This window comes from Panthera tigris, chromosome C2, assembly GCF_018350195.1.
Source record: "Panthera tigris isolate Pti1 chromosome C2, P.tigris_Pti1_mat1.1, whole genome shotgun sequence".
NCBI lineage: Eukaryota > Metazoa > Chordata > Mammalia > Carnivora > Felidae > Panthera > Panthera tigris.
In genome coordinates this window covers 3,634,097-3,699,002 of record NC_056668.1, presented here as the reverse complement: position 1 = coordinate 3,699,002, position 64,906 = coordinate 3,634,097, and the positions used below count along the sequence as shown (strand labels likewise).

General features: G+C 55.3%; 3 protein-coding genes across 3 annotated transcripts; all 3 read right to left on the bottom strand.

Moving 5' to 3' along the window:
- Window positions 1-4,461: 4,461 nt before the first annotated feature.
- On the bottom strand, window positions 4,462-7,497 carry TFF2 (trefoil factor 2). Its single transcript, XM_007089699.3, has 4 exons — window positions 7,382-7,497; window positions 6,553-6,702; window positions 5,507-5,653; window positions 4,462-4,643 (listed from the first exon to the last, which is right to left on the bottom strand). Exons 1-4 carry the CDS (start codon window positions 7,464-7,466, stop codon window positions 4,630-4,632), a joined length of 396 nt encoding a protein of 131 aa, XP_007089761.2. The 5' UTR covers window positions 7,467-7,497; the 3' UTR covers window positions 4,462-4,629.
- A 12,051-nt stretch (window positions 7,498-19,548) lies between these two features.
- TFF1 (trefoil factor 1) lies at window positions 19,549-21,778 on the bottom strand. The gene is made up of 3 exons (XM_007089700.3): window positions 21,627-21,778; window positions 20,032-20,184; window positions 19,549-19,625 (listed from the first exon to the last, which is right to left on the bottom strand). Exons 1-3 carry the CDS (start codon window positions 21,700-21,702, stop codon window positions 19,609-19,611), a joined length of 246 nt encoding a protein of 81 aa, XP_007089762.1. The 5' UTR covers window positions 21,703-21,778; the 3' UTR covers window positions 19,549-19,608.
- Window positions 21,779-38,672: 16,894 nt separating this feature from the next.
- TMPRSS3 (transmembrane serine protease 3) lies at window positions 38,673-59,880 on the bottom strand. The gene is made up of 12 exons (XM_042956338.1): window positions 59,772-59,880; window positions 55,625-55,735; window positions 54,674-54,790; window positions 54,179-54,302; window positions 51,025-51,150; window positions 49,806-49,849; window positions 48,958-49,123; window positions 48,046-48,215; window positions 46,116-46,211; window positions 43,370-43,512; window positions 42,609-42,761; window positions 38,673-39,343 (listed from the first exon to the last, which is right to left on the bottom strand). Exons 1-12 carry the CDS (start codon window positions 59,863-59,865, stop codon window positions 39,326-39,328), a joined length of 1,362 nt encoding a protein of 453 aa, XP_042812272.1. The 5' UTR covers window positions 59,866-59,880; the 3' UTR covers window positions 38,673-39,325.
- Between the last annotated feature and the right edge of the window lie 5,026 nt (window positions 59,881-64,906).

Below are 64,906 nucleotides of genomic sequence, written 5' to 3'. Positions count from 1 at the left end.
GCAACTTACACTTGTTACTGAGATCGCTCTCTTGACATTGGGAGGCTGTGTGGTCAGACACCAAATCTTGGCAACCGCCTGGGGAAACCCACAGGTGCCCGACGGGTGAATGCTGGGGACGTCCGCTCCCAGGGTGGTCAGCAGAGGGCACCAGAGGACTGGCGTGGGAGCTGCATGAGCGTCCTTGGCCGGAAGGTCCTTCTAGTCACTAGCCCTGTGTCCCAAGTGGGACAAACAGAACAGAGCGGTCCTCCTTTCCCCCAAGCCACGTTTCTGCCTGTGCCGGATGAAGGTTGAGCACCTATGAAGTTCTGTGCTCTCTTTGGGCTACAGGGAATCATGGAGTCGGCCAGCCATGGGACCTTGTAGAAACCTGGTCATCCAGCCATGGTATCAGCACGTCCCTGTCTGAGCTGCCAGGGGAGCCCGGCTGGGCTGGAGCAGGGGTCAGACTCTTCCGGGTGCTGTGGACAGAGGCTACCCCTCTGTTCCCAACCCATCTGGGCCGTGGGGAAAGGCAGCAAACTCCCAGGAATGTCCTGGAAACCTCCCACAGATGTTCACTTAGAGGCAGACAAGCCTTGGGCAGGGGACAGAGGCTGTGAGAAGCTGGTGATGGGACCGAAAAAGCCCTCTTCCCCGGAACACCTCTGGCCAGTGCCTGGGACAGGGACCACTGCCCCCAGGACCACAGCACAGCCAGGGCCACAGGAGAAGCCCTGGGGAGGGGACTTGGAGGGACTGGCCTCCTGCATCAGCAGGCAGGATCGTGGAGGGTCTGAGAGCTGTGTCCTGAGGCAGTGGGGACACATTTGTCTCCTGGTGGGGCCTGGACTGCTGGGCTGTGGCTTCAACAATGACTGTAACTGGCATTACGTTCTCACTGAGCCCTTCCTATGTGCCTGACACTGCGGTCGGCATGTTGCACGAATTGGCTCATTGACTCCTCACGACAAGATGCTATTGGGGGCACCTGGGGGGCTCAGTCCATTGAGATTTCAGCCCAGGTCATGATCCCAGGGTGAGCCCCACATGGGACTCTGGGCTGGGCTTGGAGTCTGCTTACGATATTCTCTCTCTCTCCTTCAAATAAAATTTAGAAAAGATGCTGTCAATACCCCCACTTTGCACACGAGTAAAATTAGGCACAGAACATCTACGTAACTTGCTCAAGGTCACACAGCTGCGAACTGAGCTTGAAGCAGAAATCATATAGAACATAAGTGCAGCATATGTATTTTGGAGATCTGATACTTATGCTCTCACTGCCACAGCCCGATTCCAGGGCTCCCCACGGAGGCTCAGATTGTGCTGTGGTCTTTCCTTCTCTTTCTTTAAGCAAAAGGGGCGGGGGGGGGGGGCCCGGGGCCCCTGGACCTCAAGGCAACAGCGAGGGGTATTTGTCTGTATAAACCACACCTCCAACATCCGCGTATTGAGCATGCAATACCTATGATAAATATATAACCGATCCTCATAATTCAGATCCCCTATGTGCAAATTCACCTGCTGGCTAATGTTTATTTGTGACACGAACACTGCCAGCCGAGGTCCGGCAAGGTGACACTGTGCCTTCTCATTACAGCTCTCAGACTGTAGACAGGAGACCTTTCATGGCCGATTTAGTACTGCATTTTTCGCATCTTTGTGCTTTTCGTTGATTTCGCTGTTTAAACGGTTCCCGTGCACAGTGGGGAAGTGCGACCTGTGGGCGAGAAGGTCGTGTCGTGCCGTGCAGAGAAAGCAGGTGTGCATGTGAGGTACGTCCGGGCATGAGTTATAGTGCTGTTGGCTGTGGGTTCAATGCTAATGAGTCAATAATACATTTGAAATAAATTGTCTTTAAGCAGACACACACATCAAGCACCGTCACATTGGTCATTGATGAAATTGGTTAGGAGGCCCTCGGGAACCTCGAACAGAGAATCGGCCGCACATATATATTCAGGACATGGTGACGGTGTCGTGAATACGAGGAGTAGATACGTATTCGTCAGGCTCCCTCCACATTCTGGACACAGCCATGCTGCTGTGCGTGGGGACGGGCTTTCCTACATGACCCCACTTGGTGTCAGGATGAGAGCAGACGGTCACCTCTGCCCAGACTCTCCCGAAAGAGCCCACAGCGTACCCGGCACCAGGCAGTTCACAAAGATCGGTTTTAATTCCCACCACAACACGGCTAGGAATCTAACTCCTACCTATGTTTTACAAACAGAAAAGCGGAAGATCTTGAGAGATAAGAGAACCCCCCCCCAAGGTCACACACATGGGATATCAACCCATTTGTGCCCTGTGGCTCGTTCTGCTGTTCCCGCTGCCAAAAGGCTGGCCGGTCCCCTCTTCTGTGAGCACCTGTCACGGCACCTGTTACCTGAACCAGCCAGGAAGAAGCCTGCAGGACACTGAGAAGCCAGAGACCAGGACGGTGGGATCGAGGGCCGGAGATGGCCTTCCCCTTCCTCTGCTCGGGCTCTGGGGGCAACCGCTGGACCCTCTGCACCCCTGCCCGGCCAGCGGGGTCCCACGGGAGGGAGGCGGAAGGAGGGAAAGAGAAGCAGACACGGCAAAGGGGTGAAGGAACGACCTCATCGGAGGAGGAGAAAGGAAGGTTGGTTTTTCTCATGGGGTGGGTTTGAATGTCACCAGCTGTTGCTCCTGGGACAACGAGGACCCTCCCGTGGCCCATCTGGAGGGGGAGGAGGGAGCACAGCCCCAGCCACCACGGTGGGGTGCCCCGCCGTGGCCTGCAATCTGCAGGGGTGGAGCAGGATGCAGGGTATCTGACACGGGGTAAGTCGGCCAAGCCCCTGAGCCCAGGGCGAAGGCCATGGCCGCTGTTCAAGAATCCACCCTTGGTCATCAGACGGGCGGTGTAGGCTCCGCTCCTCCAGGTAAGGCGTGCTGCACCAGGAGACCCTCCGGGAGGAAGCGAGGCTGGGGGGGGCGGGGCACGAGAAAGCTCCGAGAAGGATGCCACGTTCCCGCGCCCGCCGAGGGGTGCAGAGGGCCCGAGGACAGGAGCGGCGGGCCAGGAAAGGCCCACGGAGGGCATGAGACCTGGAGCTTCCCGAGCCCTGCAGGCAAGGCGGCCCTGTGCCAGTTCCGGGAGCAGAACCCCAAACTCTCGGTTCCAGTCCAGGGGCAAGACCCTTTCCGAAGGTCGGGGCCTGACGCGGCTGTGCCTCCGGCGTGAAGTACACGGTGAGGGACACGGTGCTCTGTGGTGAGTGACGTCACAGGCGCCAGGGTCCGTCTCCGCAGCCCATCTGTCCTGTGTCAGAGACCCCGGTCCCACGGGAGCCCTTGTCTCCTTGAGCTCACGGGCGTGTTGTAAGCCAGACCAAGATATGACGCTGACTCGGCTTGACTCAAAATAGGCGTCCCGAGAGGTGATGTGGGCCGAGGTCCTTCCTTGAAGAGGCGTTTCTGAGCATTCCTACCTTTGAATGCAGAGTGGGCACCCTGGGCAACCCCCAGCCCTGGAAGGAGAGGCCTTGGATTTCCACGGTGGCAGGCGGGCCAGTGGGTGACACCCTGGCTAAGCCGGTGGGCTCAAGCTGGAGGCGGCATCGGGGAGGAGGGAGAGGCCACAGAAAGACTGGCCTGTGTCATCGCCCGCACTCCCGCCCGACTGAAGAATGCCGGGACCCTTTCGTGGAGACCCGTAGAACGAGGTTTTGCGCCCAAACCTTCCTCCGGGCTGGCTTGATACGATGGAAGCTGTCAGCCTCCTCTCCGGACGGCTTCAGACCTCGGCACTTAGAGGGGGAGGCCGGGAAACATGGAAGCCCATTTTGGGAAAGTGTCGCTGGGTGGCGGGGGGGGGGGGGCGCTGAGCCGGCCCACCCCGCCCCACACGCGGGATGAACAGGTGGCTCCCACCCTCCGTGCAGAAGCCACGGTCCGGGACGCGTTTGATACAAGCGAAGCAATTTTGTAACTATGATCGGAAATTATGTGTTACTCCAAGACTTTTTTAAAATTTTATTTATTTTTTTTTAAATTTTAAGTTTTTAAAAAATATTTACTTATTTTTGAGACGGGGCAGGGGGCTGAGGGAGACACAGAATCCGAAGCAGGCTCCAGGCTCTGAGCTGTCAGCACGGAGCCCGACGCGGGGCTCGAACCCACGAATTGCGAGATCGTGACCCGAGCCAAAGTTTCAGTTGGCTTAACCGACTGAGCCACCGAGGCGCTCCCCCCCCACCAAGAGGTTTTCAGGGCTAAAGGCACTTGAGTTTTTATACAAGTGATCGGGAACAGGAGTGGTTGTGGTTTCTGAAATTCCCGTGCACACAATCCTTGATTGCGGCTGGCGCAGCCTGCGTGTGCCGGGTGGACCCTTGTTCCAGCAGCAAATGAGAGAATCAGAGCCGTGCGCCCTCTCACCTGCACACACACACACTCCCTCTCCCCCTCTCTCCGCTTTTGCCTCAATGAAGCCAAGAGGAAATTTAGCAGATTTTAAGGATTTTCTTTATTTGAAGGAGTTGTATGTGGAACCAGTGGAAAGGACAGAAGGCCGATTCAGGAAAGCCAGGAAGTCAGGAAACCTGAGATGTGGTGGTGAGTATTCCTCATTTCCAGACATCCAGGGAGCTGCTGGGTCCTCGGAAGGGACTCCTCTTAGTAATGACAGTCTGGAAATTGGAAATGGCGGAGGTTTGAAATGGGCAGCGTTAGGGGGGCCGGGGGAGCCCGGGGGCTCCTGTCAATAGACTTCCTGCTGAAGGACCCCTGTTCTGGGGGGTGAAGGGGGACACTTCTAGGGGGGGTCCATTCTCCCCCCCACCCCCACCCCAGGAATGGCAGTTGTCCAGAATGACCCTTAGCGAAGGCATCGCTCGGACGAGTCTGAGAGAAGGCTGCACTCTCCAGAGGACCCTGAGGTTCCAAAACGGGGAAAGACCATCCAGCACGGTCAAGGCCACGGTGCCCATTTTGGGAAAGTGTCTGAGCTTTCCTTGGTGTGGCCAAACGCAGTGTCAGGACACACGCTGCAGCTAATGGGGAGGGGGCAGCCAGACCCTCCTGGGGTAGCGCTGGGCAGGCAGCCGTGGGCAGAACGTGTCCCTGCGGCCCCCACGTGAAGGGAGCAGTAAGGCCCCGGGGGTTGGGGGAGGCCCACGTCCCCCCACGCGGCCCCCAGCACCGCACACCACCCTTAGTAAGTAGCACCGCAAACCGGTGGCCTGAGGACAGTGAGTTGGGCGGTGCCACCAGCCGCACCGGGACCCGGGGGCGTGACTGAAGTGACCTGCTCCCTGCGGCCGTCACGCGAGCCACAGTGGGAGCCTGGGGGCTTTCGGCTTCTGGAAAAGCGGCCGTCAGCGTGGACAGCATTCCGGACTCGCCCTCAGAGCCGTTTCGTGCTGACCTGGCCCCCACGGGGCCCAGGGGCCTGGTGTCGATGGCGGGGGGGGGGGGGGGGCCAGAGTCGGCTCGGGGCCCGGCAGCCCCCCGCCACGGCCCCGGCTCCCGCCCCGACCTGCACGGACATTACCGTCCACGGGCATCGGGAAGAAGCACCAGGGCACTTCGAAGATGTTGTCGGAAAAGCAGCACTTGCGGGAGGCGCACTCCTTGGGGCTGATGCCCGGGTACCCGCAGTTCCTACGGGCCGAGACTTCCATGACGCACTCCTCCGACGCTGGTCACGCGGCCCCCGGAACCGGGAAAGGAGCGACACGGAGACCCGGTTAGGGCAGCTAGCTAACGGCAACTTCTCTTCCCGTCCTCCCCGGGGGATGCGCTGGACCTCAGCCTCGGCGTGCGCGGGGGCCGCCGGACTACAACCCCCAGGCCGGCCGCCTTCGATCCGCACAGAGGCCGCACGTCAGAGGTTCTGGGGCCCGGGGTTAACCATTTCGCCTCTCTGGACCCGATATTCCCATCTGTAAGACGGGCCGACCCACCGTACCGTGAACTTGAGCATGTGGAGCATCTGGCCGAGGTGCTGAAAGCCAGCCCCGCTTCCGCCAGCGGGAGGGCCCCGGCGAACAACCACCCGTCTGTCTTGTCCCCTTCAACGCCCAGGGAGCCCGTCACCCACAGCTGCTGGCGGTGTGGATGGGCGGCCGCGGGCACGAGTTCCACCCACACGGAGTGCTATGCACACGCGACTTTCTCTTGTGCACACCTTGGAATGAAAGACCTGGTATCTTGCTGAGGTGCACTGACGTCAGACTCCTTCTCAAAGGAAAATCCTGGCAGTTTTAACTGAGCCTCTTACCATTTAAGGTCTATGAGCGGTCATGTGGATACCGTCCTATGAAATGCCTTCATTGCCCTTAGAAGCTCCTTCTGAAGTCGTACTTGCACAGCTAGGAGGGCCCTGAGAGCTGTTTTTCCTTCTAATACAGTAAAACTGACAGGTTCTCACAAAAGTCTGCAGAAGGGCAAGTGGCTGACCCTGGGGGCTCCGGGTGTGGACAGCGGGCCAGGGCCCCCTTTCTCCTCCCTCCTGGCTGGCCCAGGCGGGGGTCCACACATACACACTGGGAAGCCGGTCAGGGCGCCGGAAGAGGGCCAGCTCCCCCTGGGGGTTACCTTGCTTCGGGAGGGGGTGGAAACACCAGGGGACCCCCACGACGCTGGAGTCGAAGCAGCAGCCAGAGGAGAAGCACTGGTCGCTGGTGATGCCCGGGAATCCACAGTTCTCCCTCTTGTGGGGGGCTATCCGTGAGCACCGGCAGGGGGCTGTGGAGAGAGCCTCGGTCAGCCTGAACCACACGTGCTCCCCGCCTGCCACGTGGGTCCTGCGGCCGCGCAGGGAAACAGGAAAGTCCCATCCTGCCTGTATTTGAACCACGTGATGCCCTTCTGAGAAAGGGCATCTGCAGAAATTATTTTATTAGTTAAAAAAAAAAAGGAGAAACCTTCTGGAAACAGGGCCGACAGAGGACCTAGGAAAAGTCAGAGTAAAAGGTGACCAACGTGGGCTCCAGACACCCTGGGGGCCCCTTCCCAGCCCTTCTCCGTAGCTGGCCCCCCGGCTCCTGTGCTCACCCTGACCTTGTCCGCGAAGGATGGCTTTCCTGGAGGTGCCACACAGCCCCCCGTCATCAGGGTGTCCTTCCTGATGGCGGGAAGGGTGCACGAATCGCATAGCCCACATCACGAATCTCGGGGTGCCTTTTTAGCTACTTCTGCGCTCAAGTGAGCCCATCACACCCCACCCCGGCGCTTTGAGGGCAACAACCAAGAGCACAGAGACCCAGCGAGGCCAAGGGAGGCACCGCAGAAAGCACGCAGTCTGCACACCTCCGTTGCATTTTGGGGGTGCGCGAGAAGGTTCTCGGGGCTCGCTGGCCCCAGTGCTCCGTCGCCCGGTCAAGGACACCGAGAGACACAGGACAACCTACAGCCGTTCACTTACAAGGTTTGTGGGCCCCTGCCGGGGCCCACAGCCCCAGGACCAGGAGAACCGCCAGGAGCCGGACGCCTCGAGGTCCCATGTCCATGTTGCGCCCCAGGGCAGAATGCACAGCGCCCGCTGCCACGGGCCGTTTTATATTCTGCTCTCTGTTTGCTCACCAAGTGCAGATAACCTTCCTGTGTCCCCTGGGGCACCAGCCCTGTGGCTCCTTTGTTAGGAAAAGGGGCTGAGGTAACCCGCTGCTCCAGAGACAATACGAGGTTTCCGCCAGGGGCTGCGGGCACACTGGCCAGGCCTCCCCCTGCCCTGGGCCGGGAGCCAGGTCATACCAGGATGCCGACGTGGAAAACTGGCCACGTGCACATCTGGCACTGGGCGCTCACGGGATCACACCCAGGAAGGGATAAGCCATGTATGTCTCCTGATAAAGGAGGCGGTTACAGGATTTTTTTTTTTCTTTTTAACTATTAGGCCCAAGGTTACTGGGGAAAATGACCAAGCCAGCAGGAGACATGGAGAAGACCCCACCTCCAAGGCAGCGGGGACGCCTCTGCCAGCCCCAGCCCCTTGTCTCCTGTGTCTCCTCGTGTCCGTCCCGGGGAGGGGCCGCTCCCCCTGGACACGGGGCTGGTGAGTAAAATAACAGGTTCATTTCAGCAACCCCCGAAACGCCTCGGTTTCTCTTCCATGGGAGCGCTTTGTCTCCTCAAGACAGAAGTCTGCCCACGCGCAGAGGTGAAACGCTCCGGGGAAGAGAGTCCGTGCCTGGGACGGAGGGAGAGGGGAGGGGAGGGAGGGGGAAACACCCCAAGGGACAAAGAGGGGAGATGGAGGGCAGAGAGGAGGTCGTGACCCCCTCCCCACTCCCGCCTGAGGTCCTGTAGGGGGTCACCCATCTGCGAGTCGCAGGTCCAGCCGCCCGGGACCCAGAGAGGCACAGAATCCCAAACCCGGCGTCCTCTGTGCTCCAGGCCTCCTGCCCCACCCAGTCCGGCCCCAGGATGTGCACACTCAGCATCCACACAGTCCTGGGGGCCGCGTGCCCGTCACCTGAGCTCGTGGGGGCCGGGGGGGCTGGGTGCTGGCCGTGTGCCCAGATGTCTCCACGTGCGTGGGAAAAGCATGCTCCTTGGGGAAGCAGGCTGTGACCTGCACCACTTCCGATGCCCCTGCCCTACGTCATCTGCCGACCTTCAGCCGGTCACTTCTGTCCAGGATTTCAGCACCGAGTTCACTGTGTTCCTTTCACGCCAAGACTTAGCAACATCCCTGCTGGCTTCCGCGTCCCACGTCCCCGTGGGCAGCTCATCCAAACTCATAGTCGCTTGTGGTTTCATCTCTAGGAACACCCCTCCCTACTCCGTGTCTGCTACGGGTCTCCCACGAGCACACCGGGGATCCACACTCCACTCGGAAAGAAGACACGTCAATGTCCTTTCCGTTCAGGGGTCCTAAGCTTCTAACGTTTTCTCTGTTCTCCAAATCCCCAGGGACCCCTCGGTCCCTCTCGTTCCCTCTGTGAGCCATCGTGCCCGGCCCTTCCTCCGCCCCTCCTTCCCAGCCTGCTCCCCACGGTCCCCACTGCAGCCGCTCTGTCGCCCTGGTGCCCGGCGGTGCGCCCATCCGCGAACTGTCTCCAGGCCCACTGCACCCGCTGAACCCACCGGACGTCCGCCTCCGACTGCGGCCACGGTCGGTGCGGGATCTGCACGGATCCCGGCCCTCACCGGTACGGACCCTTGCCTTTGAAGTTATTCTTCTCCACCCCCGTCACTTCCGTCCCACAAACTGCAGCGGTGATATCGTCTTTCAGTTCGCACAGAAAACAGGTACCAACAGACGGGAACCTCCACAGACGTCCCTCGTGGGGATCGCTGCCTCCGACTCTCGCGGAGAAACTGGTCCCAGACCATCCCTCCCGGCACAGGTAACTCGAAACGTAGGAAATAGCGGGCACGGGTGCTGAGCATGTACAGAGCAGTGGCAGGTCGAGGGAAGGAAGCGGTGCGGGCGTCCCTCCATCACCCTCGTTCTCTGCCTGCAGGTGCCGGCTGGACCATAGGCAGCAGGCAGACTCGCCGGGCTGCGGGGACAGAGGCTGAATTAGAAGCCTCGGGGGGAGTGGATTTCAGGGGAGGGGTCCCAGAGAGGAGGGCGCTCCGGAAATAGGAGTGGGGGGGAGTCTCCCTGGGGTTTTACTGAAAGAACCAAGCTGCCCACGCGGACACAGGGCAGGTGGGAGCAGCTGCTGGGGAAAGAACGAGCCCCGAGGAGGGCGAGCGGGGTGGCCACAGGGCGGGAATCATCCGAGCTCTGACAGTGGGAGAAAGCCCATTGGTCGTGTTGGGCACTCAGCAGGGACACAGAAGGCCGGCTCTTAGCCGGCTCAGGTGACCACGTCAAAACGCCACAGACGGGGTGCCTTGAACAGCAGACCTTTATTTCCCACAGCTCTGGAGGCTGGATGTCCAAGATCAGGCTCCCTGCATGAGGGGGGTGTGGTTCTGGGGAGGGGTCTCCTCCTGGTCCGCAGATGCCACCTTCTCGCTGTGTCCTTGCCTGAGAGAGAGAGAGAGAGAGAGAGAGAGAGAGGGAGCTCTGGTGTCAGACCATGAGGACATCATCCTCATGACCTCAGCTGGCCCTAATTACCTCCCAAAGGCCCCACCTCCAAACAACGATCGTATCGGGGGTTAGGACCTTAATCTTATGGGGACACAAACATTCAGGCCACATTATGCCATAAGAGCAGGGTTGATCCAGTTCTAGAGCAAAGGCGCTCCATGCCCGTCCTCGCGGAACTTTAAAACAAGTCCTAAAAGCAAGTAATTTTACTAAGGGAGACAGCAAAACCCAGACACGTGACATTACATCCACGATGTTTAGCACAAAACCAGACATGTGAAGGAGCTGGAAAACAGGACCCATGGTCATTGGAAAACACAGGGAATAAAAATAGACCCAGGGGTGCCTGGGGGGCTCAGTCGGTTGAGCGTCCGACTTCGGCTCGGGTGATGATCTCGTGGTCCATGGGTTCGAGCCCTGAGTCGGGCTCTGTGCTGACAGCTCAGAGCCTGGAGCCTGCGTTGGATTCTGTGTCTCCCTCCCTCTCTCTGCCTGTCCCCTACTCACACTCTGTGCCTTTCCGTCTCTCTCAAAAATAAGTAAACATTAAAAAAATTTTAAAAAAGAAAAGAAAAGAAATGGCCGTTTATCTGAAGCCAGCGCAGTGTAAAATTTTCAGACTCTTGCAGAGAGAGAAAGGGGGCTGAGAACAGTGAATAGAACCTCAGTGACCCCAGAGGCATTTTCAAGGGTTCTAACAGTCATGTAATCGGGGTGCAAGAGAGGAGAGAAACAGTATTTGAAGAAATAATGGGCAAGCAGTTTAGGGGGGACACCTGTTGAAAACTCTAAACCCACGTATCTTAGAAGCTCAACAAACTCCAAGCAAGAGAAGTACGAAGAGAAGCACATCCAGGCAAAGCTCGGATTGTTGAAAATGAGTGTTTAATATAATCCTTGCGGCCGCTGGAGTTCTCCACATACAGGACAAGTCAGGTGACTTCTCGCTGGGCCAGTGCAAACCAGAAGGAACCGAGTGACAATTTTTAAGCACTGAAAGATTTGTAAAGACAGAATTCTATACTCAGTAAGAATACCCCTCAAAGAGAAAGGCAGAAATACGCTTTAAAAAAATGGATTTTGGGGTGCCTGGGTGGCTCAGTCGGTTGAGCGTCCGACTTCAGCTCAAGTCATGATCTCACGGTGCGTGGGTTCGAGCCCCGCGTCGGGCTCTGTGCTGACAGCTCGGAGCCTGGAGCTGCTTGGGATTCTGTGTCTCTCTCGCTCTCTGCCCTTCCCCCACTCGTGCTCTGTCTCAGAAATAAATAAATACACCAAAAAAATTAAAAATGGCTTTTATTTTTAGAACCATTCTGGGTTCACAGCAAAATTGAGCAGAAGAAGGCACAGAGATTTCAGACCATTTGTTTTGGGTTTTTTTAGGCATGTAACAAAAGCCAAGAGAATCGGCCACCTGCAAACCTGTTGTCCGGGGCTTTTCAAGGTCGTGTTTCTGGCTGAGGTTGCGGTGACCTCTAACGCAGGGTGTGAGTGCCCCCTTCTCAGCTGGCAGGATCCACTCAGCGTGGCACCTGCTTGGCACCTGTGTGTCATTAAAAACTTTTTTTAATGTTTTATTTATTTTTGAGACAGAGAGAGACAGAGAGTGAGCAGGTGTCCCAAGGAGAGGTAAGAGGAGAGATGGAATGAAGAAGTTTAAATGCTTTTCAAAGTGTCACAAGCCCCCTAAAACCTGAGTAAGATAAAATCTCACATTTTTAAGTTTACTTATTTATTTTGAGAGAGAGAGAGAGAGTGAGCGAGGGAGAGAGAGACAGAATCCCAAGCGGGCTCCGCGCTGTCAGCACAGAGCCCGACGCGGGGCTTGAACCCACGAATCGTGAGATCATGACCGGAGCCGAGATCAAGAGTGGGACGCTTAACTCACTGAGCCACCCAGGCACCCCAATAATATGTCATTTTTACACTATCATCAGGGGAAAATGTACTTTTACTTCCAGCATTTACAGACCCAATCTCCTCAAATCCAGAAGAGCAGGGATCCTCCAGCCCCCTCCTCAGCATGCAGGCGTCGGCAGTTTGGTTGTGCTGGTCAATAAATCGGCTGAAAAAGGGCGCCTGGGGGGGCTCAGCTGGTTAAGTGTCTGATCTTGGGGTCTGTGGGTTCAAGCCCCGCGTCGGGCTCTGTGCTGACGGCTCAGAGCCTGGAACCTGCTTCGGATTCTATGTCTCCCTCTCTCTGCCTCTCCTCTGTTGTCCTCTCTCTCTCTCTCTCTCAAAAATAAATAAAATATTTTAAAACTTGCTAAATAATAGAATCTTTAAAGCCCCAAACTAAAATCATCCATATAATAAAAAACGTGGCTAAAACTGGGAGAAGAAATAAGCAAATGAACCAATGCTGATAGGAATTCTGATAGAGTCTGGGAGGGAATGACATTGGAGATTCTTGATAACTTATATTTGAGAGATATAATTAGACAGACATGAATTTTAGCACCGTTTTCAATGTGCTGTGTGATAAAATTCCTCCTTGAATTTCTTTGAAAGACTCCCGTTAAGATTGAAATTTCTTGAAGGGGCACTTGGGTGGCTCAGTCAGTTAACAGTCCGACTCTTGATCTCAGCTCGGGTCATGGTCTCACAGTTCGTGGGTTCGAGCCCAGACTAGGGTTCGGCACAGACAGCGTGGAGTCTGCTTGGGATTTTCTCTCTCTCTCCCTCTCTCTCTGCCCCTCCCCTCCTCTCTCTCTCTCAAAATAAATACATAGACTTATCAAAAAAAAAAAAAAAAAGATTTAGGGGCTCCTGGGTGGCTCAGTCAGTTAAGCATCTGACTCTTGGTTTTGGCTCAGGTCATGATCTCACAGTTTGTGGGTTGGAGCCCTGCATCAGGCTCTGTGCTGGCAGTGTGGGGCCTGCTTGGGATTCTCTCCCTGCCCCTCCCCGACTCCCCCTGACTCTGTCTCTCTCAAAATAAATAAATAAATTTGTTTAGAAAATTTTTAAAAATGATTTAAATTACTTGAAGACGTCTCTGTGGTATCTGAGTGGGTTCTTTGTTTTGTTTTACCCGGCACCACGCTGAGACAAGCCATGATCTGGCCAATCTTAAAACTTAAAAATATTTGAACCATACAGGTCACTACATATCAAGGAAGAATAATACACTGTCATAGAAGTTGGCAAACTATGGCCCGTGGGCTCATTGTCTGTTTTTTAAATAAAACTTTATGAGAAGCCAGCATGCCCATTTCAACCCCGTTTATGACTGCTTTCACGTCGTAGTGGAAGACCTTATGAGTTGTGATGGAGACTGTAAACCCCACAAGACCTGAACTATTTACTATCTGGCCCTTTATGAAAGAAAAATCTCCATACCCCGTATTCTAGTCTTAAAACTCTCTAACAGTGAACTTTCAAAATAAAGATGGAGGGAAATATTTGTATTTTATTTCATTTGGAAAGAAGATGTTGCGGGAACACGCCTCGATGTTTGTTCTCCTTCTTCTGTAATCTGCTCTTGAAAAACGCCTCCACGTTTGTTTTGTTTTTTGCTTTTTCTCTCCTTCCGTAATCTGGTCTCGAAAACGATACATTGGGTACACATTGTTGGGAGACAGTTCTCCACGAGTGTCTCATTTCTGTGCATGTGAACGAGGCATTAACGATCCATACGGTATGGGACCTACAATCAAGGTTTAGGGGTACACGCTGCCTTGGCATCTGGTGGAACTGGAGGGCTTCGAGTGGCAAAGCTCAAGTTCCCCTCCCTGCTCTGCTCCCACAGATATGGCCCCCTGGCCAAACAACCCTCCTTATCAAGGGGCCAGGCACGGTTTCTGCTCACCCCTGAGCGGTGGGTCTCCCTCCCAGGCCAGCCGCAGAATTACTCAAACAAGCCAGCCACCCTCTCCTGTGGGAACCTCCTGAAGGCACTCCACCCTCTCTCGTTCCTCCAGAGAGCCTCCTGCCACAGCCCTCGGGGCTCTTTCTGTTCCCGGGGTTGCAACCCATGTGGCCCTGTGCGGCGTGACGTCCTCCCCCCCTGGGGTGAGTGTATGTGACTCATAAACTGCTCTTGATCTCAGCTGTCCAATGTTTGTGCAGCAAACAACCACGGAAGGTAGATACGATGCCTCCCTCCAGGACAAAGGCAGGCAAGCTTCCTGCCCCTGAAAAGACTGGAGTCCCTGAAGTGGTCAGAGCTCCCCGCCTCTACTGCAACCCACTGTGTGAGCCCGCATCCGTCCGGGCCCGTCCATGCCACCCCAGGAGGACTTGGGGGCAAAGGGAGGCAGCACAAAGATGCTGAGGCCCACGCTGTGGGCTCTGCCATGAGTAACAAAGCCCTTTGCCTCTGAACCAGGAATCTCGTATCCTCTGCCAGCACCTGGCAGTCTGTCGGCTTGCAAGGAAGGTAAACTCAGCCCTTCCAAGTCCTCTGCACTGACTGAAAGTCCTTTCAACGTTTGCCTTTAGAGTACACGTCCCCAACTTTCAGGTCACTCAGTCGTGTCGCACCACATACGTATGTAGCTGTGTGTGGTTTTCCCCGATTCAATCTGCTACCCCCCAAACGGCCAGCTCAGAGCAATGTTACGAGCTGAGAACAATTAAGAAATCCCCTTAATAACAATGCCAATGCTTCCTGTTGCCAACTGTAACTTTCCATCTGCTCGGACCCTACACGAGTGACTGTTCCCTAGGAGCCCTTGACACCTTCCGGTAAGTTCCGGTGCTGGGCTTGCCATGTGTGTGTCTCTCTTTGAGCTGATGTTTCCTATCAGGCTCGCAGGCACTGAACCTTTCCACCAACCGCCTTTCCCCGAACTCACAGAGAAAGGTGAAGGAGTTTTCTTAAGCTAACAATATCCTTGTCAGTGACCCTACAAACATGATCTGAAACCACAACTTGGCTTCAAGAACTGGTTCCTGGTCTGGCGCTTAGTTCAACATCTTTCTGAACAGAACCCTGTTCCTGTGTGGGAAATCATCCGGAAGAAAGGGTCGCCAACAGGTACACAGAACAGGAAGGCTCGTGGAGCAAAGCCACAGAGCGTGGTAATCCATCTGTAACGCGTGTGAAAATCGAGAGGCAGGTTAACATTTCGCCTGAGGTGCAGGTGGGTTTAGAAGGACCACACACCTGATCCTGGGTCAGGAAATACTCACAGGTCCTGTCCTGTTCTCGGACTTTCCACCAACGCATGGTAACCGGGACCAGAATCGGCGTTTGAGCAAGGGGCCGGGACATGGATGGCACCAGGGGCCACCACCAGCTCAGGCTTCGTTGGAGAGACCCGGGGTGAACGCTTCCCGCCCAGCCATAGCCCACGGTGACCCGCAGAACAGCCGTGACATTAGTCTGTGTTTCTGGGGTTGACACATGGACCCCCATTTGGGCCCTGACGGGAGTCACGATGGGTACCTGACCGAGGGGTGTCAGAAAGCCGTCAGCCCAGACACGCACAGTCTGCTTCTGGTGGCCTGGCCTCTCCAGCCCTGCCTGTTTTTGGCAACATTTCTGTTGTTTGTTCCCTTTCATCATGTCACATGTCCCACAGGTTACCGTCTACCTTTTTTTTAAAGTTTATTTTATTTATTTACTTTGAGAGAAAGAAAGAGAGCACACGAGCTGGGAAGGGGCACAAAGAGGGGGAGAGAGAGGATCCCCAGCACGTTCTGTGCTGTCCCTCAGTGTGCGGTCCTTCACCGAGGTGGCCTGAGCTAACACACCGACTCCAGCTGGAGGAGAAAGCGGGGAGAGGGTTATCTGGCTTCAGGGTGTCACTGGAACCTCGGGGCCGCAGCCCCGTCAGCCTCAGGGTCAGGACGTGCCCCCGCCCTGGCCTGGCCCCTCTCCATCGTCCTCCCCGCTCCTCTCCTGGGAGCTCCTCCGTCGTGCATTCCGAGATTCTGGGTCCGTTCCAGGGCTGACGGAGACCAGCTCTCTCCCACGCCAGCTGTCTACCTACGAGATCCCCCAACTCCGCCTGAAACGTGAATCACTTGCCACGGGAGACTTCCTGAAGTCCTTCAAGGACGTGGAAAGTTCTGGAAGGTCCCCTGAGATGCTGGCTTCCAGGCTGGTGGGAAAAGGGCAGCAAGCGGGATGGGAAGGACAGCTTTGCCAGGGTTTAAAAGGATCAAGCTGGCATTTTAGCTTCGTGTCTAGTAAAACCAAGATCACTGTAAGCAGACACATCACTCCATTGCCTGTTCCTGAAAACGACATAGAAAATATACAAATCTTTCCACTGCCAAGCGATGTGTTCAAACAGAGCAGTTATCAGGTGGCCTCCTCTCCTCCGACGGAAATCCAGCGGTGTAAGGTACGGAAGGTTGCCCCAAATGGCCCCCTTCGCTGGGTTCCCCGGGGCCCTTTAAGAGCCGAGTGTGCGTGCTTGTGTGTGCACGCGTGTGACAGACACGTCCTTCCTGGCGCCTTAGCAGCACAACGGTTCCCACGAAGGTGCTTTGTTGCCACAGCTGCCTGCTTCCCACCCCCTTTGGCACTTCAAGGACTCAAGGGGCCCCAGGCTGCCACAGCCAGGCCACCCCGGGTTCCTATTGCTGGGAGGCAGGGGAGGGCTGGGGGTGGCCCCGGGGCCTGGAGAGGGGGCTGGAGGGAACTGGAGGGGCCTGGAGGGGGCCTGGAGGGATCTGGAGGGGACGAAGAGGGGACCAGAGGGGCCAGGAGGGGGCTAGGAGGGGTCTGGAGGGGGCTGGAGGGGGTCAGGAAGGGGCTGGAGGGGGCCTGGAGGGTGGCTGGGAGGGGGCCGGGAGGAGTCCAGTAGGGGGCTGGAGTGGGCCCGGGAGGGTGGTCAGGAGGGGGCTGGGAGGGGTCTGGAGGGGGCTGGAGGGGGTCAGGAAGGGGCTGGAGGGGGCCTGGAGGGTGGCTGGGAGGGTGGCCAAGAGGGGGCTGGGAGGGGTCTGGAGGGGGCTGGAGGGGGTCAGGAAGGGGCTGGAGGGGGCCTAGAGGGTGGCTGGGAGGGTGGCCAGGAGGGGGCTGGGAGGGGTCTGGAGGGGGCTGGAGGGGGTCAGGAAGGGGCTGGAGGGGGCCTAGAGGGTGGCTGGGAGGGTGGCCAGGAGGGGGCTGGGAGGGGTCTGGAGGGGGCTGGAGGGGGTCAGGAAGGGGCTGGAGGGGGCCTAGAGGGTGGCTGGGAGGGTGGCCAGGAGGGGGCTGGGAGGGGGCTGGAGGGGGCTGGAGGGGGTCAGGAAGGGGCTGGAGGGGGCCTAGAGGGTGGCTGGGAGGGGGCCGGGAGGAGTCCAGTGAGGAGCTGGAGTGGGCCCGGGAGGGTGGTCAGGAGGGGGCTGGGAGGGGGCCGGGAGGGGGCCATAGGTCCACCCATGAAGCAGTGACTCCTTTGTGTTCCCAGCGCTGAGGACACAGCCCCTGTCACCACCGCAGAGCCTCTCTGTTCTGCCAGGCACCCTCCCTCCTTGGGCCCGAGGAGAAAGCCGCACGCCCCCAGTGCCCCTGACCCCAGCTCCAGCCTCTGCGCCCACGTTACCCCTCGGGCTCCCCAGCCCCCGCAGCAAAGCTTCAGGGAGCTGCGGGCCACCAAGGGACGGAGGGACCAAGAGACACAGAGCAGCTTACACTGAGTGTCGCCAAGGCAGTTCGAGTCCTAGAGCCTTCGGGGCGCCCCACCCCTCTGATATGTCAGGACCCCCGCTGCCGCCTGAGTGTTCTCTCGCCCTCCCCTCGTCTGTAGTCTGCTGGCGGGATTCTTGGACAGGGTGCGATTTTCCACAAGGACAGAGTAGCAGAGACCAAACTGAACCTCCCTTGTGCCCCACCTCCCAGGCAGGGACAGAAGGCCGCGTGTCCCCTCTGGAGGCAGGGCCATCCCTGCAGAGTCCCCAGGCTCTCTCTAGTCTGCAGTCCAGATGGTGGGGCCAAGATCACACAGCCACGCATCCTGGATGGTCCCCAGCCGATGCCGGACCCGGATTTCTCCCCGTGTCACATGATGGGAGGGGGAGCTGGAGACACTACCAGCCTTCAGCCCCTCCCCCCACCCCGCCCTCACCGGGCAGAAATCCAGGGAAATGCAAGGAAGGTGGGGACACAGCTAGTCACCCGGTCCGGGGCCCCTCCTGGTGCATGGGCCAGGAGGAAGGCCCGTCCCTGCTGGACACTCCCAGCCACGGGAGCACTGCGATCAAGGAGCCCCCGGTCAGCGGGTCACGGAAAGTGCCGCTTGAGCCACACAGCCCTCTGGGGGAGTCGGAGGGGGGGAGCATCTCATAATCACATGCCCTGCTTGTTGGCTCCCGCAGAGAAGTCGTCTATTGTCCAGCACGCTAGGTCCCGTGTGACACGGGAAGGAGCGAAGGCGTCCTCCACCCCCTCCTTTCTCTCAGCTGCATCCTTGAAATTATCACAGACCCGGATTCTGGAGAGCCCGTGATCCAGGAGGGTGGCTGGGCTGGTCGGGCTGTGTGCCTGCTCACGCGGGAGACTGGCAAACGTTCTCCCGCCCATCCTCGTCAGTTGGGAAGATAAGGACGAGATATCATTTGTAAGGGAGTTGGTTTCGAAAACAGAAAGATACGCCTTTTAACTGTCCCCGCAACACCTGCCGTTCACTCCTGACACGGACCCCGAGCTTCCGCTGAGAGCCTGCGTCACACCAAGGGCTTAGGGAGTAGCCGGGGGGGAGTGCTGGGTGTGAAGGAGGAAACCGATAGATTGCCTGCTCCTTTAACAGCTCAAGGGAGGACTCTGCCGAAGGACTTTCACGTTGGGTGAGAGTTCGCTGCACCCCTCTCCCCCCACGGTGGCTGGGCCTTGGTTATGTGTGGTCGAGGAACAGAAGACCAAACGAGCAGTCGTTTAACCCGTCGGGACATTTGGGTTTACTCAACATGAAGTCTCAAGGTGGGTGAGTCAAATCAGGAGCCCAGGGGTGTCAAACCTCTAGTTCTATGCCTTTTCCTCATTAGCACAGAACGGCTGCTTGGAGCAGCACATCACACCCTCAGAGCACACAGCGTCCGAAGGCAAGGCTGCAGAGCCTGGCCAGGACCGCCAGAGGGAGCTCTTCTCCCAAGGAGGAAAAGTCGCTCCCCAGAGCCTCGGAATAGACTCCCTTGTGCCTCAAGAGTCAGAAGGAAGCCACGCAGCCTCCTGCAGCTGCGAGAGGCTGGGAGAGTGAGTGCTCGCCTCCGCTTTATGTAGAGTGGGAGTCAGGTAAGAAGGAAGGTGGGGAGTGGGCGGCAGGTCCCCGGGGAAAGGCCTGGGGCTCCATGTCACGGGGGTGAGCCCACCCCTCTGGTGCCGGGGACCAGACCAACCGCCCTCCCCAGGACGCGAGCTTTGCCCGAGACCATCTAGCAGGCTTATGGGTTGACGCCCACCGCTGACACACGCCTAGGAGGCCTTGGTGGCACGGTGAGCGCGTCATTCCCTCCTCGGGCCCTCGCAAAGTCCAATCATGTGCAGTTTTTCACAAGAACTGAAAACGCGAGTAACACCCATGTCTTTTAATCTTTAAGCCAATTTCGAGCAGGGGAGTGTGTGAGTCCGTCCACGCCGTGAGCGCTGGTGCAGGTGCGGAGGCCCCGAGGGCTGGGCTCCCGGCCACCGGGGAGGCCATGGCCGCTCCTGGCGAGGCTGGGCCGAAGCGCGTCTAGAAGGAGCACTCCTCTGTAGGGTGAGGCGGGGGGAGAAGGCGCGAGGCAGTGAGAGGTAAAGAACCACAGAAATTGGACTCGGCAGCCCAAGGGGGACATTTCCTTGGAAAACTCGCTCCAGCCTCATATCGTGGTTGGCGTTTGCTCCACTGCAGCCAAGCGGCAGGTAAGGAGCAACCAGGATTCGTCAGAGGCTTCCGGTTAGCCACGCGAAGAAAAGCCACGAACAGACAGAACTCCTCGCCGGGCGACGTTTCAGCCCGGTCTTTGTGTCCCCAGCCCGACGTCGGCCCGACGCCACCCCCCAAGGCCACCCCGCGGCCCCCGTTGGGCGTGCAGACACGGCCGGCAGTGCGGACCAGGGCCGTCCCGTCACTCATCCTACACCTTCAGACCCCCCAGAGCCGCCCCGGCCCTACCTTCGGGCGGGTTGTCCACGGCCACGGGGAAGAAGCACCACGGGACTCCACGCACAGTGTCGTCGAAGCAGCAGCCCTTATCTTTGCACTGGGAGGGCGTGATTCCCGGGGAGCCACAGTTCGTCCTCTTGTGAGGATCCACGACGCACGTCTCTGAACGTATAGGGGACAAGAGGCCAAGTCAGGTCTCGGGCTGTCGTCCGCCTTCCTTCTCCAGTTGAATCGGCAGCCAGCTGGCGCCGCTGATGGGGACTCGGGGCTCAGGGGACAAGAGGGACACCCTGTCCCTCGTCTCCAGATGCAAAGGCACAGAAGCTCAGGGCCATCGCAAGGTGCCCGGGATTTGTAAACGTCACGCCCACCGACAGAACTTACGGATACGTTCATTCATTCCAGCCAACAATAACTCCGCTTAGCACCTATGGAGCATCGTTTGTGCGTGCTAGAAACAGAAATTAGCACAGCAAAACCTGACGGTGAAGGTCAAGCTCATGCGGGGCCCTGTGCCGGGAGCTGGGGACCCAGAAACTAAAAATAGGACAGTCGTTGTTAAGAAGCTAGCAGCCTAAGGGAGGAGAAAGCCAAGTAAATGCCCCGAACGGCACAGTGTGTCCGTCCCAGGGTGCTGAGGGCAAGCACGGGACGGACAGGGACCAGACTGAACGAAGCAAGGAGGGCTTCTAGGTGGGGACGAGGCCGTGGGGGTATCCTGCAGGGGGAGCGGGGTGCTCAAAGGCAGTCAAGAGAGAGGGGGAGCAAGGTGCGTTTCCGGAGGCATCGCCCCGTTTGCAAGAAAGACGCAGGGGCTGGGGTGGGTGGGCGCCAGCTTTAACCCGGAGTGGGGGCTGGTGATGGAAGCCAGATCACGTGGCCAGACCGCGCAGGGGACGCGGGGCTCCCGTGTGGCCTACACACGAGAACTGAAGGGGCCGAACCCACGTCTGTTCCTCTGTTAGACCCGGCAAAGCACATGAAGGGGAGGATCGCCTCAAGCTTTCTCTGAAGAAAGGGTTCCGTGGCTTCGCGGGAAAGTTCTGGACCATCTCCCGCCGGCTGGGCGGCCCCTGCAGGATGGCAGGCTCCCCGGGTCTGGCTCTGCACCCGGGAGGGGAGGTGGCATGGCCCCCCCCCCACACACACACAGGGAGGCTGTGAAGTCAGGAGGACACATGCGCGTGCACGTTCAGACGCAGCTCTGCGTCCCTCCCCCTGCCCGAGGGCGAAGTGGCAGCTGGGGGTGGGGGCGGGGGGCTCGCTGGGCGATGCGGCCCCTCCCGGCCGGCACTGCTCGACCGGAAGTCAAGGTTTCCAAGCTGCTGTCCATTCAATGGACCGTCGCTGTCGCATGACAGAACTACGAGAAAGCGATTTCCACTGGGGCGTCCACCCGCGTCCTCCCAGCAGCGCTCGGAGCTTCTGTGGCCTCTGCTCTTTCGCTGCTTTCCACCTGCCTTCACCCTCCAAAATCCTCCCAGGGCCCAGAACAGTGCTCGGCTCAAACGCATGGACTGTGACGCACGGTGTCTGCCCCCCACCCCCGCCAGGGGCTGACCCAGGTCTGGTGCCCACCGTGAAGCGGGGAGAAGGCTGCTTACCCAGCTGGCCCTGGGCCAAGGAACTGAGGGCCAGTGTGGACACCAACAGCAGGACGCAGAGAACCCTGGGCTCCATGGCGGCCGTGACCTTCCTCTCTGCTCTACCGGAGACCACGAGTCAGGGATGAGAACCCGTCCAGGCTCTGGATTTTATGCAGGCTCTGTTTGCCCAATGAGTGTTAGGTAACATTTGCCTAAGGAGGGTCCTGCAACTCTCCGCTCCGCATAATCTCCTCTGATCAACACAGTGTGCTGATACAAGCAAGTGCCGAATTGTCATCTAGCCGAGGGACCTCAGAAGGTCCCTCCTGTGCCGTGGGAGTCTCCTGGGCCACGACCCCATCCAGCTCCTAACCGCAGTGGAGGCCCTCCTGCGAATGTCAACATTTCACTCACCGAAGAGTGAGTCACAGGAGAGGTGGCCCGAAAAATCACAGTTGTGTCAACAGTGGCTCACGGGGTCACCCTTCACGGGGTCGGCTGATGCGGAGACGGGGTGGGGGGTGGGGTGGGAAGGAGAAGGAGCAAACAGGGCCCAGCCATCAGACCACGTTCTCCATCGATCTGAGATTCTGAGAATCCAGGTGGGGGCAAGGGGGAGAGCCCTGGCGGGACAAGAGGAGCAGGAAGGGGACAGGCCCGTGTCCCCTCCCCTTTCCACCAGAGCACTCGGGACTTCGAACGTCATCTTCTCTCCAGGAGTTCTGTCTCTGTTGGGCGTTTCTGTGGCAAAGTCGTATGTGACCAAAGCGCGATGAGGTCCCTCCCGGAGGAAACGTGACTCCCCCAAAGGGGCTCACGATCCGTGGGGCACCAACATTGAAAACTCGGAAATGTTTAACATCCCACTCAGAGGACGTGCATGAGCATTTTTACTTACTTACCTAATTTTTTTTTCTTTTCCCTTAAAAAAATTTTTTAAATCTTTATTTGTTTTTGAGAGAGAGAGAGAGAGAGAGAGAAAGCACGAGCGAGGGAGGGGCAGAGAGAGGGAGACACAGAATTTGAAGCAGGCTCCAGGCTCCGAGCTGTCAGCCCAGAGCCCGACTCGGGGCTCAAACTCACACTGTGAGATCATGACCTGAGCCGAAGTTGGATGCTCAACCGTCTGAGCCACCCCGGCGTGCCTAAATTATCTTTTTAAAATTTCATGTTCATAACCAGAAGTTGTGTAGATAAGAGCAACCATCTAAACCGACTGAGGACAGGTGTTCCTCCCTCTGGGGGACTGCTCTCCCCATCTCAGTTCCCCGAGTGAGGCCCCCTTGACTTTGTGCTCAAGAGCCACCTGCAGCCTGCGCTCCCCTGACCCCAGCTGCTCTGGGGTCTTCCGTCCCGGAGCCCTTGCCGTCCCGGTGCACAGGGAACTTGCTCTGTCCCCTGGAGACAGAAGGTCCGCAAAGGCACGGGGCTCTGTGTGCTCTGTGCATTCCGGTGGCCCAACGCTGATCTCCGTCCTTATTCCATAAATATCTGTGGAAGAATGAATGAATGAATGAATGAGCCATAGGAGAAATAGTTTTTCGTCATTGAAAGATGGGGCTCTAAGAACGGCTAGCCTTGGAGAGGTGCTCACTTTCCTTGTGCCTGGTGAGTAAGTCCTTGCGGCCCCTCTGGAGGGGAGCTCCCACCCTGAGCCCAGGCCCCTCTCAGGCCCGCCAACCAGGGTCTCCAGGAGAGGCCCCATGTGCAGGACCCGGGGTGGGGGGACCAGGGCGCAGAGTCCTCTGTGGGGTTCAGTTTGCCAGGGATGGGCCTGGGGGGGTGGGCGGGGGCTGCATCCGCAATGTTGCTCATGATGAAGGAAAACCACTACTCACTTCTCAGGGTGATGTGGGAGCTCTCAGACACAGAAATGCAAATTGCACAACAGTTTGGGAGAGAAGTGTGTGATGTTCAGTGGAGTTGACGCTACATAGGCTCACAATCCAGCAGTTCCCCTGGTTCTGGGTCTACTGTGTCCCACAGGTAAACCCCCCACATTTGGGCAGAAGGAAACACGGACAAGGACCATCTTTGCATCATTGCCTGTAATACCTTTCAAAAAAAGAAAGGAGGAAGAAAGGGAGAAGCTTTTTAAAAAAGGAAGAGAAGAAAGAAAGGAAGAAAGAAAGGGAAAGAAATAAAGAAAGAAAGAAAGAGGAAGAAAGAAAGAAAAAGAAAGAAAGAAAGAAAGAAAGAAAGAAAGAAAGAAGAAAGAAAAGGGAAAGGAAGAAAGAAAGAAAAAGAAAGAAAGAAAGAAAGAAAGAAAGAAAGAAGAAAGAAAAGGGAAAGGAAGAAAGAAAGAAAGAAAGAAAGAGGAAGAAAGAAAGAAAAAGAAAGAAAGAAAGAAAGAAAGAAAGAAAAGGGAAAGGAAGAAAGAAAGAAAGAAAGAAAGAAAGGGAAAGAAAGAAAGAAAGAAAGAAAGGGAAAGGAAGAAAGAAAGAGAAAGGGAAAGAAAGAAAGAAAGACAAAGGAAGAAAGAAAGAAAGAAAGAAAGAGAAAGAAAGAAAGAACAAAAGAAAGAAAGAAAAAGGAAAGGAAGAAAGGAAGAAGGAAAGAAAGAAAGGGAAAGAAATAAAGAAAGAAAGGGAAAGGAAGAAAGAAAGAGAAAGGGAAAGAAAGAAAGAAAGAAAGAAAGAAAGAAAGAAAGAAAGACAAAGGAAGAAAGAAAGAAAGAAAGAAAGAGAAAGAAAGAAAGAACAAAAGAAAGAAAGAAAAAGGAAAGGAAGAAAGGAAGAAGGAAAGAAAGAAAGGGAAAGGAAGAAAGAAAGAGAAAGGGAAAGAAAGAAGAAAGGAAGGAAGGAAGAAAGAAAGAAAGAGGAAGAAAGAAAGAAAGAAAGAAAGAAAGAAAGAAAGAAAGAAAGGGAAAGAAGGAAAGAACAAAAGAAAGAAAGAAAAGGGAAAGGAAGAAAGAAAGAAAGAAAGAGAAAGGGAAAGAAATCAAGAAAGAGGAAGAAAGAAAGAACAGAAGAAAGAAAGAAAGAAGAAAGAGAAAGGAAGAAAGAAGGAAAGAAAGAAGAAAGAGAAAGGAAGAAAGAATGGAAGGAGGGAAGGAGGGAGGGAAGGGAGGGAAAGAGGCAGGGAGGAGGAAATCAGGAGGAGGGAGGCAAAATAAAAGAGGAAACAATATAAATGTTCATACATGTTTATTGACAAGGGAAAGGGAGAAAGGACGTAAAATATACGCGCACCAAGTACCTTGCAGACGATGAAAATGAATGAGTAAATGGAAATGAATAAATATTGAAACAAAGCTGAGTGAAAATATAAGAATGACCTTTACAGTGTGAACCCATTGCTGATGCAGATTTCCGAGGTCAGCAAGGAGCACAGAGCGAGGGCCGCCCCAGGGAGGCCGAGGTGGCAGCCCTGCGTGGGGGGCAGGTTGCTGACCTGTGTCCGGGAAGGGGGACAGGAGGACGGGGACATGGGAGTCAGGAGGCTGCCGAGGGCCATCAGAATGCGCATCATGTTCCTTTCACAGCAGGAAATGGGGGGGCGCTGTGGTGGAAAGGTCGGCATCTATTTAAGGAGACGCAGATTCACGGGTGTGCGTCCTGCTGTTCTCCCTGTGTTCCCTGCGGTGATCCCTGCTCCCTGGGAATGGCTGGGTGGGGGGTTCGTGGGTGCACTGGGGGCCCGGGCACTGTGACGGGGTGGTGGGCTGGCAGGTGGGTTGCTGTGATCTGGGGGCTGCGCTGGGGGCTGGGGTGCTGCGACATAGGGGCCATGCTGGGGGCCGGAGTGCTGAAACCGGGGCAGGGGGGGCTGGGAGCCAGGGCGCTGTGACTGGGGGCCTCGCTGGGGGCCCGGGTGCAGTGACTGGGTGGCGTCCTGGGGGTCAGGGCACTGCGACTGGGAGCGGGGCTGGGGGCCGTGACCGGGGGGCACTGGGGACCGGGGTTTTATGACTGAGGAGTGCTGGGGGCCCGGGCCTCATCCAGCAGCAGAGGTGACCCCCTGGGCCCCTGTGTGAGGGGGACAGCTCTCCTACCCAGCAACCTCCGCAGAGCGTGGGCCACAGCACAGCTCACCCAGGTGTCGGCCCGGAACAGGGCCCCAGTGTCCTCAGGACCATTCCACGCCTGACGTGGCCTCCAGGTGCGTCGGGGTTAGACCCCTCACGACCCAAGGCCCCGGGGAAGCTGCACACCTTCCTGGACAGGAGCCTGGGGGTGTCGAGAGCAGAGTCGGGCAGCGTGAGAGCCTGGGGAATGAAGGGGCCGTGCTCAGAGCACTGACACCATCATACCCGCTCAGGGTGAGAAGCCACCGTCTGGGCGGGCTGGAGCCGTGGGCTTGGTGGTGGCCAACGGCTCATGCCGTGGACACGCTGAGGGTCCCGACACACGTCAGCCTCGCTGCTCAAGGTGGTCTGTTCCCTCGCAGACGTCATGAAGTCAAATCTGCATTCTAGAAAGTTCCCAGGTGCTTCACGTGCACAGTAGGTGCAGGAAACCGGGTGCCGCAGCGGAGGATGGGGTCTCGGGCTCAAGGAGGCTTGGGCGCTGGAGTGCACCTATCACGGGCACCCTTCTTAGCCACACTGGGAACGCCCGGAATGTGCCTCTGTCACTCAGGTGCTCAGAACCGCCTTGGAGAGGGACCACCAGCATCCTTCACCATGGGATGAAGGCCAGGTCCCTTTGAGGAAGGGCCTTGCATCGAGGCCACAAGTGCCGTGATGGGTCTTCCCCAAGCCTTCCCCAGAATGATCTGAGCCACTCACCAGTGCTATGGGTTCACCTGTGTCCCCTCAAAAGATGTGGAAGTCCTAGCCTCCAGTACCTGTGAATGGGACCTTATTTGGAAATAAGATCTTTGCAGATGACCAGGTTAAGATGAGGTCATTGGCGTGGACCCTAATCCGATATGCTCGGTGTCCTTATAAAAGGGGACATTCGGACACAGACATACCCAGAGGGCGGATGATGTAAAGACACAAGCCAAGGAATGCCTGAGGCTCCAGAAGCCGGGAGAGGGGCCTGAGATAGATTCACTCTCAGAAGGACCTAACCCTGGGGCCACCTTGATTTTGGACCTCCAGCCTCTGGACTGTGTGACCATAAGTTTCGGTTGTAAGTTCCGTCTGTGGTACTTTATTACAGCAGTTCTGGAAGACTAATCCAAGCAGGGTGAGTGAGCACCAGAGAAAGGAAAATATTTGGAGTTTCTGATGGTCATTAAATATGAGCTCTGAATACCACTAACCCCGAGACCCAAACTCATGTGGGTCACCAAAGAGGGATCCCGTGGGTTTCAGGCCCGAGATGGACTCTTGGCCCGAGTCTGTCCCATTATGGGTCCCTTGGGGACCCCCCCCCCCCAGGCCCAGTGAGACAGGCAGCCCTCTTTGCAAAAGACCCAGTAGTAAATACACCAGGCTTTCTGGGCTACTTTGCTCTCGGTCGTGCATCTTCTTTGCTTTATTTTTGCAACCCTTAAAAAGTACAGAAACCGTTTTTAGTTTGCAGGTTCACAGGCAACGTTTGGCCCCAGACCGTCCTCTGTTAAGCCCTGTGCCTACAGTATCATAAATGTAACTGCAGCTGAGGCTCCAGAGGGGGTAGCTTTCCTGGAGCACCCCCCACCCCCACCCCCCGGCCACCCGGCCCCTGATCTGCAGCGACTGACCCGGACAATGTCTGCCCTTCCCCCCCTTCCCTTTAGACAAATGAGTCCACAGGATTTTGCTATCGTCCGGCCCGGGTCACAATACACCCCCACAGTGTGGCGGGTTGAGGCTCCTGCCGGCTCTCCTGCTCTGTCAGAACACTCTGGAGAGACCTTGGACACGGTGCTAAACGTCCTGCTGGCCCATTACACTGGTGTCGTGAGGTTACGTCAGCTGGATTTGGAACATGGGACCGAGGACGCCTTCGGAAAGCCCACGTGCGTCAGAGATCACAACCGCAGAAGTTCAGGGTCCCCGGCCTGTTAGTGGGGTGTTTGGGAGTGTGGGGCAGTGGAAGCCTTCCCTCGAAAGGGGGAGATAAACCTCTGCACCTGCACCACTCACCCCAGCAAATGCACGTGGGCCTGTTTGGATTTCGGAGGTGACATATACTACATTTGAACGTTCTGTTCTGGCTCGTCGGCCAGGCTGTCAGTAGAGATTGCGGTTTCGAGAGGACGTCAGAACAGCACACGCCTCACAGGAGCGGGCGGGGCTGTGATGCGAGAGCCCCGACCCTCGGGGCCGGGAGGCCGGACGTCTTGAGAAGTAGGCACGGCCGAGGCGGACGCTGTATGGTCGGGTCTGCACGAGCCTTCCCTCTGAGCCTGCAGCTGCCGGCGACCCACGCTTGCGAATTAACAGAATGCACAGTCCACGGCGTGGGATACAGAACAGTGCAGCGTAGGGCAAGGAAATATAACGATGGGCAAGTGATTCGCCCGTCTTTCCACGTGGCCCAGCACGCGGGAGCAGTTACCTCGACAGAATGTGGACTCGCGTGCTCAGCGGGCAGCTGGTGGCCCATATGTCAGCTGATGCCTTAGACCAGAGCAGTATATGGTTCCTTCTCAACCGAAGTGCCCATGTCTGGGCACCAAGCAACAGATGATTGTAGGACGGGACTCCTGGAAGAAATGTTGTTTCTGATGCCCATGACCTCGGCTCTCGTGGGCTGCAGTGCTGTGGCCCACGACAGGCTGGCTTCCAATCAGAAACACACTCCTGGGTCCACTGAATTGGCCATGAGGGCTGCTGTTCCTGCCTCCAAAACAGCAGACAGAGAAGGAGGTGTGACTGGAGGGACCAGTCCCAATCGTCAAGGGACATAGTGCTTCTGCACAGCGGGGTCTGGGAGAACGAAGCTCGTTCTGTGCCCTTGCTCTGTGCCGACAGCTCGGAGCCTGGAGCCTGCTTTGGATTCTGTGTCTCCCTCTCTCTCTGACCCTCCCCCGTTCATGCTCTGTCTCTCTCTGTCTCAAAAAAATAAACGTTAAAAAAAATTAAAAAAAAATATGTTAAAACTATGAAGTTTATAGTACACAGGATGAACAAAGGTTTAGAAACTGTGAGACATAAGCGTCTTATGCACGTCAGAATTTAAAACCCTGGAGTGCCCCCGGATACAGAAGCAAAGAATAGGAACACAAAACTTTAGAAGACCATATGTAAATGCCTAAAAACTACGGGAGAGGTGAGAACAATAATTAGTAGTCAAAGAAATAATTTAAAATGACTGTAACAGGGGCTCCGGGCGGCTGAGTCGGTTGAGCGTCCAACTCTTGGTTTCGGCTCAGGTCACTATCTCACGGTTCATGGGATCGAGCCCCACATCGGGCTCCACGCTGAGTGTGGAGGCTGCTTGGGATTCTCTCTCCCTCTCTCTCTGCCCTTCCCTGCTGACTCTTGCGCTCTCTCTCTCAAAATAAGTAAATAAACTTTAGAAATAAATGAATCAATTAAACAATAAAATAAAATGACTGTAACAGTTTAATTCCGAGGAGGCCACCGTTGGGGCTGAATCTTGGTGTTTGGAGGCTTGATCCACGGAAGGGGGTGTTGAGCCCTGACGTTTCGTCTCCCGGCGAACAGGGTGGTGGTGGCTGGGGCGGGGCCGTGTCAGGGAGGAGAGAGCGTAGAGGCTCCCCGTGTTCACCATTTCTGTTCCCTTCACGGCCAAGTCTGCATCTCCCTGGCCTGCCCTGCATGGCCTTGGGGTTTCTGGATGAGACAAGGACTTGAGGGACAGGAAAGGGTGGCTTCCCTCAGTGAGGTTGCCGAAATCTCCAAGATAACAGACGCTGCGGGCCGGCCCCAGATCTGTGTTTGACTTCAGGGAAGGTGCCAGGAAGCAGGTCTTGGGGCAAACACATCGGGGTGTGGCCCACGGGGAGGCCTGCTTGGTCCAATACCCCTCGCTTGACTGGCTCACCGACTGCGGGGTCAGGGCAACACTCCCCTTCCTTTTGGAGGAGAGTGAAATCTTTACACGCGACTCATACGAACACAGTATTTTTGAGTATAAAGTATGTTACGCTCATTACAGAAACAGTTCAATGACAAGGAAAAGCAGAATCCCGATGTGACTCGCCATCTTGCCCCCTGCTGTTTCTCCTTCTTTTCCCGACTGAGTTGTTCTTCACCCTCTTTGCCGTGTTCTTTTTGGTGTGACCAGAACATTCTCCACGTTACTGCGAATTCCATACGGTAAGCTGCTGACGTTTCCGTGAAGCTTCCTCAGACCCGCCATAGCCGCACTTCGGTGATGATTTTTACATCACGGGTCAATTCAGGGTTGTTGACGATTCTTCACGATTACTGGGATTTCTTTCACGAACGTCTTCATGCGAGATGATTTTTTCTGTGCTTAGGACGGTTTCCTTGGGGCAGCCCCCAAAGTACATTTACTGGGCCTGGGAGCGTGTTCTTCCTAAGGCTCCGGATACACAGCACCGCACGCCGACTTCCACCCAGGCGATGTTCATTTCCGCTCGCCCTGGACGGAGGCGTCCATTCACCCAACCGCCGTCTTCTGGTTTAAGAACCAAAATTTGACAATTTTGCGCAACTGGCACTCCCTGACGTGGCCCCGCTCCCCCTGTCACCACCCTGCGCGCTCCGAGACGAAACGTCAGGGCTCAGCGCCCCCTTCCGTGGATCAAGTCTCCAAAAGCCAATATTGGGCCCCAACCATGCCCTCCTAGGCATTTAAAACTAGCAGCGAGCGACGAGGGAGCCAATGCCAAGTCTGTCACCAGCAAGCCAGCGCCTCCAGCATCCGGGCTGTGCCAAGCTGAACCTCCCCCACACGGCTCAGCACCAGCCAGGGCTGAGCTAAGCCCGACTCCTCCCAGCAGGTGAGTCTGGAATTCATCTGCTGGTTTCTCTGCCCGGTGCCGGGGAATATGGGGGAAGTGTGGCCTCTGAACATCCCCCCATCCATCGGCAACCCCGTCCCTGTGGTGAGGAGCCCGGCCCGCCCCTCATGTGGTGCTGACGGCACCCCTTCCTCCTTCCTGCAGGCTGGAATCTGCCTCTTTGGGCTCAGTGCTCCACCTCTCTGACCAGAGTGCTGGCTGGTCCCCGGGATCCACTATATTCCCCCGACCAGCCCCCAACGGAGCCCTGTGATACGGCCCTTTGGTCAGCTTCAACCGTGTCGACCCCAGACATAGGCGTGCGGGTCGGTTTTCCATTTCACACGTGGGGATTTTCCATCTGGCCTGCACTGTTGGTGAACAGTCCCTTCTCCCGCTGAGCAAGGAACAAGAGGCATCGCACGTGAATTACTATTATTGGGAGCTTCCCGGTGATGGCAGTTCAGGTCCCTGTTCTGTTCTGAGGCCATTGTGCTATGCTATTTAAAAGTCCCAGAGATAGGGGTGCCCGGGTGGCTCAGCCGGTTGAGAGTCCAACTTCAGTCGTGATCTCTCGGTTCGTGAGTTCGAGCCCCGCGTGGGGCTCTGTGCTGACAGCTCGGAGCCTAGAACCTGCTTCGGATTCTCCCTTCCCTGCTCATGCTCTGTCTCTGTCACTCTCTCTCTCAAACACAAATAAACATTTTTTTTTTAAATTAAAAAAATAAATAAATAAACGTCCCAGAGATGAAGGCAGAACAGAGAAGGGGCCAGAGCGTCCTCTAATCTCAACTGATGGACAGGGAGACTCTTTTACTGGACAAAGGCCCTGGGGTTGGTCTGAAGATCCCCAAAAAACTTTACTTCCTGTTTATACCTTTTATTCATCTTCCCTTGGTTATTTGCTTCTTCTAAACGTGGTTACCGAAGGCTGGGTCCTACAGCTCGGACAGGTCTGGTCACACAGTGATGCTTGGACTATGATGCATAAAGGATTGTGACTCTTAGACCAAGTCCTAGCCCGTTGGCTGTGTCCTCGCCTGGTCCTCATGTCCCTGCGGGGCACAGCGGCCCTGATGACAGCCTGGCATCCCTCTGAGCTAGTTGTCAGGGTTCCAGCTTCTGTGCAAACCTCACACCTGCTGGAGACAAAACCGAAAACGTTTTACGACTTTTATCATTACAGTTGTTACTGGAAGTTTATGCAAAACCAAACCGCAGAAACAATCTCCCCCAGCCGGGATCCTGTTTCCTCTTCCCGACAACCCTAAGATTTAGCCCAGGCGGGTGATCGGGGAGGGCTCTGGGGGGTAGGGGTGAGACGAAGAAACCGCCTGAGTCTGTGGTTAGGCCGAGGTGGTGAAGGCTGGCGCCCGCCCCAGTCACACTCCCAGACGCAACCACGTAAAGGGTGAGCCAGCACGGGTTGGTCAGCAGCCCTCTCTGTGGTATGACCAGCAACGTTGACAGGAGTGACTTTATTTTTAAAACATAAATGAGAAGCCATCCAAGATTCTCCCCATACTTTCCTCTCTCCCCCACATCCTTGGATACTTTCTTCAATAGCAAGAAAGATGGAGACGGAGTTATCGAGCTTGGGGCCGAACTCAGCCCAGAGGTCTCATGTGAAACGCACCCTGAACACAGGAGGCGGGGCATAGCTTCATATCCACAAGCTCCTCTGTGACATTCTATTTTTCTGTTTCTTTTTTTAGAGAGAGACAGACAGTGCAAGTGGGGGAGAGGGGCAAAGGACAGAGAGAGGGAGAGAGAATCTTAAGCAGACTCCACACTCAGCCCGGAGCGCAAAAGGGGGCTCGGTCTAATGACCCCAGGATCACGACCTGAGCTGAAATCAAGAGTTGGATGCTTCACCCACTGAGCCACCCAGGCACCCTTAGTGACATTCTATTTTTAAATCCCTGCTTCTAAAAGGGGGCATCATGGGGCATCACGGTTCCGAAGCGTGTCAGCGGAAAGTTTAGACTTGCCTTGAAAGTCTGCCCTTCCTGTTTTTCATCTTCCACATGAGGAGGTAATGAAAACAAATTTCAAAAACATGTCAAAGGGGAAAGTCAGTTTCTGAGACCCACGGTCCTGGCCTCCCCGGCCAGAGTAAGTACCGATGATGGCGAGAAGAGGAAGGTGACAGTGGCTCAAAATAAAACATGTGGTATGTGCATTCTTGAAAATTTTATGACACTTCTGTCGCTTTAAAACATCATTTTACGTTTTAGGGGCGCCTGGGTGGCTCAGTCGGTTGAGCGTCCGACTTCGGCTCAGGTCACGATCTCGCGGTCCGTGGGTTCGAGCCCCGCGTCCGGCTCTGTGCTGCCAGCTCGGAGCCTGGAGCCTGCTTCGGATCCTGGGTCTCCCTCTCTCTCTCTGCCCCTCCCCCATTCATGCTCTGTCTCTCTGTGTCTCAAAAATAAATAAACATTAAAAATACCCCGTCATTTTGCATTTTAAGACTTCAAAATGTATTAGTTCTTACGATGAAACAGCACCAACAGGTGAAGCAAAAACTGATAGAGGAGAAAAGGGAACTAGATTACCCACAGTTATCATAGGGGACCCCAAGATGCCCTCCCAGCCACTGACAGTACTGGTCGTGGAACCAGCAAAGACGAGGGGATCGGAGCCACACCCCACTCTCAGGACCAGCCGGTATTTACAGGACACACAACCCCACAATAGCAAGATGCACACTGTTTTTGTCCACGTACGTTCACCAAGGTAGACCACATACTGGGTCGTGAGACAAATCCCAACAAATCTAAAAGAACTTTAAAAAAAATATCACACAAGGTACGTTCTCTGACCATAATGGGATCAGATGAGAAATCGACAGCAGACAGGAAAATCTCTGAACATGTGGAAGTTAAATCACACACTACTCAATAATCCTTAGGTCAACAAGGAAGTTTCAAAAGGAATTTAGAAGTGCATAAACCGAATGAAAATGAATACGTGACATATCAAAGTGTGCGGGACGCGGCTAAGGCAGTGCTGAGAGGGAATCCTGTCGCATCGACTGACACGGGAAATGAGGAGGGTTCTCAGATCAAAGCCTGAGTTTTCATCAGCCCCTGGGGGAGTACAGATTAAAACCGCAGTGAGATATCACCACTCACCTACCCGAATGGCTGAAATGAGAAGCTGTCACAGCACCAGATGCCGACCAGGGCTGGGAAAACTGGAGCCCTCCCACGTTCCTGGTGGGGATGTAAAACGTCGGGGCCACGCCGGGAGAGAGCGTGCAGCTTCTTAAAAGCCCGCACCGTGCACGTACGGTCTCACCCAGCAACCTGAGAGACGCAGGCCGTTTGGTTCCACGACGCGAGAGCCGTGAGCCATTCTTCAGGAGGGAGACCAGGGCTTGCCAGGGCTTAGAACAAGGGCAAGCGTGGAGGATTCGTGAGGGGGTTCAGTGTGGTTTAAATGGGGGGAGCTTTGGGGCGCCCGGGTGGCTCAGTCCGTTGAGCGACCGACTTCAGCTCAGGTCACGATCTCACGGCTCGTGGGTTCGAGCCCCGCGTCGGGCTCCGTGCTGACAGCTCAGAGCCTGGAACCTGCTTCGGATTCTGTGCCTCCCTCGCTCTCTGCCCCTCCCCCGCTCATGCTCTGTCTCTCTCTGTCTCAGAAATAAATAAACATTAAAACAAACTTTAAAAAGTAAAAATAAATAAATGGGGGGATCTTTGTGGCCATGGAGCTGCTCAGTATCGTCCCTGCGGTGGGGGACACACGAACCCCCACGCGCCCTACACAGTATACAGAGCTGCATGCACACACACACCGCGTACACAAATATGTATACGTTTACACACACACCCCCCATATGCAGATGCACACTCACTGCACACATATGCACAATTACAAACAACACCATGCAGATACATACAGTAACACACACACACCACACACACATATAGACACAGATACACAGAGACACGTAGAGACACATACTGGGTATAAATAAGACTGGAGAAATCTGGGGGTGCCTGGGAGGCTCAATCCGTTGAGCGTCCAACTCTTGATTGCGGCTCAGGTCATGATCTCATGGTTCGTGGGTTCGAGACCCTGCACTGTCAGCACAGAGCCTGCTTGGGATTCTCTCTCTCTCTTCCCCTCTCTCTCTCTCTCCCCTCCTCCTCCTCCCTCCACTGTCTCTCTCTCTGTCTCTCAAAATAATTAAATACATTTTTAAAAAAAGAAAAGACGGAAGAAATCTGGATAAGATCAGGGGATCTTAACACTGTCGATAACCTGCTTGTGCTGCTGGACTGTAGTTTGGCAACGTTCTCCTTAGGGGAAAACTGGGCAGTTCATAGGAGACCCCTCTCTGCACTATTCCTATGACGGCATGTGATTCTATCATTATCTGAATAAAAACTTCAATTAAAGCAGACCAATAAGAATGATTCTGAAATCATAGCGTTCATGACCACGTAAACCGCAGAAAACCTTATTTATGTATTTCTTTTAATGTTTATTACTTTGAGAGAGACAGAGCACGAGCAGGGGAGAAGCAGAGAGAGAGGGGGACACAGACTCCGAAGCAGGCTCCAAGCTGTCAGCACAGAGCCCCATGCAGGGCTCGACCCCACGAAATGTGAGATCCTGACCTGAGGCCAAAGTCGGACACTGAACCGACTGAGCCACCCAGGCGCCCAAACCAAAGGGAACTTGAAAAAAGTGGCTTTGAATGAAACCCAGAGAACAAACTGTGGGTGGCTGGAGGGGAGGTGGGTGGGGGACGGGCTCGATGGGTGACAGGCATGAAGGAGGTGCTTGTCGGGATGAGCACTGGGTGGGGGTGGGGGGTGTCCTATGTAAGAGATGAATCACTGGGCTCTACTCTGAAACCAAGGCTACGCTGCATGTGAACTAACTTGAATATAAACAAATTTGTTTTAAAGTCATTCTGAAGGTTATTTTCCTCAACCACCCTCTGGGTGATTGGCGACGGCTCCCGTCCTGGGGGTGTGAGAGGGTGCGGGAGTGGACAACCGAGTCCCCCTGCCAGGAAGATAAGGGGCCTCCCAGCCCCCCCTACAGGGGCCCACGGAGGGACTCTGCCTGAGGCCGGGGAGCCCCGGCACTGAGTGCAGCCGCAGGCCCGACTCCCTTGGGGGATGGAAAGGACTCGGGCGCCGGGATCTCGCCTACGGGCTCTGAGTCATGGTGGGGGCTGGCAGGTGTGGCTGTGGTGACGAAGCCGGGAGGAAGGTGAGATGTGTCACTCGGGTCAGGCCAGGAGGCAGCTGCCGGGGGCTGGAAAAGATTCTGGAATTTTCCAGTGACCAGGAGGCATGAGTGGGCTGCCTTCCCCAGAGCCCCACCTGGCGGCCAGGCCTGGGAAGTTTCTAGGTCTCCTTTGAAGAAGGCTTTCTGGGAGCGCCTGGGCGGGGGTGCGGAGGGGGGGGGGGCTCTGTCCGTGAAGCGTCTGACTTCGGCTCAGGTCATGATCTCGCGGTTCCTGAGTTCGAGCCCCGCGGCGGGCTCTGGGCCGACGGCTCAGAGTCTGGTTCAGCTTCTGGGTCTCCCTCTCTCTCTGTCCCTCCCCGACTCAAGCTCTCTCTCTCTCTCTCTCTCAAAAATAAATAAATCTTAAAAAGATTAAAAGAAAAAGAAAAAAGAAGGCCCTCTGGGTGTGAGCTCTCTGGACCCTTGGGCAGTGATGGCTTCTGTCCCTTCCCCTTCCTTGCCTTTTCCTCCGGTGCCTCCAGGACTGTGTTGGCAACCACTATCGGCTGCCGTGGGCACCACGGGGAGACCGGGGAGCTCGGCTCGTCTGCAACCCCCCTCGCTGCCCCCCACCCGACCAAGGAAAGCAGGAGGGTGGGAGCTTCCAGGGTGCAAGTAAGAAATTTGGGGGGAAATTCAGAGCACGTAGGCACCCCAGAAGGGACAGGTGACCTGGGACGCTTCTGGAAGTGACACAGGAGCAGTCCAGCCGGCCGCGGCTCTCCGCCCTCAGCTCAGCCGGCCACCCGTGCGTATGCAGGGAACGTCGTGCCAGAAACCATCACCATGGCGGCAAGCTTTCCCTCTGGTGGGGAGAAGGGGGTCCAACGGGTAGGTTGTCGAAAGTAATCTATCTGAAGCCCATGTTTCAGATTACGCAGCAGACGCCCTGTGCCTGTCGGCCATGGCTCTGTCTCTGTGCCACTGGTGAGACCCCGTGCCTCCCGGCTGCTGGGGACCTGACCAGGAATCCGCATCTGCCTGCCTGGAGGGCGTGGTCCTCACACACACACACACACACACACACACACGCACCAACCCCCGGTTGCCCTTCGGGGCATCTCGCAGCCAGTCAGACCTTGGAGGCGGAGGCCGGTACCTGGAACTTCCTCCAGGGCCAGTGACGGGGTGAAGGTTTGCACACCCGTCCCTGGCTCGTACTCCCTGTGCCGCCGCGGGCAGATTCTCCAGGTGCGAGGTGGAGAAGTCAGACTTCTGCGAGCATCTGGAACCCCCACCCCCACCCCCACAGTTAGAAGAGGGACACAGGCGTTCATGGTTTTCGTGGCCAACTTGGCATTTAAGTCATCAACTGGTTTATGACACTCCTTGTTCCAAATGTCCCGTAATGTTGGTAGATCTTCTATGATACGTTTTAAAATGTTAAAATCCAGCCGTATCAAACACAAAAGAACCTACAAGAGAAGGAGCTGTCCCCATGGCGCTGTCCGGGACACGTGGGCGCAGGCGCGGGCCCCCTCACTCACTAGCCCCCGACACACACCCCCCGCACTTGCTTCTTCGGGTCCAAGCCACCAGGAGGAGCAGCCCGCCTCAGCCGTGGCATGTTCTTCTGCCTGTTTCTGTGGCTGCGGGTTAGCAAGGCTCCGGCCGGAACTTTCTCTGCTGGCTCCCACTCTGGCCTGGCCGTCAGGCATGCCGTAGATGCTAAGGCGTATCCCCCGAAAAAAGGGAAAAAACTGGAGAGAGCTCCACCCACGAAGCTCTGGCTGCAGCCAACAGGGGCCTCCATTGAGACCAGACATTTCTAGAGGAGGAAGCAGTTGACCATGACGTTGAATGGCCGATACGTCCCGGATGGGTTGAAGCCGGTAGAGCAAAGTCTCTTTAGACCCCGATGCCTCCGAGCGTGGTTTTGCGGTGAGTTCGTTGCTTTAATTCGTGCTGGTACCATGTGCCTAGTGGAAACCCCCAAGGCCCCGCTGGCCCCACACGTGGGCTTGGGAAACTCACTCCTCTCACACCTCAGTTTCCTTATCTACGGAACGGGACTAACGATAACTCCTGTCTCGTAGGGTCGTTGCAACGATAAAAGGGAGCACACAGGAAATGCGGTAGGGTAGATCAGTGCCAGGCACATGGTCCACCCTGATTAATTGCCTGCCGTTGGCATTACTCAAGACCTTCTGAAAGATTGTGAGCCAGCAAATATTTCCCAACACTATTCGATAGTAATTAAGGAAGGATGGAGTCACAATGTCTAGCCATTCAAATGCGCCGGCCCCACGGTCAAGGGCTCCCAGCTGAGGTCACATACAGCATCCCTCCTGTCTTCACAACTCGGACGCCCCACGCAGGAGCTACTGTACCTCAACCTTCAGAGACGCCTGGGCAAAACCCCTTAAAATAAAAACGCTCTTGTCCCTTTCTGACACGTGGAGATCTGTGTAGTGAGGAAGGGCTGGTGGGGCACAGATGGGATTGCTAAGCGGCCAGTCTGCCGGGGCTCTCCCTCTCTCCCTGTGCAGCCCCCACCCCCACCCCCGGGGTCTCAGACGTGCCGGGAGGCTCCCCGCGGCCTCTGCCTCCCCAGGCACCTGCCTGCTCTCTGAAACTCACCATCTTTCCCACCGATGCCTCAAGGCAAAGCAATAGATTCACGTCTGACGCCTTCATCTGTGATGAAGTACCTCCAGACAGAAATTGCCTACAAGTACCCCTTCCTGTGATGTGTGTGCCTGGGGGTGACAGAAGGTGTGTGGGTAACCAGGCAGAGACGCAGGGAAGCCTTCGGCCTCTTGATGACGCCCGACTGCCCGCTGTGCCTTCGGCACCCCCTACGCGGGGTTAGGTGGTCCTGTCTTATTCCAGTGACCTCTCGTCACCCTCTGCTTCCGAGTCTCTGGATAGAATGCTCATCTGCCGGGAAACCTGTTCCACCGGAAGAATGCAAAACCCACAACGTATCTAGAGGAGATCAAAGTGATCCAGGCTCCCTCCCCAGTTAAAATTATGATTCCAATTGACACGAGTGGTCGGTATTCATTCAGACGAGCTCTGATTGACGGGTGCGTTAAGAGAGCACACGTCCCTTGGAGGTAAAGGACAAATACTACACCAAGCACCAAATACTACAAAGAGAGACTAGAAAGAAACCTAACAACGAATCACTTGTGGGTTAAGTTCTCACAGGCAAAAAGGGATCTTGGAAGTAGAAAGACCTGATTCGGTTCTGGCGCCTAGGGATAAAAAACGTGCAGACAGGGACATTTATCACGACACCCCCTTGTGGCTCCGGGCTGGCATGTCCCCACTGGGCACTGGTGTGGCCTGTGGTGAGATCTGCCTGTCTCGTCAGTCATGGTGAATGCCCCAGGGCAGAGAAAACCAAATGGACGAGGGGGGCAAGGTAGCACCACGAAGGCGTTCCTGCTTCTGAGCTCAGTGACGGGCACGTCACAAAGGAGCTTCGGGGCCATTTTAGCCCGACACCCCAGTGGCTCGAAGAGGGGCTAGGAGCTGTTCTGGAGGTGCCGGGGCAGAAAGATGCTCCTTCTGGGGGCTCCGCGGTGGCTCCAGAAGGAAGAGTACCCGAGGCGCTGCCTCAGGCCGCGAGTTTCCACCCGGGGACCCGCGGAAGGACGGGGTGTCTCCATCAAGGCGGGAACTCAAGGTGGCGGCTCGTTCCCCTCTCTTCAGGTTTTCAGGTCCCTCTAGGAATGAAAACACAACTGTTACCTTCTTTACCCGTCAGGCCGGCCTCCAGCGCCGAGATGGAGTAGGCGCCTGCATTTTGCCACGAGTGAAGTGTGGGTGCGTCCCCGGCATCAATGGGCACAGGTTGGCCCCTGCTAGGCGGTCCCAGGCGCGCATGGGACAGCTCTCCTACCCGCACGCGCCCCCGCATCGTCCGTCCCTGACTGAGTCCTCTCCTTAGTTTCCCGTGACTCCCCCAGCCCTGGCAGTCCTGCTTTGAGTCAGAACAGTTACGTGTTACGCCCCAAGCACAGAACATAGTGGATAAAAGAGAACATGAGCCAGTGGGCAGTGCTGGGTGGGCTCTCGGAAGGCCCGGGCGCCATGTTCAAAGAAACAACCAAAGATGTAGACCCTCTGGAAAACTTCCCTTGGGAAAGGAAGCCTCTTCTGGACCTTCCCCCCTCCCGAGGACACCTGAAGACACTTGCAAAAGGGCGTGTCACATACCGGCCCCCAGTGGCCCCGAGGCAGCTGGTGACTGAGGCGCCTCTGGCCTCAAGGGAGCCGTCCATCCACCATCCATACACCTGCTCATCTGGGGCCAGGGAGGGTGGGACCTCCTTTTTTTTTTTTTTAATTATTTTTTAACGTTTATTTATTTTTGAGACCGAGAGAGACAGAGCATGAACAGGGGAGGGTCAGAGAGAGAGGGAGACACAGAATCCCAAGCAGGCTCCAGGCTCCGAGCCGTCAGCACAGAGCCCGACGCGGGGCTCGAACTCACGGACCGTGAGATCATGACCTGAGCCGAAGTCGGATGCTCAACCGACCGAGCCACCCAGGCGCCCCTGGGAGCTCCTTTTAATGCCCCCCCAGGGAGCCACGTGGCCCGCACTGGTGTTTCCCAAAATGTTTTCCCTTAAGACCCCGTGCATCAAAATCACCAGATCAGAGCCTCTGAAGAAGGGGCCTGGGGATCATCAACGTGCACAAACAGCCGGGGGGAGTCTCGCGTACCCCCACGGTGGAGATCCCAGCAGCATGCGCGGGGACTGGAGTCCCACTCTGCTGTCACTAGCTCCAGGGACCTTACCCAGGTCCCTTCGCTGTAATATGGGGATGGTCCTAGGACCTGCCACCCAAGATGGCCCTGAGGGAACCGGGGCAAGACATCACCCGGCACCCCGGCGAGAAGGCTCCCAGATTCGGGAATCTTGTTCTCCCAGGAGCCAGCCCTCCTCCCCGGCTTGAAGACGGGGAGTGGACTTCCTGGACCTGCCCCCGTTTCGACCTTGACCTTCCATGATTACTAGCTCGGCCACATGGACCGTCTGTCCCCGAGTGCAGCTGCGTGGAGGGAGCACCTCCGTGGCTCTGTGGGCGACTGCCCCTTCCCCGCCCTCCACCCCTCCACACCCACACGGCCCTCTGCACCCTGGGGTCCTGTCACCGGCCATCGAGGCCACTGAGGCCAGGGGACCACTCTTGCAAGCAGAAATCCGTTTCTCTTGCTTCCAAAGAGGTTGATGGTTGGGGGCTGGATTCTGCACTTAAGAGTGTGACATGTCCCAGCAGTGGGCACCGGGCCGGTCTGACGGCTGACAAGACAAGTGCCAGTGGACGATTCCAGGAAAGGCCTGTCTCCCAGCATCGCCTCGCGATGAGCCTGCACCGAGGGTAGGGAGCATCCGTCCCTGTGGAGGATGCACAGCAGGCCTCAGCCTGGACGGGGCAAGTTCATGCAGCTTCTCCTTGAAAAGCAAAACTTCCCTGGGGGGTACCTGGAGGGGGTCCATCGGGTGAGCATCCGACTCTTGGTTTCGGCTCAGGTCGTGATCTCACGATGGATCGAGCCCGGCGTGGGGCTCTGTGCTGTGTGTGGAGCCTGCTAGGGATTCCCTCTCTCTCCCTCTCTCTCTGCCTCTCCCCTGCTCTCTCTCTCTCTCTCTCAAAAATAAATAAACAGTAAAAAAAAAAAAAAAAAATTCCTGGAGGCAGAGCGGGGAAATTAATGTCCAAGGCACATGAGGTCTTTGATGTTTTTCTTAGCCAGTTGTTTCAAATTAAAAGGAGCGTTTTAAAAGGTCTTTGATCGGGGCGCCTGGTGGCTCAGTCGGTTGAGCGTCCAACTTCAGCTCAGGTCATGATCTCATGGTTCGTGAGTTTGAGACCTGCGTTGGGCTCTGTGCTGACAGCTCAGAGCCTGGAGCTGCTTGGGATTCTGGGTCTCCCTCTCTCTCTGCCCCTCATTCCACCCCCCCCCCCCGTCAAAAATAAATAAACTTAAAAAAAAAATTAAAAGGTCTTTGATCTAGGGATGGAAGCAGATTACTGCTCGCTAGAGACTGGGGGAGGGGAGGGGAGGGGAGGGGAGGGGAGGGGAGGGGAGGGATGGTGACCACGCGTGAGGTTCAGTTCAGGGAGTGAAGGCATTCCCGACCCTGCAATCAAGGTGCAGGCTTTACAACACTGAAGAGCCCAGAGACCACTGGATTGTCCACTTGAAAATGGTTAATTTTATGTCACGTAAATTTGGCCTTCGTTTTAAAAGCAAAAGGAAAATCTCAAGTTCTTTGAAGCTATTCTAAGGCGTGAGTGGTGCAGCTCAGAGTTGGAGGTCAAGTCTGCAAATACGTGCTGAGCGCTCACAAGGCAGAAGGCTGTGCGGACGCCCCCGTGTGGCCGGGCCCCGACGCCCCCTCCTGCTCCTCCCTCCTGTCCGCCTGCGGTGCTCCCTTCTCCTGCGCGCCCTGGTCCTGCCGAGCCGGCCTCACCGACCTGTTCCCCTCCTCCTTCAGGGAGGCTGCCCCAAAGCGCAAAGCTGTCCGGGGACGCCCCCACCTCCGCCCCGAGGTCAGAGACTCTCCAGCCCATCCCTGGCTCTCCGCAAGCTCCAAACTCTTCAGTGGGGCCCTGGGGGGCTGCAGATTCACACCCTCGTCTCCTGTCTGCACCTGGTCCACACTCCACTCCACGCACACGTGCCCACGGGATTCATCCCCATCTCCAGGGGCTCATCCTCGGCCACCCGTCCCCCTTTCCCCACTTGGTGGAGCAAGTTGTCCGTCTCGTTTCTGCCTCGGCCGCCCTGTGTGTCCCCACCCCTCACGGAGCCTTGCCTATGGGACTAGCCATGCTCCTGTCCACCAGCCAGGGGCCACGGAACACCGCTTGCTGAACAGACCACCCAGTGATCGCTCCCTGGCTCGCACAGCAGCGCTGGGGCCGCAGAAGAGGATGCCGGAGGCCAGTGACGGGGCCAGAGTGAGCTGCACCCACCTCCAACTGCTCGTGGATCCAGTCCAGGAAGGAGGTGATGCGCGTGTAGACGCCGGGCTTGTTCACGTCGGCACAGCCGATGCCAAAGCTTGTCGCTCCCACCAACTTCCACACCCTCCTCTCCTGACACACCAGCGGTCCCCCGCTGTCTCCCTACGTGGCGAGGAGAGAGGCACTGCCGTGCGTGTCCCTTGTCTCAGCACCACGATCCCCCCCTTTGTAGCTCAAACTCGGTTCCACGACGGCTCCACGTTACTCCCCCAGCCTCCAAGAGGGGTTGTTGGCACTCCCAGCACTGGGGTCCTGGGTCCCCCGAGGACGGTCTCCCCCCGCTGTCTCCCCGCCAGATTCTGGACGCGCCGAACCGTGAAGGTCAAGGCGGCTCAGAGGGAGGGTCTGCCTGGCGGGGGCTGGGCTCAGGCAGTGATGGAGTCTCACCTCACGGGTGAGGCTCAGATCCAGGGTTCCCACCTGCCGCCCCTGCCCCCCGCCCCCCCCAAACCCTGAGAGCCAGGGCTGGGGCGAGGAGCGCCCTGGAGACCCCTCCCACTGCCAGCACCCAGCCAGAGCGGGAGCGGTGGGTACACTGGGCCGGCAGCCAGGAAAGGGAGGGATATCTTGAGCAAACTTCTTCCCCACGCCCTGTATATTTGCTTTTCAGTCACGGGGAAGTGCTGGCGGTGGCCTGTCCCACAGGCCGGGTCACCGTTCCAGAGCCTCACCCGCGGCTGTGGCCCCCGGAGGTGACCAAGGGCCCCCACCTGGCAGCTGTCCACACCGCCCTTCAGGTAGCCGGCGCAGAGCATGGAGGGGGAGATGATGCCTCCGTACACATCTCTGTGGTTGCAGATCTTGTTGGAGAGTAAAGGCACGGCTGCGTGGTTGAGGACCGGGGACGCATCGCCTGTGGCAGAGCAAGAATTCAGAGGGCACGCACCGGGACGGGTGAGGGGCAGGCCACCACACTCCGGGGGCAGAGGAGGCGGCTCCTGGAGGTGGACGGATGGCTCGTGGCTGTGGCGAGCCCCCTGATGCGTGGGCCCCGCGGCCCCGTCGATGCGCATCAGGAGGAGGGGGGACGGCAGTAGCCGGCGTGGACCTCCCCAGGGCCCCCCTCGGGCCGAGCACTCGACCCACACCAGCCCGTTCAGTCCTCAGAGCTGTCTGGGCTGCAGAAGGGAAACTGAGGCCCATGAAGGTCACACACACAGTTTGTGGGCAGAACCCGGGTGCGGTCAGCAGAAAAGTGTCCTCCCAAAGACGCCGGCGTCCCCACCCCGGGGGCCTGTGTTCGTGTCACCCTCCATGGCAAAAGGGCCTTGAGATGGGGGCGTGATCCTGGGTGGCCTGGGGGGACCTCTAAATGTCACAATGAGCGTCCTTAAAAGGGTCAGAGAGGAAGACACGATGGTGTGGAGCAGAGGTCAGACAGGAGGGACACTGGATGGGGCTCTGCCAGCGGCTGGGAGGGTGCAGGAGGGGCCACGAGCCAGAAAGTGCAGGCGGTCCCGGATCCTGGAAAAGGCCAGAAAACGCACACTCCTTCAGAGCCTCCAGGAGGGACCAGCCCTTCCGACGCACTGATTCCGGCCCACGGAGACGGATCTGGGACTCCCGACCTCTCGAACTGTCAGATAACACGTTTCGTGGGTCTAAAGCCACTAAGGGTGGGCTTGCTGCTGCGGCAAAGGGAAATGGTACGTCTGGATTAGCCCCACCACCGACCCGAAGGCATCGACACCCTGTAACTTAACCCGTTTGTAAAGCAGCTATCCTTACGCTTTATAGGCTTAAAACAAGGCACACATCTCTATCCCCACGTCTCTGGCACGCATCAGCAGGTGGTGTGGGGGGCGTGCTCCTCCAACCCACACGCTGAGTTTCTCTGAGTGTGAATTATACCCTGTTTTCTGCACGGGCTTCCCCGATCCACCCACACAGCCGCTTGTATGGGGACCACTGGCCGCAGGTTGGACTGAGAACGGTTCCTCTCCCTACTCGCCCCACAGGATCCAGCGAAGTCAGAATATAATCTGCCACGTCAAGTCACGAGGGACGACATGAACAGGGCTGCGGGGGGAGCGTGAACGCGGCAGACCTCCCGCCACCTGGCCGTGGGAGCCCAGGCAAGGTGCTCGGCGCCCCCTCAGCCCCAGTCCCCTGGCCCTCAAGACGACCACGAAAAGAATTCCCCGCCGAGGGGCTGCCGTGAGAAGCAGGCAGTGTCTCACGGAGACATCCGGCTCGGCACCTGGTACTGAAACGGAGCTCAGCGTGTGTGCGGAAGAAGCTTCTAGTATGGGCGAGAGGAAGCAGCCAGCCACACGGGTGGGACCCTGCACGCGGAAGATCTGGGTACGCCCCGGGGTGCCTTGGACATTCGGGAGGGAGCGGACTCAACTAAAAAGCCTCGAGAGGGAAATCCTGAACTTCCTGTGTTGGGGTGAGCTGCACCCACCCCCCAAAAAACACGCTCACCCGCAACCCTAGAAGGTGCCCTTATTTGGAGTAGGGTCTTTGCTGATGTAGTTAAGGTAAGAATCTCAAAATGAGATCGCCCTGGATTTAAGGGGGGGGGGCTTTAAGCCAAAGACTTATAGAGAAAGGGGAGAGATCTGAGACACAGGGTAGGGGGGCACGTGAGGCTGGGACAGAGACTGGAGGGATGTGTCTACAAGTCATGGGAAGCCAAGGATGGCTGGAGTCATCGGAAGCCGGAGGAGGGGCTGGGGACAGGTTCTTCACCCCCAGATCCTCCGGAAGGAACCGGCCCTGGGACACTTTGATCTCAGACTTTCGGCTGCAGAGCCGAGAGACAATGAGCCTCTGCTGTTAAAGATCCCCTGTTTATGGACCTTTGCTGCAACAGCCCCAAGAAACCCACGCTCTTCCTACCAGAGAGAAAGCAATTGGCGGAAAAACTCCACGGGTGGCGAGCACACGCGTGCCCCCCGAGGACGGATGGGGCGGGTTCCGACTGCGTGCACGGTTCTTATTAAGATGACTACTTCTGTTAGGATTAGAGTGGTAGGGTTCCATTTGTCTGCTTTAATGAAATAACACATCTTCCAAAGTCCTCACCAGTTACGAACATCTGTCTTCTGAACAGACCTCGGGAGGGGTTCTCTAGGGGGTCCTTGTGTGCTCAGTTAGCAGGGTGGGGAGGAGGAGGAAGGAGACCCCCCTGGTCATTCGGTAAAGGTCTCCCTGACAAGGGGTGGCCACGGTTCCCCTTTCCGATTTGTTCCTCTCCTGACAAAGTCTGCAATTTCACATCCCGAGACAAACGGAACCATGACTCTGACCCACAAGTGCTCTGCGGAGATCGTGTGTCCAGTGGTCGACCCGCACCCCCTGCCCGGGACGTGTGAGCCTCCGGGGGGGCTGTGCTGGGCGGGGGGGGGACACTGCGCTGGGACACGGGAGGAGCGTGTGGCCGTGGGCGTCCACCCCAGCCTCGCGGCTCTGGGCTCCCTGGACTTAGAATCTCGAGTTCAGATGACTGACCTCCATCCTCTGTGGCCCCCCATCCTGACGTCCAGCACATTTTTCCATCAGGGAACTGTTCCTCGGAGTTGGGCAGACACACTGGCTGGATCATCTCTGTTCCAAGGGGAAACAACAACCTTGAACTCGACTGAAGCAGAAACAACAGCCTTGAACTTGACTGAAACACTAGTCCAAGAAAACAATTAATCTCTCCGGCGTCTGCCTCTCCGAGGGGCTCAAACCGGCTCCCAAAGGAAGGTCAAGCCCTGGGTCGTGTTGAAAGCTACCGGCTCAGAGCAGGGACTTCCCCCCGGCCAGAGCCGTAAACCTTTAAACACCCCTAAACCGTGGCACCGTGAGTGAGTCTGGACCAGGGGCTGGCATATTTTCTGTGAAGGGCCACATAGTAAATACCTGAGGCTTTGTGGCCCCGTGGTCTCTGTCATAACTGCTCCTATCTGCCACAGGGGCGTGAAAGCAGCCACAAATGCACCTGGTCGTGTTCCACGGAAACTCCGTTTGCAAAAACAGGCAAAGGGCCAGATTTGGTCCCAGGGCCCTGGCTTGCCCGCTCCTGGTCTAGACCATGGGTACATCGCCTTAGGAAACATCCCTCCATTAGTATTCCTGTCCCTCCCGACACATCTGGAGGCAAGAAGCTTGCCTGTCCCTGCCGGCCGTGTCACATAAGCCCTCCGCCAGAGGCAGGGTCATGGCTGCGTGAGGCTGTCAGGTGGATACATTCTGACATGCTCTGAGTTTTTCTGCACGGGACGGTGATGGGAAGGCAGAGAAATAATAAGGGTGCTCGTTAACTTTTATCAAGGTACAGGTGCGGGGGTGCCGGGGGGGGGGGGGCTCCGTCAGTTGGACGTCTGACTCCTGATTGGGGCTCAGGTCGTGATCCCACGGTTCATGAGTTCGAGCCCTGAGTTGGGCTTGTGAACACGCTGCTGATTCTTCCAGGTCAAACCTGCCACTGACCTTGTGCCGGGATCCCGCTGCATAAGGGGCCCCGTTGACTGTACCTCCGCCCGCGCCCCAAGCTGCTGGGGAGGGAGAAGGGGGCTTTGATTGACTTAGCAGTGGGCTCCTAATCCTTCCTTCGCCTCTGCAAAGTGTTTGAGAGTTCTATCCTGGGTGGCTTTTCTGGTACTCTGGTAACTTCCGGAGGTCAGGACTTGCTGTCCCCCGTGGAGAAACGTGGCCTGCTGAGCTCAGCCTCTGGGTGGGAGAGAATGTTTCTGAGTCCCTCTGGGAGCTGCAGGTGCCAGTATCTTCCTGCTGGTTAAGAAATGGCGGCAGGGACGATCACGCTACAACCGCGGGCTGACCTGGCAAGTCCACGACTGACAGACCGGGCAGAGGAGTGGCCCCGGCAGGGGACCTCACCACAAGCAGCTCCAGGACAGGGAACAGCTCTTTGTCCCCACGGGCCAGAGACCCCCTTCTGCCACCTGGAGGCACCAGGTGGCCTGGCCTGGGGAAGTCCCTTTCATCTCCAGGTACCACCAGCAGGAAGAAAAGTGGCACCAGCGGGAGCCCCAGTGGAACCAGACAAACCGAGCTGACCCAAGTAGAGCCGTATAGTCTCTAAAATCCAACACCATCAGAAGCACAGCCCACAAATAGGAACGTCACACACAGTGAGCCTGAACAGGGTCACCACCTGCTAAACCCGAAGATGGCTAGGGACCCAGCGTCTCCTAACGCAACACCCCAGCGTCCGGGATGAATTGAAGGTGACTCATTGTACCAAGAACCGGGAAAGTCACAACTCCAGTGAGAAAAGATAATAAACTGAGGCCAGCAGCAAAATGAATCAACCCACCAGCGGGATCATCCCGCAAGATTTCAAAGCGGCTGCCATACGAATGCTTCAACAGACGATCACAGACAATCTTGGGGCGCACAAGAGGAACAGAAAAACAGAGAGACCCGGACGTACCGTTGAAGGTGAGCGGCCCGGCCAGCTTCATGAGGGCAATGTCATTGCCCAGCCTCTTGGGCTTGTACTTGCTATGGTAGATGATCTTTTCCACCAGGTGGGAAGGGGCCGGACTGTCGAGCAGGGAAACCAGGCCCACCTGGATGGTCCACGACTTGGGGATGTACAGGCTGCAATGAGAAGTCAGAGAGGGGGAGCGAGAAACCCCCAAATACTCTAACCCACCGACCTCAAACGTCCGGAGACCCTGTGCCAGGCGGGCGGCCGAGACAGAGGCTCCCCCTGCACCGCCCGAGCTCGTGCTTGGCCTCTGACCACGCCCCCGTGCCCCGCACAAGTGCAAGTGTGCCCCAGGAGTTTCCGAGGCAGGCCTCGGTGCCCGCGCCTCTGGGACTTCTGGACCTTTGAGGCTGTGAGGGGTCTGTCAGGGCCCATTCTCCGTCAGCAACCAAAACAGAGCGAGGCAGAAAACAAACAAAACAAAACAAGCCATCGGAGAATTAACCAGTGTTTGGGGGCTCTCTCTGTGGCTTTTCCCCCGAGCTAATCCCCCTGCCAGCCTGCCCTGCCTCCCGCCCTCTTGGCCGCCACATGTCACTGTAAGTGCCACAGGGAGGCTGGCGGGTTTCTTCCTGCACCAGAGCTTCCTTCTGACGCCTTCTACCTTCTCTGTAAGAGCTGCAGGCCTGAAATCCTCAGAATGAGCTCAGAGTCTCCAGTCACAGCCAGCGGCGACAATGGTGGTGGGTCCACGGTGGGGGGGGGGGTCCCTCGGCTGGACGTTACTTTGTGACTATCTGGTCTGTTTGCCTGCTTCTTCCGGACCTGCTGCTGAGCCCTGAAATCTACCCCGTCTAGACGGAGATCTGCGGGCAGTGAGGCCCACGCCCAGGAGGCCAGGGGCACACTCACTCGTGGACGCAGTGGGCAGCGGTGACCACCCACACGGGCGTGATGACAGAGCCCCCACACAAGTGATAGCCCTGGAACTGGAGGCTGGCCTGCCACGGCCACTGCGCGAGCGAGGACACGTTTCCACCCACGATGCGCGAGCTGTAGCCCATTCTCAGACCGCAGGCTGCAGAGACAGAACAGGGTTCGGGGTGGATCCCACAGAACTTTCTGGGGAGACTGTGTCACAGCCACAGAACCCCCCCTCTCCCTGGCATCCTGTGCCCTCACAGAGCTCACAGCTGAGAAAGAGAGCCGGGAGGGGAGAGGAGGGAGCAGATCCCGGAGATGTGGGGGTGCAGTGGGAAGAACCCCTCCCCGTGACGCCCGTGACCCCGGTATGACCACGGCTCACCGGGGGGGCACGGGAGCCCGGCTTCTGCAGCGCTCCCCTCAGTAATGCGGGGCAGCGTGCACGGGCTGACTTCTCCAGACCCCACCCCGCAGGGCGAACCCTCCCCGGGGCCAGAAGCAAGGAGCCTGGGGCACTGAACGGCCAGTGCAGGCTTTTCCTTGAGGCGGGAAGGGGGTGGGGAGGAGAAAGCGGCGGTTAGTCAGTCAGGCTCCTGGAGCCACCACGGAGAGACAGGGCCTCGTGGACCATGGTCCGTCCGCTGCTGAGAAGATGCTCTGGGCTGTCTACCACCCCGCCCCCATCGGGTGACAGGGGCCAGCACTGGCCTCCTCCTTCTGTCAGGTGGGGCCCAAGTGTTCCCACCTGGCACCTAGGAGAGGGGACCCCGGGCAGCCGGAGCAGGGCAGGGGGGACAGGAGTCTGTGAGCGACCTCTGTGGTTGGAGAACTCTTACCCATGCACTTCAAGGCAACCACGTGACCCGAGGCACATTCCTCCCTGAGGAGGAAAAGAGTAGGTTTACGGTGAATACCCAGGGGCCTGTGAAACGGGCGCTTCTGTAGACTTAATCTTGGGGTAAAAGAAAAAGGAATTCTATTCCCCTGCTCTGGAATACAGACTGCAATGCTAGTCTACGACACGAGTGTGAGGTCACACATTCACCCCAAAACACTCGGCTACCGTGAAGGATTGTGCATGCGACAGGGCACGGGGCATTTCTAAGCTTCGTGTAGCTGGTGACAGGAGATACCGAGGACCCGTATTATACAAACGCGCACTGGGGTCACGTGCAGGTGGTTTTTACCCCAGTGTTCTTCCCCGGCCCCGGGAGGACACCAAGGGCCCTTTGGACCGCGTGGCAGCCTCTCCTGGCACAGAGTCCTTGCAGCCTGGATCCCCCTCCTCCCCAGAACACAGCCGTGATTGCTGCAGGAATGACACGGGCTCGCCCTGGCATGGCTGCGAGCCGGGACACCTCCAGCCGCGTCCCTTCGTGACCTTCCCTGCCTTTCGAGCCCCAGTTCGCTCATGCAACCATGCAAGAAAAAGGGAGAGTCACCAGACTGAGGTTTTAGGACACAAGGGATGCGCTGTCCCCACAAATCGCACGTGGGCCCCGGGGGGGAGGGGACTGTGAATTATGCAATGACAGGCTGACCAGCCGGTGTTTCCCAGAGCACAGAACACGCTCCTGGGATTGGGTCCGACGTGCCCGGAAGAGCGTATAGAGATGCCTGACCGTGGGGGCAGGGGACCGGGCGGGGACGCGCTGGGCCGTGGGTACCTGTCATTTAAGGGCATCTCATTTTACCTTCCCCCACGAAGTGCTGGGGGAAACACAGAATAGAAACGGGGAGCGTTAAGTACTTTACAGACAGATGACACGCGTCTGGGTCTTACTCTCTTTCTTTCTAGTTTCCTTGTCCCTCCGTCCTGTCCCGGACGCACACCCGGCGCCTATGAAGAGAGGGCCCCGTAGCCCTCCCCCTGCCGGGCCATCTTCGCCCGGTTCCGGGTGGGTATTCCACCCCAGCCCGTGCGTCCACCCAGTCTAGCCGCGGTGGCCAAGCCCCCGCCTCGCATCCGGAGAAACGCTTGCCCGTTCCTTGGGTCCTCGTGGGGCCGCGCAGCTGGACGAAGCCAGCAGACAGCAGCGCCTCCTGGCCGCCTACCTCACGTACACCGAGTGGTGGAGAGCCGTCACTTTGTCGTCCGGCAGCAGGTGATTGATGGAAGCGAAGTCCCCCTGCAGCCACTCTTCCACTAAGTCCACCCTGAGGGCGTCTGAACTCACGTAGCTGCAAGCACATCGGGAACGCAGACCCCACGCGTGAATTCTCTCGGCTTCAAATCCAGCACTCCGGTCAGAATGCCACACGTCTCACGCTGGGCCGTGTCATTTCCCCCCAGCCCCCCCCCCCCCCCCCATCACAAACCATCAACAGCTTCCTTTGCTGGCTGGAAAGGGAGACCTTCCAGAGTCTGGGACCGTGCACGCTTCTGGCCCCCACCCCACGGCCCCCGCGCCCCCCGCAGGCTCCAGGCACATGGCACGGAGGACCACGTCCTCATGTAGCCAGGTGGCCCCCTAGATGCAGCCGCTGACCTGCCCTTGGCATGGCCTGAAGCAAGCCCGAGAGAGAGCGGCACGCAGAACTCAGCAGAGTCTTTGCAGGTGGGCCCCGGAGCAGGGGTGCCGAGCACCCAGAAGCCAAAGGTTGGGGGGACGAAAGCCCGAGCCGGCGTGGGTCCCCCCCGGAGACAGACGAACACGAAAGGAAAAGGCTCACGGGGCCCCAGGGGCAAGCAAATGTTTCACGTGTCGGGAAACGGGTCTTCCGGGGGGCAGCGGTGAAGAAGGCATGGTTTTAAAAAATCAAGTTGTGGGGTGAGGGCAGCGAACGAACGCAGGCTCCCCTTTCTCGTGGCTGGGCGCTGGCTCGCTTCACTCCCTGACACGCCAGGGTGTCAGACAGGGGTGCGTCCGGTCGCGGACGTGCCGCGGGGGGCGGCAGGATGTGTGCAATACGGAGTTCCGTGGGGCGTGGGTGTTGAGGGCAACGCCCCTGCCAGCCCTGCCTGGGGTTCGCACGACCACTACCAGGGCAGGCGCTGGGCACCGGACTCCGAGACGAGACAAGAGCCTGATGAGGGCGGGCTGGCCACGGCAGGGCGGGAGACGCAAGCGGGCCCCGGGGGAACCCCATAAACTGCGCAGCCTGCAGGAGGTGGGAGCCAGCAGGCCGCAGCCCCCCCCCCCCGCCCGCCCCAGGACCTCGCTGGGAGCCAGGCTCGCTCCTACGCGCTCCGAGGCCGCTGGCGTCTCACACGACCCTTTGAGAGCGGCCGCTACTGTTCTCCAGATTTTCGAGGCCCGAGTCAGGGAACTGAGGGGAGGACACGGGGGTTCAAACCCAGGTGATCCGGCTCAACAGCCCCCCCTACTTCTGTCATCACAGACAGCTGACACGGGACACAGCCGAGCAGAGAAGGGCAAAGAAGGGATTTCGGAGGGAAGTAGGGAGAGAAAACAGAAAGGGAACAGAGGTACATCTTGGAATTGAAGCACCAGATAGGGAGGGAAGGACGGGTTCGTAGTGAAGGGAACGGGCCACGTTGAGGGGTAGCCGGGGAACGTGGCCTTGGCCGCACGTCCCCTGAGGGGCACATGCTGGGGTGGGCAGGACTCTCTCGCCCTGGCCGGGCAGACAGGGGTTCAAGAGAAGGGGTCTCTGGGTCCTTCTGCACAGCAGAGGGAGGCTGTACGGTTCAGGGCAAGGGGTGGCGCTCCAGGAGGGGGAAGCAGGGGAGCCGGGAAGGGATGCCCCCCACTCCGTGAGTCCAAGAAAGGGACTCCGTAGGGAACAGAAATGCCGGTGGAGGGGAACAGAAATGCTGGTGGAGGCTTTCGGCCCTTTGCACTGATGGTGGGGGCAGCGGTGTGTGTGTGTGCATGTGTGTATGTGAGTGTATATGTGTGTGTGTGCATGAGGCTGCGTGTTGTCTGAGTGTATACATGTGTGTGCTGTAGTGTGCTGTGTGAGTATATGTGAGCGTATGTGACTTCGTGTGTGTGTGATGTGCCTGATGTGGTGTATGTGTGATATGGTGCGTGTGCACGTTGGTGTGTGGTGTGTGGAATGTGTGGTGTATGTGCATGTGCTGTGAGCGTGCATGTGTGTATGTATGTGTATGTGGGCTGTGTGCTGAGTGTACGTGTATGCTGTGTGTGGTGTGTGTGCATGTGTGTGGGGAGGGGTGTGTGCCTGTGTGAGGTGTGTGTGTGTGTATGTGTGTGTGCATGTGTGTGCGTGTATATGTGTGTGCACATGTGTGTGGAGTGTGCAGTGTATGTATGTGTGTGTGTGCATATGGGTGTGTAGTGTGCGTATGTGTGTGCATGTGTGTGGGGAGGGGTGTGTGCCTGTGTGAGGTATGTGTATGTATGCATATGTGTGTGCGCATGTATGTATGTGTGCATGTGTGTGCATGTGAATTGTGTGCGTGTGTGTGCCTGTGTGCATGTGTATGTATGTGTATATGTGTGTGGTGTGTGTGCACATGTGTGGTATGTATGTGCATGTGTGTGTGTGCGTGTGTATGTGTGTGATGTGTGTGCACGTGGTGTGGAGTGTGTATGCCTGTGTGCAGTGTATGTATGTGTGTATGTGTGTGCATGTGTGTGGTGTGTATGTGTGTGGGGAGGGGTGTGTGCCTGTGTGAGGTGTGCGTGTATGTGTGTGCACACATGCCTGTGTGTGTGCATGTGTGTGCGTGTGTATGTGTGTGATGTGTGTGCACATGTGGGTGGAGTGTGTATGTCTGTGTGCAGTGTATGTATGTGTGCATGTGTGTGCATGTGAATGTGTGTATGTGTGTGCATATGGGTGTGTAGTATGTGTATGTGTGTGCATGTGTGTGGTGTGTGTGCATGTGTGTGGGGAGGGGTGTGTGCCTGTGTGAGGTGTGTGTATGTATGCGTGTGTGTGTGCACATGTATGTATGTGTGCGTGGCATGTGTGTGCATGTGAATGGTGTGCGTGTGTGCATGTGAATGCGTGTTTGTGTGAGCGCATGCGTGTGCATAGTACGTGGGTGTGCGTGCGTGTGCGCTTGTGTGCGCGCCTGTGTGCGGTGCGCGGTGATCACGGCACGGAGCGTGCGGGGCCTCGGTTCGAGCACCTGTGACGTGAGGACGCCGTCCAGCACCGACGGCTGCCGTGGGGACGCAGCCCGACGAGCCCCCCGCCCGAAGGGAGCTTCCTCCCTCCCCCGTCCCCGCCATCCAACGCTTTACCCGGCAGCTGGCGATGCTCTTCACGTTACCTTGGAAACCCCAGCTGGGCACAGGCGACGTTAGCGTGGTGACCCCTCCAGTCGTCAGAGCACACGGTCCTCCAGGCGGCAGCCGTGAAGACCTGCAGCACCGCGTTCCGGCCGCTCACGCGGACTGGACGGCGCGGGCAGAGCGGTCCCTTAGCGGCCCGGACGCCTGAGCCCGCGGGCGGAGGCCCCTCTGCCGCCCGCCCAGGTCCCTCCTCCGCTGCCTCCGGCCCGCCCCTCCCCGCCGGGGGCACGGCCCCCCTGGCGGGCGGGCCCGGACCCCCAGCTCTCTTCTGACTGCTCCTGTGGCCTCCCCAGGCGAACCTCGGCCCCCGCTGACAGCCCCTGCCTTGTCCCAACCCGGCCACCCCTGGGGATGAGTGCCAGCCGGATCCCAGCTAAGGCTGAGACCTGACAGTGGTGTGGACCTGGACCCACTTCACGGATGGGGAAGGTCAAGGCTGGGTGGTGCTTCCGCGGGGAAGCGCGCGGCCTTACCGCAGCGGTACTCGTCCTCCCCATCCCTGCAGTCCGAGACCCCGTCACATCGAGCTGTCAGTTCAATACACTTGAAAGAGGAGCGACACCTGTACTTTCCGGAACAATCGAAGTGGACTGAGGAAAGGAGAAGACAGGTGTGGCAAGGAAGGGCTTCTTCGGTGCTCAACACTAACAACCATCCACTGGCCACGTGGCCTTGAGCCATCAATAATGAAACCATCAATAATGAAACCTGCACTGAAATTGCAGCCTGTTTCCCTCAGCCCGGTTTCTGTGCCAAATTCCAGAGGGTGGGGCGGCTGTCTCACTATGTGGCCTGGAGCCACAATGCCGGGGTGGGGGGGGGGGGGTTCAAGGTCAAGAGAGAAAGGGCCTGGCTGTGGGCCGACCGGCTGAGCCTGCTGAGCAAGGAGCTCCACGCAGCCCCCAATCTACCACCTGTTGTCTCCGACTCCGGGCAAGAAGAGAAGGGACCATGGACCACACAGCCGAGCAGGTGGGCCGGTCATTTGAAAGAGGAAATGAGATACTGTTCCCTATCAGAGCCCATCCAAATGACTCGCTTTCTCAAAAGCCACATGAACCTTCTTTTAAAAACAGCAGGTATGCCCGGCCCGGCATGAATGGCCTCCTTGTCTTCTCCTCCCGGCCACGCACCCCCTCCTGCCCGCAGGATTCTATTTCATCAGCTGCTTTGGGACACTTCCAACTGGGCAGGTTCCTTGGTGACAAAGCCCCGAGTGTGGCCAGCAGCCCCTCCTGGGCCCCAGGCTGGCTTTACACTCGTGCAGGCAAATAAAACTCAAAGTCAGCAAACCCCAAAGACGTTTGCCTCCAGTAATTAAGGCTGAGTGGCATGAGCTGGGGGCAGGGGAATGGGGGGGCTCATGAAAGTTTAAATGCCTGACTAGGCATTTGAGAGCCTACTAAATAATGAATCGTACTCACTGCCCAGACCAATGGCCAGTGCTAATATCAGTGCAATGATCCCGATGACGATGATTGGAAAGAACTTCAACGGCAGGAGGGACAGTATCTGTGCCGCGACCGCGTCCGCATCTGAAAATCGAAAGGTGGGGCAAGAACAGGAAGCCACAGAGCGGCGGATTTCAATAAAACACAACTTAAAATTGAGCTATCTATTCCCCCTTCCCCCGGAGCAGAGAATGTTCCGGCCCAAAGCAAGTGGCCACCTACCTGGGGACACTTTGTCCGGGGGCTCAGCCCCACACTCTCCGCCCTTGGCCCCGTTGTGTCCATCCTGGGTTGGGGGGCGGTGTTACGGCTGAATTATGTAACCCCCCCCATCCCCGATTATGTTGAAGTTGAACCCCAAATATCGTCTTATTTGGAGATGGAGTTTTTACAGACCATCAAATTAAAAAGAACTCGGGGCACCTGGGTGGCTCAAGTCAGTTTAGCATCCAGCTCTCAGTTTCGGCACAGGTCATGATCTCATGGTTTGATGGGTTCAAGACCTGCATCGGGCTCTGTGCTGACAGTGCGGAGCCTGCTGGGGTTCTCTCTCTCTCTCTCTCTCTCTCTCTCTCTCTCTCTCTCTCTCCCTCCCCTGCTCACCCTGTCTCTGTCTCTCTCAAAATAAATAAATAAACTTAAAAAAGTGTTTACAAATTAAAATAAAGTCATTGTGTGGGTCTAATCTAATCTGACTGGTGTCCTTTACAAGGGGGACATTTGAACATGGAAACAGACATGCACATGGTGCATGGTGTGAAGACGCACAGGCACGACCCCATGTGAAGATCCGGGCAGAGATTGGGGTGGTGAATCTACAAGTCAAGGAACCCAGAAGGTTACCAGACAAAAATGGGGAGGAAGAGGTGGGAAAGAAAGGAGGAGAGGGAGAGGAGAGTAAGAGAAGGAACGGGAAGAAGAAAGGCCACACACTTCATGGCCCGAAGGATACAGAGCAAGGGGGTGGGGGCAGAGGGCAAGGTCTTTGTTTTGGCCGCAATGAGCAGGCAGCTGCACTCTCAGAGCCTAGACCAACACTTGGCGGGCAGCGGTCCTTGGTCAATACGGCTGTCCATACAGCTGACCCTCGAACAACGCGGGTTTGAACTGCACGTGGAGTTTTTATAGGACGGTCCAGTCAATGTATTTTCTCTTCCTTATGATTTTCCTAATCACGCCTTCTCTTCTCGAGCTTACTTTATTGTAAGAACAGTATATAATACGCACAGCAATCAAAACACTTGTTAAGTGAGTGTTGATGTGATCGGTAAGGCTTCTGGTCAACCGTAGGCTATCGGTAGTTAAGTCTTGGGGGAGCCAAAAGTTACACGTGGATTTTTGACTGTGAAGGGGAGTCAGCAACCTAACCTGCCCCTGTGCTGTTCAAGGGTCAACTGAATGGATGAATGGATGAATGACATCATGATAATGGAGGTTGTCTTATCTCCGCAGAGGAGATCAATTCCTTTCAGGGCAACCAATCTGCGGTCTTGAGTTAGTAGAGCAGACTCTTCCCCCCAGTCCCTTCGCGCCTCTGGAAGCCTGCACCACATTACTGAGTCCCCCTTACTGAGAGCCCACTCTCCACTTACACTTTAAAAACCAGGAGGAACCCCAAGAATGACCTCTTGTCATTCCAGTCGTTCTGTGTCTAAGAGTTGGATTTAGGAAATCAGTCCAAATGGTAGATTCCAAGATGGCTGTTCATTTAGAACGTTTAGTATCCATTCACATTTGCCCCTTGATAGTGCCTCGGCCATGGTGCCCTGTGGGCGGTACTGTGGCCCCGCTCCCTCTCCTTGTGCTGTCTTTGAGGGCATGCTTGGAATAAAAAACAAAAATGCATAGCACCTCTCCAAAGAAGAAATGCAGATGATCAAAAAGCACGAAAAAAAACCTTCCACCTTCTCTGGGAATCTGGGAAACTGCAAATTAAATGTAACGACATATCAACCTCACAACATTTATTATTATTATTATTATTATTATCATCATCATCATCAAGATTACATCCCCACTGTCATCCAAAGTGAAAAGAAATGGACCCCCACTTACAATCGATAGGAGTATACGCTGTGGAAACTAACTTCTGAGAGTTCGAATCGGAAATATGAACCAAAAGGCTTAAGAAATGGATGGAGGTTTTGACATAGTAAAACCACTTCCGGGACTTTATCTTAAGAGGTCATCATTGATACACACAAATTTCTACTGACTCGGACACTTAAAGAGGTAGCATGTGTAATACCGACGCACGGGAAACAGCCTGAATGTCCATCAGAAAGAACTGGTGACAGAACAGATGTGTAGAGTTAGTTACATGATAGGGAAAGGGGGTTGGCAAACCTCTTCTGTAAAGGGCCAGACAGTAAATATTTTAAACTTTGGGTGCCATATAGTGTCTGTTGCAACTACTCAACTCTACTATGGTATGAAGGCAGCCATAGACAATAGTGAATAAATGTATGTGTCTGTGTTCCGATAAAACTTTATTTATAAAAACAAGTAATGGGCCAGATTTGGTCCATGGGCCATAGCTTGCCAACACCTAAAAAAAAAATTTAATTATTTAATGCCATGGAAAGAATAACATAATATTGTTTGGTTTGGAGGGGGGGGGGACCTTCAAAATCGTGTATGTCACTTCCAAAGGAAAATGGTGATATGCTGGACAGAAAAAGGCAAGAAATACAATACTAAAGCACAAATAGGGTTATCTCTGAATAAGGGTAAAATTGTGGGCAATAAAAAAAAATCTTTTTGGGGGCTCCTGGGTGGCTCAGTCGGTTGAGCATCCGACTTCGGCTCAGGTCATGATCTCACGGTTTGTGGGTTCAAGCCCCATGTCGGGCTCTGTGCTGACAGCTCGGAGCCTGGAGCCTGCTTCGAATTCTGGGTCTCCCTCTCTCTCTGCCCCTCCCCAACTCATGCTCTGTCTCTCTCTCTCTCTCTCTGTCAAAAATAAATAAACATTAAAAAAATTTTAATAAAAAGTAAAAAAGTATTTTTGATTAGCTGTGTTTTCTAAATTTCTATAAAGAACAATACATTGCTCATTTTTTTAAAAAAAAAAGCACTACTAAATTCCTACCGCTAGGAATTAATCATGAAGAAGTCATCAAACGTTAGCAGAGGTGACTGTGTATAGTGTTATTCCTGCTCATATTATTCGTACTATAAAAATATTAGAAACAATTGTATGTCAAATTATGGTTTTTAAAAACCATGTAAATTACACATGTACTTGATGGGATGTTGTGATGTTATGAATGCAAAGCATTTATAAAAACCAAGGCACACATGGAAAAACACCCGTCTGGACCCACACTGTGCGTGAGTGTGTTCTTATCAGCAAGGACAGGAAGAGAATGAAGACAAACATAATATATCCTGGGGGTCAGGTGATAGGGTATTTTTTAAACTTATATTTTTGCCAACTTTTTGAGCTGGATTTTAAAACCTGTCCTACCTCAAGTCTTCTCCACCACCACCACCCAACCACAATTGTCCAGAGGGTTTAAAAAGAATCATTAGGGCAGCCCCCACTCTGTGTTTTCTGGAACCTCAGCCAGAGCCCCCAGGTGACCCCCTTTCCGGTCCCAGAGGTCAGCACTCCTGAGAGCACCCAGGACCAGAGAGCTACGGCTCACCGTGACAAGTCCTGTGTTTGTGACCTCTTTACAAAACCAGCTTTCCTTCCTTGTTGCTCAGAGCGGCTCCTGTCTCCTACAGTTGGATTTTAATCTGGGCATCGAATACCTTCAGCAATGCCCGGCTTATTTTAAATTTCTTGGAAGAGCTGGTGAGCCCTAGTTCTTAGGACTTTCGGGGCGAGAGGGGGCTCAGAGATTTCCCGGCAGGACTTGACCCCTAACTCCCAGGGGCAACTGGAGTCTCAATTTCTGAAAACCTCCATCCAGAGAATGCAAACTTCTCTCTCTGGGAGTTGGTAAGGGGCTGGACAAGGTGATGCCTTCTCTAATGCCCCCCTCTCCAGGGTTCGGTAAACCCAAGGAAATGCAAGCATCCAGGTTGCGGGTGTGAGAAATCCTGGTGGGGTGTGTGCCCAGAGGGACATTCTGGGGACGCTTCCCCAGAAATCACACCTGGTTCCACCTACCTGGTGCTACAGGACTTATTTTCAAATCGTCAAGTCCAAAAAGCGATCTGAAGGAGAAGGGGGCCTCAGCCGCGGGTGGGTCATTTTCCCCCATGGTGACTATTTCAGGACCTCTGAGACTTGGCTCCACATCGACCTCCACCTCCTTCACCGGGAAGAACAAAAAGCATTTGTTTCCCTGTTTACAGTTTTAGCATCAACGCATCTTTGACAAGTTAAATCTCTGAAATCTAACAATCCACATAAAGCACATTCAATACCGATCAATCAAACCATTTGTCCCGTGAGAACGTATTTTTTTCCAAGCCACAGCAGGTACCAGAGAAACTTCCAGAGTTAGTGAAAAACTATGAACTTACTTCCGCTAAAATAATGACTTTCCCTTTGTGTAGTCTACCAATCCTAAAACCAATTCACTAGCCATCTTTAAAGATATGCCTTTTCACGATTTAGAAATTACTGCACCATTATTTTTCAGAAGATAAATCACTTTCAAAGCACTTTCCTTCTCTTGTCTGCGTTCTTTGTCCCATGTAAACTCATCCCTTTGCCAGCGCCTGTGGGACACCTATCGTAAACATGACAAGTTTTTTATACTCACATAATGTCCGTGCCCCAAAAATGTAGATGGCAGCGGGGAGGAGATGCTCACCCACCGTATTTGTAGTTTCCTGTAAACACAGCCCTTCCCGGGCTCACGCGGACATGACCTAGTTAAGGATGAAAATATCCATGCCTTCTGGATGCCCCGTCTCCCACACAGCAAAGGGAGGAGTGGCTGGGGACCGCTGGCTTGCACCAGAGCCACACTGGGGCTCTGTTTCCTCCAAGAGAATTGCACCTATCACAAAGCCAGAGAGGTCAAAAGCCTCTGGAAGTCATTCCTGCAACTCTAAGAGGGGCGGAGTGAGCAAGAAAATGGCGGAATGTTCCCAAGGAAATCCCAACTCGCCCTCCCAGGCATCAGTCAGGCATGAGTTCTCTGGGACCTGCTTCCTCAAAAGAGGTTCCTACGGGCATATAAGCATAGACACTTACATCTTTCTGTTCGGTTGGTGGCAATGTTTGAGGTTTGAAAAGAAGCTACGAAGCCATTGAACGCACACTTTGTCTTTGTGGTCTTAGGAAAATCTAAGCAGGAGTTATGTGCTAAAAGGATTGGTTTCATTTCCATCTCAAGAGTGGCTTCGAAGGGTACCTTAGAAAACTAATAAATTCACATCCAGCATTTTTGCCTTTGATTCTTGCTGTTACTTGCTTCATCCTATCAGCATGTGGCAAATTACACAGCTTAACTTTATGACCAGAATAAGAACAAACGGTAAAATGGTTTCTGAAACCTTGAACCTGGGCAAAGAAGTCCCTTCCCGGACAGGCCATCGGCGGTCGGTGTCAGAACACTGAAAAATGTTGAGAAATCCCCTTTCAGAAGAGACTCACTTCCCCAGCCCCCCCACCCACTTTACTCACCATTTCTGGAGCCGCCATCATCCAAAGCAGAAATATTTTCCTTTTTCATTATAAAAGCAAGCGTGATGGTAAGCAGGCTGCCAACAGGGTAGTCCAATCGGGAAATACTTCCTTCCACCAAGTCACCCAGCCTTGTCGACTCAATCGTCACAGCGAATGGCATTATCGCGGGCATCTGTGTAACCCAATATGGCTGTGGCTATCAAATAGCCATTGGTGGTATGACTGCAGAGACCAGGGAGGGGAAAAATGTGACTTGCCTTTAATTAGTAAGTAAGGTAAGCAAACCTTTTCAGAAACTTCACATAAGAGAGTCTTCTGAACACAGACACTCCTTTTATAAAATAACAGATAGGTCCTGCCCCGTGCTAAGCAAGTGCGCCAAGAGGGGCAGGCAAAACGCTTTGGTGGGGGTTTCTATTCCTCCCTGTGACTGAGTCTGAGTTTAGACTCACAGCCGCTCCACAGACAAAAGAGAGGGAACCTGAGGGTGTTCTCACACAGTCAGCACTCTATAGAGACACTTGGCACTCTCTTCTGTGGGGGCCTCTAAGTCCCAAGGGGTTTTTGAACACAATACAGCTTTAAGATGTAAGATGTTTTATCAGGAGAGAACATAGCCCTGCCGCCGTGGGCAGAGGACTGAGCCCCATTGGAAGTCTAGTGGAGTGAAGCTGGGTGTGAATCGAGCATTCATTTATTCACCTAATATTTACGGGCCATCTGCCATGAGCCTGGCATCTAAACTCAGAGCAGATGGCAGAGGGGACAAAGCACTCACCTGTGGTCTCAGGTGATGACAAATGCTAGAACAAGATGAGGCTGGGAGAGGCTTAGGGAGTGATCAGGCAGGGTGGTGGAGGAAGGCTTCTAGGAAGAAGTGGTATTTTAGTCAAGACCTCCATGGTGGGACAAAGTCAGTCTTGTGAGTTAAGATGGTTCCAAGCACGGGACTGTCAACTCCAAAGGCCAGGAGAGATGAGCTGGGGATGTTTGAAGAACCCCAAGAAAACTATGTGCTTGGAGATTGGCAGATCGTGGAAGGCCTGGGACACTGGAAGGACTCGGGTTTGGTTTCTTTGAGATGGAAAACCACCAAAGAGCTGAGCAGGGCAAAGTCAGGTTCTACGCATGTGCAAGAGGTATAGAGTCAGAGGTGGATTCACAGAAAGCCAGGAGGATGCTACTGAAAACCTGGGTCACCATGGCGGTGACTTGGACCAGGATGCTGGTGGTGCAAAGGCTGGATTTCGGATTGGTTTTAAAGGTATCGGTGGCAGGATTTGCCACTGGCAATGAAGCCAAAGAAATATATTCAGCCAATTGTGGTTTCATTCAGTCTCGTTTTCCTGCCCACACCTCTCAATGTTTTTTGATTTAAGACCAGGAATCCTTCAAGCTCACCCATACGTCCTTTACATCTTTGTAACTACTGTCTCTAGCCCTTAAACCAACATTTGCCCTCAAAGACAGGGACGGAAGACTTAGAACTTAATTCTTTCTTTGTTTTCACCTGGGTTGCTGTAGATGGTGCCCCCATGGAACAAAGCTCTTGGAGGACAGAGTCTAGAATGTACTCTCGTGATGCCCGGCACAACGATGAGTGTGTGAGGGGGCTCCACAAACACAGATGAGCTGATCACAAACTAGGTGGTGGAATAATACTGAGTAGACACGTGGAAAACCAAAAGCAATCATGAGCAATCATTCATATATTAACATGTTGACATCTTGGCATGTGTTTCAGATGAAGTCTGTTTGCCAAGGTATAACAGGGAGATGACCCATGATGGTGGCTGAACTTCTATGACCACATAGCAGCCTCTCAGAAAGTTCACCTGTAAATCAATCCCATCAAATTCAAAATCAAATTTAGAGGAAATAGAAATCAGCATCTCCAGGGCTGACATCTGATATTCACCGAGGCCGTGTTTTGCTGGGTTTGGTGTGGAGGTGAGAAGGGACACCCTACCCTGAGGGTCCTCTACGAGCTGTGAAGCTTTTGTAACCATCTGCACCCAGCTTGAGGTCCCGGCATGGTCTCAGTCTCCACCCTGATGCTGTTAGTGAGAGAAGGGTGGCTTTGAGGGTAAGGCACAGGAAAAATTGTCAATCAAGAAGCTTTTGTCGCTTCACTGTTGGTCTTGGAAGGTAAATTTTCAAGGTAAGAAAAAGGGATTGGGCTTGAGAGGGCATTTCTTGGCTTACACAAATAAGATTTTTTCCAGAGAAATTTATATTTTAATATGTTGTAAGCACAGTTGCTCAAAAAGTGGTTTACTATTAAGAAAAGAAAAATATGTTTGAGTAGAGGCTATATTCCAGACCCAAAATCTGCTTTTTTTTTCTTCTGGGTACCAAGTTTTGTCTACTTTGAGACTTTTAAATTTAAGATATTAAATTCATTTAATTATGAAATTGTTTTATCTTTTGGATTCCTCAAAGCAAAAAGATATTTTAAAACATAATTAAAAACTTACGAGTGCAATATTGAAAACTTTTCCTCCGAAATGGGGGAATGCAGGGAGATGCACAATATTGATATATACCGTATCTATTCAACATTTGGAGTTCATTCCAGTTCAATAAAAGAAGAAAAAGAAAAGGAAAAGAAAGAGGAAGAAGAAGAAAGAGAATGAGGAGGAGGAGGAGGAGAAAAGGAGGTAAATGAGGAGAAAAAAAGAAGAAAAGAAAAAAGAGAAGTAAAGAAAATTTAAAAGTAAAGAATATGTACTGGTAAGAAAGAAATAAAAATATCATTATTCATAGACAACTATTTTTGTACATATAATATTTTTAAAATTCGAAAGATTATGAGAATTAATAAGGAAGTCAAGCCAGACATAAAATTACATATAAGTTCAATGTAAAATAATGTGAAAGCAATAATATTTTGATTTACCAGCAAGAAAGAGTATGAACATGAAATTTTGAAAAGATAATTTAGGGGCACCTGGGTGGCTCAGTCGGTTGAGCGTCCAACTTTGGCCCAGGTCATGATCTCACAGCTTGTGGATTCAAGCCCCGCGTCGGGCTCTGTGCTGACGGCTTGGAGCCTGGAGCCTGCTTCAGATTCTGTGTCTCCCTCTCTCCCCCTCCCCCACTCATGCTCTTTCTCAAAAATAAATAAAAAACATTTAAAAATAAATAAAAAGATAATTTACAGTGGCATCAAAAATGATCCAATACTTAAGAATAATCTAATAAATACTGCAAGACCTCTACACAGAAAATTATGCGACAAAATTGAAAGAAAATTTTAAAAACCTGGCCTGCTATGCCAGGAAATTTGACCACTTAGATAACATTTTATCTAAGGAATTTATCTATCAAATTCCTTGAAAAACAACTTAATGAAACCAACACTAGAAGAATACTCCTGTATCCGTTAAATAAATTAAATCCATAACTTAAAACTTTCCAAGGAAATTCTAGGTCGAGATGACTTTGCCAATAAATCTTTTCAAACATTTAAGAAAGAAGTTATCCCCATCTTTAAAAAAAAAACAAAACTCAGAGAATTGGAAAAGAGGAAATATTTCCCAACTCATTTATGAGGCCAGAATAACACTGACACCTCGAGTGACCAAGTGTCCTTGACTGCCTGGGACTGAGGGGGTTCCTTCAGTATTGTGACCAGGAAGTCTCAAGAGCATCAGAATGAG

Coding starts and splice junctions, on each gene's coding strand:
- TFF1 (XM_007089700.3), bottom strand. CDS start 21,702: ATGGAGCCCAGGGTTCTCTGCGTCCTGCTGTTGGTGTCCACACTGGCC. Junction 20,185..21,626: donor CTTGGCCCAGGGCCAGCTGG/GTAAGCAGCCTT, acceptor CTATACGTTCAG/AGACGTGCGTCGTGGATCCT.
- TFF2 (XM_007089699.3), bottom strand. CDS start 7,466: ATGGACATGGGACCTCGAGGCGTCCGGCTCCTGGCGGTTCTCCTGGTC. Junction 6,703..7,381: donor GGCAGGGGCCCACAAACCTT/GTAAGTGAACGG, acceptor CTCTCTCCACAG/CCCCCTGCCGGTGCTCACGG. Junction 5,654..6,552: donor CCACCCCCTCCCGAAGCAAG/GTAACCCCCAGG, acceptor CCGCGTGACCAG/CGTCGGAGGAGTGCGTCATG.
- TMPRSS3 (XM_042956338.1), bottom strand. CDS start 59,865: ATGGGGGAAAATGACCCACCCGCGGCTGAGGCCCCCTTCTCCTTCAGA. Junction 54,303..54,673: donor GGAGGACGAGTACCGCTGCG/GTAAGGCCGCGC, acceptor CGCGCCGTCCAG/TCCGCGTGAGCGGCCGGAAC. Junction 42,762..43,369: donor GCGGTGTGGACAGCTGCCAG/GTGGGGGCCCTT, acceptor CTCGCCACGTAG/GGAGACAGCGGGGGACCGCT.